Below are 72,089 nucleotides of genomic sequence, written 5' to 3'. Positions count from 1 at the left end.
CATTCTGTGCCACCGAGGCCACTTGGGCCTCAAGAGACAAGGAAGAGTCGAGAAGAACCCCCAAACTACGTACCTGTTCTTTCAGGGGGAGTGTAACCCCATCCAGAACAGGGTGAACATCCACCATCTGAGCAGGGAAGGCGCTCACCAACAGTGTCTCGGTCTTGTCTGGATTGAGTCTCAGTTTATTAGCTCTCATCCAGTCCATTATCGCGGTCAGGCAACGGTTCAGCACATCAACAGACTCACCTGAAGAAGATGAAAAGGAGAAATAGAGCTGCGTGTCATCAGCATATTGATGGCAACGCACTCCAAAACTCCGGATGACCGCACCCAGCGGCTGCATGTAGATGTTGAAAAGCATGGGGAACAAGACCGACCCTTGGGGGACTCCACAATGGAGAGTCCATGGTGTCGAGTGATGTTCCCCAAGCACTACCTTCTGGTGACGATCCGCGAAATAGGAGAGGAACCACTGCCAAGCAGTGCCCCTGACACCCAACTCCGCGATTCTCCCCACTAGGATACCATGGTCGATGGTATCAAACGCTGCTGAGAGATCAAGGAGAATCAATAGAGTCACACTCCCCCTGTCCCTCTCCCGACAAAGGTCATCATACAGGGCGACCAAGGCTGTTTCAGTGCCAAAACCGGGCCTAAAATGTTTAAAAGCTATGGGAATTAGATAATCAATTATTTCAGAGAATGTCAAATTGTCCAGGGCACATTGTCCTCAACATGCAAAATTCATGAGCCTTGGTTTATGGGAACAATTAGGTCAGGGTTTTAATGGAGCACAACAGTGCAAACAAATTCTGATCTTTTAAATGATTTGCAAATTGATTTGTTACACTTTGCTCTGATTTTCCCCTCAATGCCAAATACTGTATTGATAGAAACTATGGAAATTTGGGGTTGATGAAGTCGTTAGAAGGCTCTGAGCAAAATCCCAAGTTCTCCCTCAGATCTCCTTTGCTTCTAGAGCTCCCTGAAAAGATGGAACAACTATTAGGTACTATTAGATCTGTGGTATGCATGCTATGGTGTGTATCCTTCACTGCCTTCCCCCATACCTCTCAAAAGGAGAAGGATTTTAAACTTGCCATGGGAAAAGAAAAGAATGGGCTGTAAATGCAAACTGGATTGAATTTTTCCCTCATCCCTATCTGTATGCATACTTTGGTTTGCAACACCTGACATCGGGTGAGCATGGCAGCAATATGAAGTAATGTGAAAAGAAGGCTTGCCTGTCTGGTCTGTGCTGCCTCCCCCATACCTTCGTTCGACATATTCATCTAGACATTTGCTAGAACATGCTTGTAGCACAACAGACATCTCCTACAGCTTGCATAGTTCAATATTTTGCAATCCACAGAATAATATTTTTTTTTTTAAAAAAAAGATGGGCAGTAGGTTAGGGTCTGCTGGTAGATTTTTGGATGATTCTCAGTAGATTGGTTGTTTAACAATAGCAACACAAAATGACTTTCCTTCACCTCAATTAAAGGAATGAAATGAAAAGTGATGACTAGTGGGGGACCTTTTGGTGGAATTATCATGAGCTCAGATCAGTTCTAGTACTGGAAACACATCTAAAGGCTCAGAATTTTCCCAAAAGACATGCTTTTCTTTCATTATCACTGTATGCCTAACACTTGACTCTTGCTGGCAGATCTTGGGTTTCTAGTAAAACAATAATGTTGGCCCAGCAAAGTTGAAGTCTTTCCACCCCTGCTATATCCTGTATCTGTTGATGTTCCTTTTGTTTTGTGGATGAAGAGTCCTTCCTTGCCTTATCATGGCTCTGAAAACCTGCTGTCTTCTTTTTGTCCTTGCTGTGATGATCTTTCCTGATCCAGGTAAGTTATTAATAAAGAATGTCCTGAGCTTTGTTGAGGAAGGGTGATCCATATATGATATATAAATAAAGAAGAAGAACCCTATATGATGTTTCATTGTGCATGAGTTGCATAAAAAGATCACTCAGATAAGAGTTAGAATATTGATAAATGCTGTGTACTGAGTGGCTGAGTGAATGGGAAGGGAACGTTTGATGGTGTTAGCAGTTAGGTAGGGATGAGATCTTGAGAGAGAGAGAGAGATGGATTCTTGAGGATGGTGGTTAGAAGAGTAGGACAGTTGCTATTCTCAAAAGAGAATTGACCAGGACTAGAATACATTGTACTGTAACCATAAGAGTTCAGAACTAAATTATTAAGTAATCTTGTTTATATTTGTTTCTTTTGTTGCTTAAATAATTTCCATTTATTTTAACTCGTGCCTGATTCTTAATAACTTAGGTACGTTATTAATTAATTAATTAAGAATGTCCTGAGCTCTGTTGAGGAAGGGGGATTCATATATAACATATAAACAAAGAAGAATAACCCTATATGATGTTTCATTATACATGTGTTGTATAAAGAAATGACCAGGTTTGTTTCTGATTTGGGTTTAACAATTGCAGAAGATGGGGAGTGAGATAGAATGTTGATGAATGCTGTGTGCTGATTGGCTGAGTGAATGGGGATGAGGTGTTTGATGGTGTGTGAGTTAGGGCTGATATCTTGAGGGGGAGAGGGTTGGATTCTTGAGGGTCCTGGTTAGAATGGTAGGACAGGCAGGATTATAATGTTATTCTCTGAGGAGAATTTACCAAGTATAACATGGAACAGACTAGGGGCCCACTAAACACCTCTATGCCGCCTTTGTTGATCTGGCGGCTGCTTTTGATTCTATTGACAGAGACCGCCTGTGGGTTACCAACATCGATAAACGTCTCCTACATCTGATTAGAGAGCTATACTCAAACAACACCCTTAGAATCAGGGTGGGCAATAAACTAACTGAACCTATATCGGCAAACAAGGGGGTAAAACAAGGCTGTCTTTTAGCTCCAGCCTTGTTTAATTTATATCTAAACGATATAGTTAATGAATTGGCGGGCCCAAAATTCTTTCCCCCCTCAATAGGATCTAGAAAGCTCTCTATACTGCTATACGCAGATGATATGACTCTCCTCTCTCTAACCCCCATTGGCTTAAGGAGGCTATTAGTAACTTTAGACGCATATTGTAAAAAAGAATCCTTACAGGTAAATTATCAAAAAACAAAAATCATGGTTTTTGGGAAAAAATATTCTAAACACAAATGGACCATAGGGAACCATCCCATAGGTCAATGCCGTTCTTTCAAGTATTTAGGTATCCATTTACAGTATACCTTATCATGGAAAAAACAAATCGCTGCCCAAAAACTTACAGCTTTAAGATCAATTGGATCCATTCTTCGATTTTATAGGTCTTCGGGAGGCCACTTAGTGGCCCCTGCTTTAAAAGTCTTTCAGAATAAGGTCCTCCCCCAGATTATGTATGGGGCAGCTATCTGGGGTTGGTCATTACCATCTTTCCCTCCCTTAGAAGGCATACAAAATAAATTCATTAAAGCGCTACTAAACCTTCCACCATCCATGCCGGCTGCTTTTTTAAGAGCTGAAGTGGGCCTTCCCCTGGTTAGCGCCCGGATTCACGAATCATTGCTAACATACTGGACTCTCTCAATAAATTCTTCTTCACAGATCTTGGCGAAGGCTTGTTCTAATGTGATTGGTAAGGATCATGACTGGAACTCAAAACTCCAGGCCATCCACTCACATTACCACATCCCTTTTCAGCCATCTCTACCATTGAGCAAAGCAAAAATTCAAGAACAGATAAAACGCTTTTGTGAGTGGATGGATAGAATGACAATTGATAATTCTAAGTTTTTGTCCTGGTTTAGGCCATATAAAGTAGACCATATAAGGGCGAACTATCTCTCGGTTCCTTTACCGACCCATCTACATTTTGCCTTTACAGCCTTAAGGTTTCAAACAATGCCAACCGCTTTTCTATCCGGTCGCTACCTCCAGATCCCAAAGGAACAGCGACTATGTATTTGTCACTCTGGTAAACTAGAAGACCTCCCTCATTACTTATTAGATTGCCCTCTCTATGATCACCCAAGAATCAAGTTCCTTAATAGTTTAATTATCCATCAAGGACATGACAGTGCAGCTCATAAGAACATAAGAACATCAGAAGAGCCTGCTGGATCAGGCCAGTGGCCCATCTAGTCCAGCATCCTGTTCTCACAGTGGCCAACCAGGTGCCTGGGGGAAGCCCGCAAGCAGGACCCGAGTGCAAGAACACTCTCCCCTCCTGAGGCTTCCGGCAACTGGTTTTCAGAAGCATGCTGCCTCTGACTAGGGTGGCACAGCACAGCCATCACGGCTAGTAGCCATTGATAGCCCTGTCCTCCATGAATTTGTCTAATCTTCTTTTAAAGCCGTCCAAGCTGCCGCACACTAGGTCGACATTTTCATCGTGCTGTCCACTACAACCCCGAGGTCTCTCTCCTGGTCGGTCACCGCCAGTTCAGACCCCATGATCGTATATGTGAAATTAAGATTTTTTGCTCCAATATGCATAATTTTACACTTGTTTATATTGAATTGCATTTGCCATTTTTCCGCCCATTCACTCAGTTTGGAGAGATCTTTTTGGAGCTCTTCACAATCCCTTTTTGTTTTAACAACCCTGAACAATTTAGTGTCGTCAGCAAACTTGTCCACTTCACTGCTGACTCCTAATTCTAGGTCATTAATGAACAAGTTGAAAAGTACAGGTCCCAATACCGATCCTTGAGGGACTCCACTTTCTACAGCCCTCCATTGGGAGAACTGTCCATTTATTCCTACTCTCTGCTTTCTGCTTCTTAACCAATTCCTTATCCACAAGAGGATAAGTACACTATGTCCACTGGATCACCTCTATCTATATGCTTGTTGACACTCTCAAAGAATTCTAATAGGTTACTGAGACAGGACTTTCCCTTGCAGAAGCCATGCTGGCTCTGCTTCAGCAAGGCTTGTTCTTCTATGTGCTTAGTTAATCTAGCTTTAATCATACTTTCTACCAGTTTTCCAGGGACAGAAGTTAAGCTAACTGGCCTGTAATTTCTGGGATCCCCTCTGGATCCCTTTTTGAAGATTGGCGTTACATTGGCCACTTTCCAGTCCTCAGGCACGGAGGAGGACCCGAGGGACAAGTTACATATTTTAGTTAGCAGATCAGAAATTTCACCTTTGAGTTCTTTGAGAACTCTTGGGTGGATGCCATCCGGGCCCGGTGATTTGTCAGTTTTTATATTGTCCATTAAGCCTAGAACTCCCTCTCTCGTTACCACTATTTGTCTTAGTTCCTCAGAATCCCTTCCTGCAAATGTTAGTTCAGGTTCAGGGATCTGCCCTATATCTTCCACTGTGAAGACAGATGCAAAGAATTCATTTAGCTTCTCTGCAATCTCCTTATCGTTCTTTAGTACATCTTTGACTCCCTTATCATCCAAGGGTCCAATCGCCTCCCTAGATAAGAACATAAGAACATAAGAAGAGCCTGCTGGATCAGGCCAGTGGCCCATCTAGTCCAGCATCCTGTTCTCACAGTGGCCAACCAGGTGCCTGGGGAAAGCCCGCAAGCAGGACCCGAGTGCAAGAACACTCTCCCCTCCTGAGGCTTCCGGCAACTGGTTTTCAGAAGCATGCTGCCTCTGACTAGGGTGGCACAGCACAGCCATCATGGCTAGTAGCCATTGATAGCCCTGTCCTCCATGAATTTGTCTAATCTTCTTTTAAAGCCATCCAAGTGGCTGGCCATTACTGCATCTTGTGGGAGCAAATTCCATAGTTGAACTATGCGCTGAGTAAAGAAGTACTTCCTTTTGTCTGTCCTGAATCTTCCAACATTCAGCTTCTTTGAATGTCCACGAGTTCTAGTATTATGAGAGAGGGAGAAGAACTTTTCTCTATCCACTTTCAGATTTTTTGCTCCAATATGCATAATTTTACACTTGTTTATATTGAATTGCATTTGCCATTTTTCCGCCCATTCACTCAGTTTGGAGAGGTCTTTTTGGAGCTCTTCGCAATCCCTTTTTGTTTTAACAACCCTGAACAATTTAGTGTCATCAGCAAACTTGGCCACTTCACTGCTGACTCCTAATTCTAGGTCATTAATGAACAAGTTGAAAAGTACAGGTCCCAATACCGATCCTTGAGGGACTCCACTTTCTACAGCCCTCCATTGGGAGAACTGTCCGTTTATTCCTACTCTCTGCTTTCTGCTTCTTAACCAATTCCTTATCCACAAGAGGACCTCTCCTCTTATTCCATGACTGCTAAGCTTCCTCAGAAGCCTTTGGTGAGGTACCTTGTCAAAGGCTTTTTGAAAGTCTAAGTACACTATGTCCACTGGATCACCTCTATCTATATGCTTGTTGACACTCTCAAAGAATTCTAATAGGTTACTGAGACAGGACTTTCCCTTGCAGAAGCCATGCTGGCTCTGCTTCAGCAAGGCTTGTTCTTTTATGTGCTTAGTTAATCTAGCTTTAATCATACTTTCTACCAGTTTTCCAGGGACAGAAGTTAAGCTAACTGGCCTGTAATTTCCGGGATCCCCTCTGGATCCCTTTTTGAAGATTGGCGTTACATTTGCCACTTTCCAGTGGTCACTGCTCCCAATCGGTTCAACAACACTTACATCTCGCACCAGGTCCCGGTCCCCACTGAGGATTGAGTCCAGGGTTGCCGTTCCTCTGGTCGGTTCCATGACCAACTGGTCTAGGGAATAGTCATTTAGAATATCTAGAAACTTTGCTTCTTTGTCATGACTGGAACACATATGCGGCCAGTCTATGTCCGGGTAGTTGAAGTCACCCATTACTACCACATTTCCTAGTTTGGATGCTTCCTCAATTTCATATCTCATCTCAAGTTCTCCCTGAGCATTTTGATCAGGGGGACGATAGATCGTTCCCAGTATTAAGTCCCTCCTGGGGCATGGTATCACCACCCGCAACGATTCTGTGGAGGAGTCTGCCTCTTTTGGGGCATCCATTTCCTTTTAGCCGATACTAATTATTGGGTAACTTATTGGGTAGCTCACTTTGCCCTGGCAGCCCAAAAGGTCAGAGCAAAGTTTCTGCTTGATTTGGAATCTAAAGAATTTTAAATATATATTCTTGCTTTTTTAATTGTTTGTCTATATATTGTTTGTTTTATCCTTTGCTTGTAGCTGATTTTAACTTTGTTATATTGTGTTTTACATATGTTGTGATGACCTATGGTCTGACAATAAACCCGATGATGATGATGACTAGCATAAATTGCACTGTAGCCATATGCCTTCAGGACAGAATTATTAAGTAATCTTGTATATAAACATTCCATCTGTTCCATAAACAATTTCCATTGATTTCAACTCATACCTGATTTTTGGCCTAGCTCTCATAGAGATCAAGCAAGTTGGCAAATGGTGAATAAATATTTATTCCACATATTTATGGTGGTATCAATGTACCCAGTAGAGTGAAACTGGTTTCAGAGGAGAGACATATAGCTGTGATTTTTAGTGGCAATAAAGTATCCAGAGGGGTTGAGGGGTTCTGTTGCCAAGGCAATTTGTAAGCAAGGATTGGGGGGAATAAACAAAGTCCCTGGAAACAGCTTTACTTAACCGTTAGTGTGTATAGTTAAACATATCTCTACCTGCTCAAGGCGGAGTGTTTCCAGTGGTGATAAAACACCCTACCCAGACCCTCCCTCCCTCCCTCCCTCCCTCTCCCTCTCTCTCTCTCTCTCTCTCTAAGTTCAGCATTCTGTTCCCACAGTGGCCAACCAGATGCTTGTGAGCATCTGCCTTGAAAGCAGAAGGCCGTAGGTTCATTGCCTTTCATTTCCAGCTAGGGCTGAGAGATCCTGTTGCCTGAAACCTTGGAGAGCTACTGCCAGTTAGTGTATACAGTGATGAGCTCAATAAACCAATGCTCTGACTCAACATAAGGCAGCATCCTATGGTTCCTTGTTTCTATGCCTCTGGGAAGCCCACAAGCAGGTCATGGGTGTTCTTCCCACTTCTCTTACCCACCAATTGATATTTAGAGGAATACTACCTCCAATACTGAATGTAGTACACTGACATCATGACTAGCAGCCATTCTCAGCCTTATGCTCCATGGATTTGTCAAATCATCTTCAAGTATCTTTAGTCTGGCGGACATTCAGTTTGGTACACAGGAGATTTGCAGCATAGATTTGTATGACAGAATTATATTGGTTTGGGCTGTCCGCCATATTTGGCCGAGGCCCAAGCTGAATTGGTGTGCCTCAAGAGTTACATTCCCCAAATTTCCATAGGAGTCAGGAAGACTATACCTTCAGGCTTTCAAGATATGTACTCAGGGGTCTCAGAGGGGCTGTCTCCTAGGAATCTTTGCTGTTCCAGGTTTTCCAAACTCTGGTTCACTGGGGTGAATCAAAGATTAAAAATTCCCAATATTCGATTCCTCATTACAACCTGCAGGTGCATAATTGCAAGCTGGGGCCTCAAAGTTGTCCCCCCGCCAGGCTGCCTCCCCAGGCCTTGACAGAAATTGTTGTCCCCCCCAAGTCACCTCCCCAGCCTTGACAGAAAAACAGAATATTGGGAGGGGTGTTTCATTCCAGTGCTGCATGTTGAGAATGTGGGGCGTTTCACCCTGGGCCGTGACAAAAGGCCCCATTGTTTTCCACACGTTTCCTTATCCATAGGACTGTAATGGGTGGCTCTTCTTTGCCAAAAAAAAATGGCCCATGAAAGAACTGGAGAGGGAAGTGCTGATTATTCCCATCACTGAAGCTTGGCTGGGACATCAGTACAACTAAGGGAGGGAGAGAGGGCTAGGAAGGTTCTGTGTACTCTTGAAGGCTGAATGACCACCACTTTTGTGGTCTCTGTGACATATATACAGGTAAGCCCAGTACCTGATGCATCGTGTGATGGCAGAAGCTCTTTATTTTTTATTCCTCAGGAAAATATGGGGCAGCACTCAGCTAAAGAACTGTGCAAGCGAAATATCATCTGCTTGCATAATGGAACTTTTCCCCCTCTCCTCCTGTTGCATGCTGCCGTGTGTTTGGAGAGGGAGAGGAGAGGGGAGGGGAGAAGTCCTTGCACTCATGCAATTATTTAGTTCAGTGTGTTGTGATAAAATAATGTCCGTTTCTCGCTCTGGCCCAAAATAAGACGCTAACAGCAGTTCAGGATAAAAACTTAAAAAATAATTTATTAGAAAATAAGCAGCACTCACACCAGCAATTGAGAGTGAGTGCGGTCAACCCAGACTGTCTTGTTCCCCCGATATTTATACCTCTCAATAAACAACTTACAGGAAGCTTACAGTAGGAACTCCATATATGGTAGTATTACAGTGTGTTACATTGAACTGGTTCCCCCAGTGTATTCCCTGAGTCATGCTTCCGGCCATAGTACATGACCAGCTTATATTACTAAGATGGCGGATACAGACATCCGTTGTAAAATGGCGGTGCTTAATCAAAACAGTAGATAACTCTCAAGGATGGCCTTCAAGGAGGTGCTTTAGTGCGTCAGAGGAATTAACCCTTAACAAGTTGTTCCCAAACTCATTTCCTATCAGGCTTGGGACTAGGGATGGGTGAGAAATCTGATCCAGTCCGCATTTGAAAACAAATCTATTAATTTTGCACTTTCCAGAACAATATCAGAACTGAAACAGAGGCATCACAGCAGGCATCTTCCAGTGGCGCTGGTGGGGAATGTGCTGTCTGCCCGTGTGGAGAAGAGGAGAAAGGAACCTGCTTCTTTCTCTTCTACACCGGGTCCCACTGCTGCTACTCCACACACGCCTGCTGAAAGGAGAAGTGTTGCTCTGCTCCAGAGAGCACTTTTGCAAACAGCTTTAAACCTACTGTGTTGGCTGCGCAATCCTGTTTCCTGTTGGAAAAGGGTGCACAGCCAATGCAGGATTAAAACCTGTCTTCCAGCCCATCAGCTAATGTCACCAGTGGTCTTACCTGATGGGCAAGGGGTGGAGGTTTGGGGAAAATTGCCTTTACCTGCTCTGAAATTGATGGAATGCTTGTTAGGTTACACAGACTACCAAGTGGCAATGAGGTAGCAAAGAAGGATTTGCCACCTCCAATAACACCCTCAGATAGCTCTTGGTAAGAGTTGTTGCAGCCGGTCATGCCAAAAGTGGTTGACGGAGCCCTGGAGCATTCAGCGGAATACTGTGAGCAGTTTGCTTTGCACTTTGAGGATAAAGCCACACAGAAAACTTTCATTGGTGATGCTTGACAAAGATCTCAAGTCCCATACAGATACAAGCCATGTTGAAACGATCAGTTGTCTTCAACTAAGTCCTGCTCTGAGTAGACCCACTGAACATAACGAGCCCAAGCTAGTTATGTCTATAACTTCAATGGATGCACCCAGAGTAGAACTAGCATTGAAGATTACCCCATATTTCCAGTCCAGAGAAACCTGAATGCACTGTCAGATTAATGTACTGCGCAGAACTTCCTCTCCCTTGCACACCATTTCCTCTTCAGGGGTGTCACACCGATAATTTATTCTGCCCCACAGATCGTAATAGGATCATTAATGAACAGTACTTATGTGTCCCTATATCTCAGAGCCCTATAAATAAGTGGCCTTCCAGAAGACCCAGAACCATCGCGGAGCTCAGACTTGGGTTTTCCTTTCCTGAATTCTGACCTGAGAACTGTGTCAAGCATCAGCTATGAAGGTTTCCTGGTTTTTCCTTGCTGTCCTTTCAGGGATGTTCCTCCTTTCTCTAGTTCAGGAAGGTAAGGCATGCATCAGAATCTCAAACACCCAGACATAAATTATGGAATGGGATGGCTGAACTGTGGCAGTCCAGATGTTATTGGACTCCATCTTCCACCATCCCCACCTGCACTGTCCATGGTGAGGGGTGATGGGATTAAAAATCTAGAGGGCTAAATGTTACGCAACCCTGATAGAGGTGAAGAGCACAATTCAGGTATCATCCATCCAGTACGCTTATTTTATTTAACAAAATTTACATGCCACGTGATTGTAGAGAACCTCTAAGCAGTTTACATAAAAGCATTAATGTTATCAATAAAACAGTTCAAAACAAGTAATTAAAACAGAAAACAATTAAAGCAGCAATAAATTACAGAAAGATTCAATTGTTTTTAAAAAGATGTATTTTAAATTGTATTTGTTTTTAGTTACTGTGAACCGCCCAGAGAGCTTCGGCTGTGGGGCGGTATAGAAGTGTAATAAATAAATAAATATATAAATAAACGCATCAACATCAATGTTTCACTCCCCATGCTTCCCCCCTCCCCATTCAGTATTCAGCTCATGACATCTGTCAGTGGAGATTCCTCTTCGCCATAGAAGACAGATGCATGGAGAAGGCTGCATCATAGATGTATCCCTCACAAATCTATCTATCTATCTATCTGTCATCTATCTATCTGTCATCTATCTATCTATCTATCTATCTATCTATCTATCTATCTATCTATCTGTCATCTATCTATCTATCTATCTATCTATCTATCTATCTATCTATCTATCTATCTATCTATCTATCTATCTATCTATCTATCTATCTATCTATCTATCTATCTATCTATCTATCTATCTATCTATCTATCTATCTATCTATCTATCTATCTATCTATCTATCTATCTATCTGTCATCTATCTATCTATCTATCTATCTATCTATCTATCTATCTGTCATCTATCTATCTATCTGTCATCTATCTATCTATCTATCTATCTATCTATCTATCTATCTATCTGTCATCTATCTATCTATCTATCTATCTATCTATCTATCTATCTATCTATCTATCTGTCATCTATCTATCTATCTCTCTATCTATCTATCTATCTATCTATCTATCTATCTATCTATCTATCTGTCATCTATCTATCTATCTGTCATCTATCTATCTATCTATCTATCTATCTATCTATCTATCTATCTGTCATCTATCTATCTATCTATCTATCTATCTATCTATCTATCTATCTGTCATCTATCTATCTATCTGTCATCTATCTATCTATCTATCTATCTATCTATCTATCTGTCATCTATCTATCTATCTATCTATCTATCTATCTATCTATCTATCTATCTATCTATCTATCTATCTGTCATCTATCTATCTATCTATCTATCTATCTATCTATCTATCTATCTATCTATCTATCTATCTATCTGTCATCTATCTATCTATCTATCTATCTATCTATCTATCTATCTATCTATCTATCTATCTATCTATCTGTCATCTATCTATCTATCTATCTATCTATCTATCTATCTATCTATCTATCTATCTATCTATCTATCTGTCATCTATCTATCTATCTCTCTATCTATCTATCTATCTATCTATCTATCTATCTATCTATCTATCTATCTGTCATCTATCTATCTATCTGTCATCTATCTATCTATCTATCTATCTATCTATCTATCTATCTATCTGTCATCTATCTATCTATCTATCTATCTATCTATCTATCTATCTATCTATCTATCTATCTATCTGTCATCTATCTATCTATCTATCTATCTATCTATCTATCTATCTGTCATCTATCTATCTATCTATCTATCTATCTATCTATCTATCTGTCATCTATCTATCTATCTGTCATCTATCTATCTATCTATCTATCTATCTATCTATCTATCTATCTGTCATCTATCTATCTATCTATCTATCTATCTATCTATCTATCTGTCATCTATCTATCTATCTATCTATCTATCTATCTATCTATCTGTCATCTATCTATCTATCTATCTATCTATCTATCTATCTGTCATCTATCTATCTATCTATCTATCTATCTATCTATCTATCTGTCATCTATCTATCTATCTATCTATCTATCTATCTATCTATCTATCTATCTATCTATCTATCTATCTATCTATCTATCTATCTATCTATCTATCTGTCATCTATCTATCTATCTATCTATCTATCTATCTATCTATCTATCTATCTATCTATCTATCTATCTATCTATCTATCTGTCATCTATCTATCTATCTATCTATCTATCTATCTATCTATCTATCTATCTATCTATCTATCTATCTATCTGTCATCTATCTATCTATCTATCTATCTATCTATCTATCTATCTGTCATCTATCTATCTATCTATCTATCTATCTATCTATCTGTCATCTATCTATCTATCTATCTATCTATCTATCTATCTATCTATCTATCTATCTATCTATCTGTCATCTATCTATCTATCTATCTATCTGTCATCTATCTATCTATCTATCTATCTATCTATCTATCTATCTATCTATCTATCTATCTATCTATCTATCTATCTATCTATCTATCTGTCATCTATCTATCTATCTATCTATCTATCTATCTATCTATCTGTCATCTATCTATCTATCTATCTATCTATCTATCTATCTATCTATCTATCTATCTATCTATCTATCTATCTATCTATCTGTCATCTATCTATCTATCTATCTATCTATCTATCTATCTATCTATCTATCTATCTATCTGTCATCTATCTATCTATCTATCTATCTATCTATCTATCTATCTATCTATCTATCTATCTATCTATCTGTCATCTATCTATCTATCTATCTATCTATCTATCTATCTATCTATCTGTCATCTATCTATCTATCTATCTATCTATCTATCTATCTATCTGTCATCTATCTATCTATCTATCTATCTATCTATCTATCTATCTATCTATCTATCTATCTGTCATCTATCTATCTATCTATCTATCTGTCATCTATCTATCTATCTATCTATCTATCTATCTATCTATCTATCTATCTATCTATCTATCTATCTATCTATCTATCTGTCATCTATCTATCTATCTATCTATCTGTCATCTATCTATCTATCTATCTATCTATCTATCTGTCATCTATCTATCTATCTATCTATCTATCTGTCATCTATCTATCTATCTATCTATCTATCTATCTATCTATCTATCTATCTATCTATCTATCTATCAAGTTCAGCATCTGTTCCCACAATGGCCAACCAGATGCTTGTGAGCATCTGCCTTGAAAGCAGAAGGCCCTAGGTTCAATGCCTGGCATTTCCAGCTAGGGCTGAGAGATCCTCTTGCCTGAAACCCTAGAGAGCTATTTCCAGTTAGTGTATACAGTGATGAGCTCAATGAACCAATGCTCTGACTCAGTATAAGGCAGCATCCTATGCTCCTTTGTTTCTATGCCTCTGGGAAGCCCACAAGCAGGTCCTGGGTGTTCTTCCCACTTCTCTTACCCACCAATTGATATTCGGAAGAATACTACCTCCAATACTGGACATAGTACACTGACATCATGACTGGCAGCCATTCTCAGCCTTATGCTCCATGGATTTGTCAAATCGTATTTAAGTATATTTAGTCTGGTGGACATTCAATTTGGTACATAGGAGATTCGCAGCATAGAATTGTACGACAGCATTATATTGGTTTGGGCTGTCCACCATATTTGGCCAAGGCCCAAGCTGAATTGGTGTGCCTCGAGAGTTATTTATAATAGTACAAGGTGGGTCTCAACAGCCCCTTCCTCATACAGAGGGGAGCACTCATTGCCAGAGCTTACCTCACAAATACAGGGCAATTGGGAGGTAATAAATTAATTGTCAGCTGTAAATTCCGCACACCAAGCGGGATAGGAGGTGAGGTTGCATTTTATTGACAGGCATTTGTATGAATGCAGGGAGGAAACTCTCCAATTACAGCAGTTATGGGCCCGAACGTTGTTTGCTCAATCCCCATAAGTTCTGTCTTAGCAGAACGCTTTGGAAAGACTAGTTGTCCCTTGCAATTCTCTTCTGTTAGTCTCAGAAGCCTGTCTGTGTTGCCTCTTTCCTACGCATCTTTCATTGTTTATTTGTGGGCTTTTAAATAATTTTATTAGTTAACTAGGCAGTGTCACATCCGCCCCTCCCTCATTTTAGCCCTATTTCTTCTAGGGATTAGGCTGTCTCTGTGTTAGTGCAGCTATTATAAAGATGATTTTTCCTAAACTACTACAGGTCTCAGAGGCAGTACTGTGGGGATCAAAAGCTTTGCTCAGGTCCTGGTTGTGGACATCTCTCAGGCATTACTGTGGGGAAAAGAATGTGGGACTTGATGCATCTCTGGTCTAATCCAGCAGGAACCTTCCTAAATTCCTATAGAACAGCTTGAAAGGACTGTTGCCTTCAAGCCCTGCTTGTGTGCTCCCCAGATGCAACTCTCTATCACTGGCCACAAAGAAAGCATCTTTTGGTGTTAGTCTGCAGAAAGGTCTTGATAATAGGTGTGTTAAGGGGAATGTAAGTTGAACAGTTAATGTGCATAATTTCCCAACATTAGGCACATTCACGCCTAATGGAGAATGTGCGCATTAACTAGAACTGTGCACAGTCCTCCTGATCTGCTCCATGGCCTTGATCTGTGGGCCCCAATAATGTAATGGGTACATTTTCCATGAAGCCAGGTGAATGTGCACAATTGCAGTTTATTATTCACATTAACTGCTCAACTTAAATTTCCCTTAACATATATACAAATAAAATATTGCCTTTAGATTCAAGAGGTACATAAATTTTGTTAAACAAATAAGCAAGCAAACAAATAAAATATTGTTTGTTGCAGGAATGGCTGAGATTTATGGTGAAGCTGCATGTAATCATTATAAAGGTATTTGCCTACAAAGAAGCTGTTCTAACCCATCTTCCAAAATTGGAATGTGCCGCCCACATTGGCATTGCTGCGCAAGGTAAGAATGAGATGACCCAACACAAACAAATTAGTTCAAAGGAATGAATAAGTTTGCATTTGAAAGACAAAGCATGGCTTGCTCCCACCCCGTACCCCAAAGAAGATTGATGAAATCCAATGTTGGCATAAAAGTTATATTTATTAATACAATACCTTAGCAGAACTGCTGACAAATTAACCAAATTCAGAACGTATTGGCAAGTGAGGAACCTAGCTAATTCTGACAGGGAAACAGCTCTTTAGTCACCTGAGCATATTATTTTATTTTATTTATTATTTGATTTATATCCCGCCCTTCCTCCCAGCGGGAGCCCAAGGCGGCAAACAAAAGCACTAAATACACTATAAAACATCATAAAAACAGACCTTAAAATCAGAGCTTGGAAAAGTTACTTTTTTGAACTACAACTCCCATCAGCCCCAGCTAGCATAGCCATCAAAACAACTTTAAGAACATTTTTTTAAAAAACGGTTTAAAAACATATTAAAAATTTAAAATTGTGTTTTAAATTGCTTTTAAAATATGTGTTTTAAATTGTATATTTGTTTTAATGTTTTTGATTGCTGTAAACCGCCCAGAGAACTTCGGCTATGGGGCGGTATACAAGTGCAATAAATAAATAAATAAATAAATTAAAAAGCAATTCCAACACAGGCACAGACTGGGATAGGTCTCAACTTAAAAGGCTTGTTGAAAGAGGAAGGTCTTCAAAAGGTGCTGAAAAGATAAAAGAGATGGTGCCTGCCTAATATTTAAGGGGAGGGCTATGCCCTGGGATCACAGGGTTCGAATCACCACACAGCCATGAAGCTCATTGGGTGACCTTGGGCCAGTCACTGCCTCTCAGCCTAATGAAAACCTTGTTCATAGGGTTGCCATAAGTCGGGATCTAATAGAAGGTGGTACATTTATATTTAATTCCAAAGGGCAGGTGCCGCAACACTAAAGGTCTGTTTCCTATGTTGTGCAGAACGGACCTCCTGATAAGATGGTATCTGCAGGAGGCCCCCACCTGCAGAGTGCAGTGATCGACTGGGTATATAAGGGATAAGACGGTCTTTCAGGTATCCTGGTCCCAAGTTGTGTAGGGCTTTGTACACCAAAACTAGAACCTTGAACTTGGCCTGGTAGCAAATGGGCAGCCAGTGCAATTCTTTCAGCAGTGGGGTGACATGTTGACGATACCCTGCCCCAGTGAGCAGTCTCGCCACCACATTTTGCACCAGCTGCAACTTCTGGACCAACCTCAAGGGCATCCCCACATAGAGCGCATTACAGTAATCCAGCCTGGAGGTTGCTAGAGCCACAAGGAATTTTGGACAGAGATGACTTGGCCACAGTACGCCATGCTCTTGCAACTTCCAGACTGGATTATTGCAACAAGTTCTACAAAGGGCTGCTCTTTAAGATGACTTGCAAACCTCAACAGCTCCAAATTTCACCCACCAGATTGCTGGTTGAGGTTATTTATTTATTTATATCCCTCCCTTCCTCCCAGCAGGAGCCCAGGGGGGCATTCCATTTAGTTCCATTTAGATTGCTTATCCCATCTCTTTTAAAACAGCTGCACTGGTTGCCAGTTTACTTCTGGGGCCAAGTGCTCGTTCTTGTGTTTCAAGCCCTAAGCAATTTAGCTCCAAATATCTGAAAGACTGCCTCCTGCCCTACGGACCCTCTCAGGTGTTATGATCACCGGGGGGGGGCAGCTCCTTGGCAGCTCACTCCCTTCAGATATTCGGGGTGGTGGTGGCTGGGAGAGGGCATTCTTTGTGGCAGCCCCTAAGTTGTGGAATTCCCTCCCCAGTCCACACCAAGGTGTGCCTGGTACCTTCACTGTACAACTGTCATTGTATGCTGAAGAGCCACCGCTTCACCTTGGCTTTTGGTACTTGAGATATTTATATTTAGGACCCTCTCTAGATGTGAATAAACTGTTTTAATAACATATTCAGTAATAGGCAAAAAACCTTGTGGTTTAAGAATGTACCTAAAGCCCACAGATATTTCTATCAAACTTTAAAAAGCAGGGAAATTAGGCAGCTATAGTGAATGTACCAGCGGAGCAGGAGATCTGACCTCCTCTCTGAGATATTGGAGTGCCCTACAAATCTGTAAAAATGCAAACACCATTTGGGTTGGTCTTTCACAGTCCAATCCACTTCCTGTGTAGCTTGGAAGAATTGGGTAACATGTGCCTCTGAGCATATGGTGAGTGGTGGCAACACCTGCAATCAGCCCAGATAAAAGAAGACATGTGCTGTGCTGATCTTGTTTTAGCAAGGAGGAAGCAACATTATTAAGACAGTTGATATAGTACAGATGGTCACTTTAAATATGTCTGATTTACTTTGCAATTTTATTTTATTTATTTATTATATTTATATACCGCCCCATAGCCGAAGCTCTCTGAGCAGTTTACAGCAACTAAAAACATTAAAAACAAATATACAAATTAAAAAAACACATCTTTTAAAAACAATTTAAAACACAATTTAAAAATTTAAAACAATTGAAAAGCACATGCTAAAATGCCTGGAAGAAGTGGAAAGTCTTGACCTGGCACCCAAAAGATAACAGGGTTGGCGCCAGGTGCACCTCATCAGGAAGATCATTCCATAATTTGGGGGTCACCACTGAGAAGGTCCTCTCCCTTGTTGCCAGACTCCCAGCTTCCCTCGGAGTAGGCACCCGGAGGAGGACCTTAGATGTTGAGCGTATTGTACGGGTGGGTTCGTATCAGGAGAGGCGTTCCATCAGGTATTGTGGTCCCAAGCCGTGTAAGGCTTTATAGGTCAAAACCAGCACCTTGAATCGACCTCGGAAACATACAGGCAGCCAATGCAAACGGGCCAGAATCGGTTTTATATGTTCGGACCGTCTGGTCCCTGTTACCAATGTGGCCACTGAATTTTGCACAAGCTGCAGTTTCGGAACCATCTTCAAAGGCAGCCCCATGTAGAGTGCATTGTAGTATTCTAACTTGGAGTTTTAGTGAAATTTCCTACAGGAAATCATTTTCTTTAGTTTCTGTGAATATGTAAAGTACAGCAACACTTTGCAAAATTTACACTACAAAAACTCCAAACATAATGTGGAATAATGGCACTGACCTCTGCAGAATATTCTCCAGTGGACCTCAGGAGTGTCTCAGTTTGCACAAGATAAAACAGTGGGAGGTGAAATACATTCTAGCAAAATGCTAGGTGTGATCTATGTTTTTAATTGACTATACCCACCTGCCTTAAATGAAGTGGTTTAAACATAGCAGGCTGAAAACATACATCCTCTTTTTTCCAACAGCTAGAGTCATTGCTGAAGTAGAAACATATTGTAATCAGTCTGATCTTACATCAAGCTGCAGTTTCAGGTTCCATTGTTAATGCTCGCAAAATAGAACATGACCTCCAATTTGAAACACAAAAGGCTGTCTTCAGCATATGACATTGACCAATAAAAAGGCTTTGAAATTAATAAAAATAAATTTGATACAGATTTCTAGGTTGAATAATGAGGGAAATAAAATTTTCTAGATTAGATTCTCTGTAGGAACTATAGTAACACATGAAAGAAGCAAAGTAAGAAGAACACCAACAAACATACAAAAATGTAATTCTCCATCTTTCTTGATGGCAGATGTTGCCACCACTCACCATATGCTCAGAGGCACATGTTACCAAATTCTTCCAAGCTACACAGGAAGTGGATTGGACTGTGAAAGACCAACCCAAATGGTGTTTGCATTTTTACAGATTTGTAGGGCACTCCAATATCTCAGAGAGGAGGTCAGGTCTCCTGCTCCCCTGGTGCATTCACTATAGCATTCACAAAATGCATTCACTTTGTAGTCCAAATCATCTAGAGGGCACCAGGTTGGGAAAGACTGTGACAGCTACATATGAAAGACAACTTTAGTTTTTAGAAGGCTACTTCTAAACTATATAAACAAATATTCAAATACATGCCCTTCTGATTGGCTAAAGCCAGTTCATTGTTACATTGAGTGATGGATCTAAGCCGTCAACATTCTTTTGACATTTTCAGAAACTATCCTACTTTATAAAAACTTTAAATGAAATATATATATATATATATATATATATATATATATATATATATATATATATATATATTATAACAGTTACAGATTCTTTAGACTGTAAAATCTCATTTACATTCTGTCCATCATTGGACATGTTTTAGCTTAATAAGTCTTTGCTTTTCTCTCTCAGACGTTTGTGTGTGTGTGAGAGAGAGAGGGTGGGGAGGGGAAAAATATAAAGAAGAAAATGCTGAAGTAACTTTTGCTGAGTGTCCTGAAATGTCCTTCCTTTTCTTTTGTCTTCATGTAAAATAATCTGTTTGGATAATCATTATGTTTATTGTCCAATAAAACAATTTAATATTATAGCCCCTTTAGGCATTCAAAGGAGCATGTGAGGACTCAAACTGGAAAGGGGGCATGTATGCTAGCCCCACTTCCCAACATCTCTGAGCACACATGTCTTCTCATGGGTTGACTGTGAAGGTCTGAAGGAGAACACTGATCACATTAAGTTGAACACACTTAGAATCCTTCCTGCAGTTGGAAATTCGGTGTAATCAGGGTTCTTGGCTATGGGGAGGAATCTAACTGAATGTGGGTATGGAGACTGGCTCCACTCTAACACTGCTCCCTGTTCTTCCTGTGCAGTTAGCTTGAACTTACCCATGCATGGCGTCCTATGACATCAGGCACAGGAAAGGTGAGTGTCATTCTCCCCAAAGTAGAGTCCTTATCCCAGCTTGGGGGGGGGGTGGCAGGATGAGTGGGGGGGGCTTTGCACTTTATGGAATTGATTCTAACTGGGAGAGGCTGGGTGCTTTTTAAAAAGGTTATTTAGTTTCTGATTGGGGGAGTAGGAAGGAGTGTGGTCTCCGAGATGCATGTGTTTATCTAGGGAGCAGGAGGCGACTGCACTAGAGGAGGTGGCGGAGCTGCTGGTTTTTTGAGCCCATCCACATTTGCTTGGGAGCAAGTCCCCCTGAGTTCAGTGGGGCGCACTCCTTAGGCTAAGGTTGCTCAAGATTGCAAGCCTCAAGGGGCTGTGATGCTGTGCTTGTACTGCTGTAATGGGGATGACCCTACCTGCGCTGGAGGGGCTGCCACTGCTAATGACGGCATGCATGGGAACTGTGGTGTAAGGCAATGGCAGATGGATGCCTCGCCCCGGTCGTTAATTGGAGCAATGAGATGGCCAGGAGAGCTGCTACAGCAGAGATGGGTGGGTCAACCAAGGGGGCGAGCGGCGAATAATGGGGTGGCAGGGAATGACTAAACAGTGGCAGGATGCGTGGGGGGGATGAGTAGTTGCGAGAGGGGGAAGTGGCATCACTAGGGTTGGTGTCACCCGCTGCGGTAACTCATGGTGTCATCCCCATGGACCTCCTCCCGTACCAGACCATGCTGAACTACAGCTCCCATCAGCCCCAGCAAGCGTGCCCAATGGCCAGATATAACAATGGGAGTTGTAGTGCAGCAACATCTGGAGGGCCAAAGGCTCCCCACACCTGGACTCAACAGACCTGCTGGGTTTGTCTTTTCTTTCTCTCGTTTTGAAATTCCACCTCAGGATAGAAAGATTCTGAAACACACATCTTTGCTTTGCTAGTGAAGTACAAGGTGTACCTTTTTGGACTTGCGAAGCCAATGCACACTATGCCACAACCCTCCATTGCCAGAACAAAATATACTGATGGTATCTTAAAGACAAAAGCATTTGAAAAACATAACCTCTGGTCCTGCCGCTGCCATGCGGCTCCTGCCTCTGTGGGATCTTCCCCCTTCAGCCTGCAGGGGTGGGGGTGGGCAGGGGGCTCCTTCATCTGGGCAGGAGGGAGAGTTGCTTGACCTGCCTCAAAAGACAATAAAGCCACATCCCTGACAAACCGCTTGACGCCATCTGCAGAGAATTCTTGGGACTGGCCCCCAAAGTTGCGCAGAGCCACTTTTATGCTCACACAGCTTCTGCTGTGGCCGGTCGCCAAACACCGGTGCAAGTCAGTCTGGGAGTGCACAGGAATCTGCCCAGTCTGCTCTTCTTTTTGTTCCAGTCCATCATTGCACTGCTTCTGAAGTCGCTTCCAGACAACCTGTTTTACTGAGCATGCATCTTGATTTGTTTGCACAAGGTTTGTGGGGAGGCAGCAGTCTGCTTCAGCAGGTGCACAGAATGGTGGAAAGAGTCTGCGCCTGTCTGCATGGGTTGACGGAGATGGAACGAGGCATGCCAATGTCTCTCAGTTGCCAGAGAGCAAAACAGAAACCACCTCTGCAAAATCATAGTTTAGGGCTGATCCCAAACATTGGTGCCTTGCGTGGAATCTCCAAATAGCACCTTCCCCTCCCACCAATGAATCCACCAGGGCCACAATCCACTGGGCTTGGTGCTTTTACCCAGCCTCCCATTCATTTCAACGAGGCTTGCAGAGAATAAATTCCTGGTAGATTTTGTACCCCAACCCCATTCTCAAACCCACCACTCTCTTTCTCAGCAGCTATTCATTTCTTTAGACAATTTAAACTTCAAAGCAGTCTAAGTGGTTTATATCACAAAATCAACACAAAAAATACAAATTAAAATTCCACATTTTAAAGCTGCACAAAACAATTAGATAAGACCCCCCCCACACACACACATCAATATAAACGAAAACAGCTAACCTGTTGGGATCACAGTAACAACTAGGAGACTAAATCGATCCTTTGCCTTAAAGCAGGAACCCTGAACACTCTCTGTGGCCCCAGGTGGAAGGCGGCAGCTTTTCACAGAGAGGCAGCCATGGATTGCTTAGCGCAGGGCGGGAGCAGGGCAGCTCTCCACCTGTTAGCTTCCTTCCTGCTCTTCCTCCGCACCTTCCATGGCTGTGCGGGCTTCCTATCCTTCTCCCGCGCACCGCACCAATGCCTTCCAAGTGTTGTTAGCGTGGTCAGGGCAGCTCTCTGCCTGCCGCTTTCTGGTGGTGGTGCCTAGGGCGGGGGGCTACTCTGGGTGTCACCCCCATCTAGTGGTGTCACCCGGTGCGGCCTGCACCCGCAGCACCGCCCTAGTGATGCCCTTGAGTGGGGGGGCGCATGCTCATGCACACACACATCATCGTCACTCACCTCCACAGCTCTTCACCTCCATTCTGCTGCTCCTCCGTCATCCTTGCCCTCCGGCTTTCTCCCACCACCGTCCATTTTTTCTCTCTTTCTCCCGACACTTCATCCCTCATGCCTCTGAACACAGAGAATGAAGGAAGAGCAACGCTGCGCAGAAGGCCAGTGTGAGGCACATGTCTGTTGCCCACCAATCACAAGAGCCTAACCCTGTGTTAAAGGAGAGGATTCATTGGAAGGAAGCAGCATTACAGAGGATGGAAAGAGGGACAAGGCAGGTAGTCAGATAGTCGACATTTCAGCATGGAAAGGGTAATAATAGTTGCCAACAGAAGACAAGGGGGGGGAAGATAACGAGAGCGCATGGGGGTGGGATGCTGTGGAACAAGTGCTGGATTATGGAGCCCCCCCCAGTATTTGTCAATATTAATTGCTGATCTCTGAACTTCTCAGTAATGCCACTGAGTGATGGGAGGACATCTAATCCCTGCTTGAAGAAGAATCAACTCCAATTTTACCACCACCCTTACCAGGTATGCACGGCGGCTTCTTCACCAGCTGAAAGACCAGAACATGATCTCTGTTTTGAATGCGTTAAAGACGATCTGTTGATAATAATAAAAACAATGCATATGGGCCAAAGATTCATTGTGCTTTTTTTTAATAGTGGTGGGAGGAAGTTATCCCATGATGCTGGTACAGTCTACAATAGCTAAAATGTATAAGCCAGGTGTGGAGAACATTTAGCCCACCAGATGTTGCTGAACTACAACTCCCATTACCTGTAGTTCAGCAAAGTCCAAGTGTTTGCCACACCTGGTGTAAGGCTTACTAGACAGAAAGTCAGACAAAGTTCACAGTGCTCAAAGGAAGACTTCTCTGCCATGATAATGGAAATGTCGCCACACGGCTTCCTGCTTGGCCTCCAAATTTCCATCACTGTAATAATGTGGATGGATTAAGCATGACACAAGAGAGCCCGCATCTGACAGCATCTTCCATCACCACAAAAAAAGTCTTCAAGAAACTCCTGAAAGTCAAAGGCAAGGATGCCTGCTGAATTTTGGGCAGAAGACTGTTCCACTGCATGGGACCAGTGACACGAACTGCCCAACTTTTTGTTGAGGCTTCTGTAACATGGGGGACAACTAACAGGACTCCTCTGAATGATCTCAGCTGGGATATAATTTTTAAGCATAGTTGCATTATTTGTCCAGTGCTGAAATGGAACTGGGATTTACTTTTGATATAAAAATTCCAAAAACCCTGCTTAAACATATATTCAAGATCTCCCTCTCTCTCACACCCGCCCACCCAACCAACCACGCACTGTTATATGGCTGTATACATGCATTTAGTTTTTGAATATTTTTAGTCCATAAATATTTTTTCAGTGAAATAAAACAAAATAGCGCTCTCTCTCTCTCCCTTTATACATAACTGTATCTATAACTATATATCTATAATATAACTATATATAGTTATATGATTTTATTGCAAATATATACTAAATGCATGTTTCTAAGAGAAGACTCAACAAAACAAAGACAAAATAAAGATGAAGCAAAAGCAAAAGCAAAGCAAGGGAGCAAAATAAAGCAAGATAAAAAGCAACTAAAAACCAAGTAAACAGTTACTTCATTACTAAATCTTATAACTTAGTTCTTCTCAACTTACACAGCAATCCAACTCACGGGAAGCCAGCGTAGGGGGTGCTGGCAAATTAGGAGCTGGTGGGAAGGTCTGTAGTAACCACTTGCTTTTTGGGAGCCTCTGTGCCAACTGAATGCCAGCTCAGCTGGGAGCTGCATTCAGAGACCGGGAAGTAAAAGCAACCTCCCATAAATACCCCTACCGGGGAGTAAACACTTCCCATTCACCGCCATTGGAATTATATTACTAAACTGACTTTTCCCCAGATAAACCCGGATTGGGATCTGCAGGAGCACTCCAATTGGGAGCTGGATGAGAGCTGGATGTCATGGAAGTCCCTTCCCCACAGCTCCTTCCCTGACACATCCACAGAATGCCCCATTTTCAGGTCTTATGCTGGCTTCCAATGGCAACCCCTCCGCCAGGATGGGCTTCCCCAGTGGACCCGTAGCTGAGCCGGCAGCGTTCCGGTGCCACCGTGGCTGAGCCAGGGCAAGGGATTTCTGCTGGCGGAGCCTGGCAGGGGTCTGCCACATCCAACTCCCCTCAGGACAGCATAAATATTTGCATTGATCCAAGCTTTAAACCACAGTTTTCTTCCAGCCATAGAAGACTGTAAATACATAGTAACAATTTTTAGGAGAGAAACGAATAAAAATCTTTATTTTGCCTAAAGTTGTATTGTGTATGGTTTTGATTTTGTTATCTGGATATTATGAAATATGTCACTTTTGCCATCAGAGTATACTTCTAAATTCTGTTAAAAATTAAATTACAAACCAATCATAGCGGTAGGCAGGGCCAAAAGCAAGAGTTGGCAGAGCCACAAAACATTAAAAGGGAAAGTGAGAGTGGGCACACCAGTAGCAGCAAGCAGGGTGTGGTGGTGACTCACACCTGGCCTCCCAGCAGTAGCATCACTTTAGCTCATCCAGAAAGGTGAGCACTATGAGGACACATCAGTGGGAATTCTGGAGTGGCTCTGTCAGTGTGGCCACACAGCAGCAACTTACCCATCACTTCACTCCTCCCTATGTCAATGAGCTGTAGCAGTGCTGCTGCTGGGAGGTCAGGTGCGCAACAGTGCTCTCCCTGCCTCCCTTGCGGTTGCACACTATAAGTGAACAACAAGATATCTATTGGCAGCTTTGGTGGTGAATGAGTGGCCATTTTCTGGGATGCTATGCCCAAAGAGAGGAGCACCATGACTCGAAGTATGATTATTGATGATATGTTAAGTTTATTATCAATATTCAAAAATATTACTGTTTCTAAAGGATTGTGTTATTTTGGCGTTCTCCAGAGATGTCAAGTTAGGCATCTAAAAACATGTTTTGTTTTTAAGATGTTTTTAAAAGATGTTTTGTTTTTATGATGATTTATAGACATGTCTAGTGTTTTGTCTTTGCCGCCCTGGAAAAATAATAATAATAATAATAGTAATAATAATAATAATAATAATAATAATAAGAAGAAGAAGAAGAAGAAGAAGAAGAAAATAAAATTTTATTTTTAGGCCGCCTATCTGGCTGAATGAACAGCCACTCTAGGCGGCGTACATAATTAAAATTTAAAATACACATATAAATACAATTATAACATATTCAGTTTACCCACATCTGTACACTGTAGAATTAAAATTAACCAGGGATTCTGTATGCCCGCTGAAACAGCCATGTTTTTAGTCCTTGGCGGAAGCCTACCAAGGAGGGAACATGGCGTAGGTCATATGGCAGAGAGTTCCAGAGGGTGGGGGCCACAACCGAGAATGCCCTCTCTCTGGTCCGCACCAGTCTAGCTGTTTTAACTGGTGGGACCGAGAGAAGGTCTTGAGAGGCTGATCTCGTCAGGCAGCATACTTGGTGATGCTGGAGGCGCTCCTTTAGATACACTGGACCGAAACCGTGTAGGGCTTTAAAGGTTAACACCAACACCTTGAATTGGGCTCGGTAAACAACTGGTAACCAGTGCAGATCTTCAAGCACTGGGGTGATGTGATCCCGCCGGTGGCTATTCTTAATCAACCGTGCCGCCGCATTCTGTACCAGCTGTAATTTCCGGACCGTCTTCAAGGGTAGCCCAACATAGAGCGCATTACAGTAGTCTAAGCGAGAGGAGACCAAGGCATGCACTACCCGCGGGAGCAGATGAACCGGAAGATAGGGTCGCAGCCTCTGTATCAGATGTAATTGATACAGAAGCCGCCGCCGCCACGGGTAATGTGCTGGCAAAGCAGCACCCAGGGAGACTGAACTTTGTGCTCACCACCTGATAGCTTCAGTTTCAATTCTGCTTTCTGCAGTGCCATCAATGTGGGAGGGAAGGATATGCAGTGTTTCTTTCTCCCCCCATATCCCTCATGGCTGGAGAGATGTGCTGGACTGCTCAAACTAGTTCCTTTCATAAGTTAATAGTCCCAGTCAAGGCATTCAAGGCTGATTTACATTCCTAAAGACTCAGTGGATGGCAATGTGTTGCCGTAAGGATAACGGTAGCCTTCCACCCTTGCCTGGTTGGGCAGGAGGTAGTTTTGTGTGTGTGTGTGTGTGTCTGTGTGATGTGGAGATGGAAGCTGGGAAGTCACAAAGAAGCTTGCCCTGCTCTCTGTGTTGAACCCCAAGTTATGGCTTGCAAGACTCCCCTAGAAGCCTAATGAGGAATTAGATCTTTTGGGGTCTTAATATTGTGAGCCCCTCCATATCATGCCCAAGTTGTATACAAGTGTAAATAAAACCATATGTCTTAAAGACGTCACAGTCTCTCCTCTGACCTTCACTCCAAGGAAACCGAAATCTGGGTAAGCGCTGGAAGTCTCTCACCTCTCAGAGATTGGGGTGTGTGCAACAATATGAACTCAATCAATCAATCATGTATTACGGTCAATGACCAGCACTATAAAATGTTAAAACAGCAAACAGTAAAACAAGTCAATATTATACAGTGAAGAAAACAAACGGCAGCAGCCTGAGATAATATGGAACTGTGGTCTTAAAATTAGGGCAACAATGGGGAATGGCCCACCCAAGGTTATCCATTATTGTTTGCCATCATCACTCTCCTACAAGTAACGGCCAAAGCACAAAATCTTCCCACATTAGCTGTCACCTGCTGGCTCGTATCTGAGAGTAAATGCATCAGACCTCCCTGGGATTTTTTGGAGAATTGGGTTGATGAGATCAGACCGGAAGTCTCGATAGGACAGTACAACAATACATGTGCAGCAGTTTCCACACTTCCCATATCACAGTGGCATAAGTGGTCCTTTACTGGCACCTTATTGAATCTCCCTTCTAAAAGCACAGAAGGTAAGACATTGAGTCTGGCGAGCGTGAAAGCTTTTCTGTGCTTTGGAATAGACAGCATTCTCATATAGTTTGTTGTTGTAAACTTACTCGCATAATCTCTGTAGTTAGAATAGAGTGCGGCCAAGCTCAAATGGGTTTGTAAATCGATGTCCATGATTCGCTGGGAGACAGCCTTTTTTGCTTGGACATAGCCTAATGCCATAATAGTGGGAATAGAAAGACCCAAATGTGACAATTTCATTGACAATTCTCTTTTCCAACTCGATTGAAAAGTATCTATCAGGGTCAAAGGAGCTAAGCCCACTGGGAAGAACATTAATTTTAGCCAAAAGTTTATCTTATATATCAATGCACGAGCCTCTACAGAGATTTGGCCCACCTCCAGCCGCAAAATTATATTAGGGACACATAACGGGGTACCTAATATTGCTCTTATAAATTTAGTTTGGAATGTCTCAAAAGGGGCAAAATTATCATAAACACATAGCTGGGAACCATACAGCATCTGGGCTATAATCTTAGCAACAAAAACCTGTAGGGCCGTGGGGATATATTGACCACCTTTGGTGTAATAAAAAGATAGAACTGCCTTTGTGCTTCTCTGGGCATTTTTTATTTGGACTTTCCATGAGCCTGTTGAATGGAAGGTTACACCTAAATATCTATAGTAGGGAACCTGCTCAATTTGATGGTCGTTGATCTGCCATCGATACCTACTCCTCTTCCTGTTAAAAATTAGGACCTTAGACTTGTCATAGTTAATTGTCAGTCATTCTTCTTTGCAATATAAGGCTGATTACATTTTATGGAAACTGCTTAGAGATTTTTGTTTTTTTTGTTATCCTAGGCAGTACATAAATTATACAAAGAAATAAATAAAATAATGAAGCACCATCCTCAAACTGCTGTGAAAAAGGGAGGGGCACACAATTAATCGTTTGCACATCTGTCATGTTTTTATTAAGCAAAGATTTTTGTGGCCTTGAAAACTCCATGATGCATATTCAGTCAGCTAGCATAACAGCCAATGATTCCTCAGGGCAGAGATGGAACAGAGCTGAATTGCCCTTCTTTTTCCCTGAATATCATAGCTGAAATGTTTGGACATGTCTGGTTAATGCTGACAAATACAAGAAAACACCCCTACCACCAGCTCCTTGTTTTCTCTATCTATAGGCCCTATGGCTTTCTATATCTCATCTCGCTTTTCACCCCTATTATCAATCTTTCCTTGCTGAAAAGACAGTTAGTTGTTAGCTCTTTTTTCCTTCTTCTCCAGCTTCTGACCCGTAAACCCACCAGATGCCTGCAATTCTAAATGTTTTCTTTGGGCCTCACTGAAGGTACCAGTTCTTGTAGCCAAGCAGTGGAAGGACAAACCACCTGATGTGCTTTCTCTCTTCAGTTCTAGTTGTGTGCATGCATCCCAAATTCAGGACTTCATTGCCCAAGATGTAATATGGTATTCTTCAATGGGCACAGCTTAAATGGTGCAATATGCATGGTTTTTTTTTCTTTCCCAGGGTTTGCAATTGTTCAGTTAGCTCTGTTTGGGATAATTGGGTTAAATTATGGGAAGGGGAGAATGGGAAGAGAAATAAGCGGGATCTGTCAGGGTGGTTGGGAACTAATGTTGCTGTTCAGCCCATGCCTAGGGAAGTAGGAATGCTTATGTCAAGATGTGATCTGTTCCTTTGCAATGACATTGCAAGGTCAAAGTCATCACATCGTCAAAGATTGCCTGCAGAGCTCCAACCGAACAGAAATTCTTGGTGAAGGAACATAATGTAGTGCCCTCTCTTTAACAGAGATGTGAATATGCATGAATTCAACTAATCTGCCGTTGCAGTCATTTTTGCTGTCACAGTCTAGATTCTTTGACCAGTTGAAAGGGAATTAAGGTTATGACACCAAGACACCAACAGACCTGATGTAACATGAAATAATAAAAATAGTTTATTGATGTTTTAGTCCCTAGTACACAAAAGACGTCTAGTGGTTGTTAAGAATATACTTGTACTATAGAAAAGAGGAATCTAATGATTATTTAACATATAATGATTATTAAACTTAGAATTCCTAATACAGAAAGATCTAATGGCTAAAGCAATGAATTACACTCTCTCACACACAAGCAAGGAGCTAGCTATCTTTTCTGGATCATGGGACCCCTTCCCCCAATAAGAAGAAGGTAAGGATGAGAATGTTTTCTGACTCTAGCTACCCATATAGGTGCAGGACTGAACTTGGCTCCATCCCTAAATTTGTTACTCATGTCGGCTAGGATCTGAGGCTTGTGATCGAACAAACTAAATTTGAGGCCCTTTTGGCCCAACTAAATTTGGGGGGACCTCACCTTGTTCTAATGTTCATCTCCAGATGGGACCACCAGATCCTGCTTCTTTGTCCTTTATGGTTACTTACTCAGGACATTTTTGGCATTAAGCCACACTTCAATCATGTCTGGAAATTCTCCTGTGTTCTTCTGTGTTTACACAAAGTTTAATCATCCTGAAAGATCATCTTACCCCTCACTCACTGTGCTCTTCAGGTGAAGACCTCCTGCAGATACCATCTTATCAGGAGGTCTGTTCCACACAACTTAGGAAGCAGACCTTTAGTGGTCCACCCCACTCCTTCTGTAGGCACCACTAGCTAGCTATTTCTATGGCAACATGACCAACTCTTCTTTAGCTATGCAGATAGGATGCCCATCAGACTTGGCCAGGTTGCCTGCCTGTCTTTATTAACTACCTAACTACCTAACTAACTAGATACCTGAAGGTCCCCAAGCAACTTACACAACTAAAACAGACTATAAAAACATAATAACAAACAACAGCGTTCTCCAACCGCAAGGAGCTTTTTTGCCTATTAGTGAATTTCTCTGCTTTTTTAACCTGGGAGGTAAGAAATGGGATCCTGTGCAAGTTTGCTGAGAATGCATTGCATTTGCATGATTATTGAGTTCAATGGGATTTACTCCCATGCCATCATGCCTAAGACCATAGGGGAGGAGGAGAGGGGAGGAAGGGAGGAAGAGGGCAGAAGGAGGGAGGGCAGAGAGAAGGGAGGAGGTAGGGGAGGGGGAAGGGCAGAGGGGAAGAGGGGCAGGAGGGGAGGGGAGGGGAGGGGAGAGGAGGCCAGGTTTGATCATTTGCATGCTTATTAAGTGGGATTTACTCCTGTGCAGTAATGCTTAGGATAGGTAAAACTGACCATGGGGGAAGAGGAGAAGGGGGAGGAGGAGAAGGGGAGTGGGGAGGAAGGGCTGGAGTGGGCAGGGGAGGAGGAAGAATGAAGAGGGGAGGAGGAGGAGGGGATGGAGAAGAGAGGAGATGGGGAGAGAAGGGTAGCAGAGAGGAGGAGGAGGAGGGGAGAGGAGTTTTGACCGTTTGAATGCTTATTGAGTTCAATGGGATTTACTCCTTTGCAATCATGCTTAGGGTAGATGAAACTGACTGGGGAAGGAGCAGGGAGGGGGAGGAGGGGGAAGAGGGAGAGAAGGGTAGGAAGGGGAGGGTCAGGAGAAAGGGAGAGTGGAGAAGGGGAGGAGGAGGGGAGGGGAGGAGAGGAGATTGGGTGGGTGGGCACTGGCAGAGGGGAAAACCCTTTCCTTTCCAAAAGGAAAACATTGTGAACAGTATCATTCTTTTTCAGGGTTTCCCCCACCTTTTTATTCTACAGCAGGCACATGTAGCCTCCCACCCAAATTTAAAACAAAGCTGTCCCTGGCCACATCCACACCAGACTGTTCTGTTATTTCACTTTAGGCAGTCATGGCGTCTCCCAAAGAATCCTGGGAAGTGTAGTTTGTGAAGGATGCTGAGAGTTGCCAGGAGATGCCCTGTTCCCCTCTCAGAGCTCCAAGCCCCAGAAGAGGGGCTGACTGTTCAACCACTCTGGCCACTGGAGCTCTGTCAGGAGAATAGGAGTCTCCTAAAGTCTCTCAGCACCCTTCACAAACTACACTTCCCAGGATTCTTTGGGGGAAGCCATGACTGGAATAAATGGCTGGCCTGGGTATGGCCCCCTGATTCAACAAGCCAAACAGCTGTGAGTCTGGCTTTGAGAACACTGACAGCTGTTTTTTACTGAGCATGGCTGTGCTTATCATAGACTCAATATGTTAATTTTCCTAAATTAATTAACATCAGCCATGCATTTCTTTTTACTTTTAGGCCACAAAAGATGAAGGTCAGAGTATGGGGCAAGGTCAGTAATAGGAGTACAGGTACTCTGTGACCATGGCTGATTTTTAATTGATTTCAACAAATTATAAGACCACTGACAGAAAAAAGTCCTACAGTCTCTTGTTTTACACTTTGAACCCTAGACTCTCTCTGAGTGTGTACTGCCATGAAAATATAGAGAGTTGTTAAGGAAGCATTTCTGAGTTCAGGACTATAAGTTTTGTAATTATTATTTTTTTAAAAGCAGCAGAATGGCAGTGGGAGGTATTTTCAATTTAACATGGCGGAATGTGAAAAATCCATGCTGGCTATAGTATACAGCCATCTGGCTACATAATTCATTAATGGGGGGGGGAACCGTTGCAGCTTAAGAATATACAATAATCACAGATATTTCTATCAAATTCGAAAAATCATAGAAATTGGGTGGCTATAGTGAATGCACTAGGGGAGCAGGAGATCTGACCTCCTCTCTGAGATATTCTACTGGCATTCAAATTTGTAGAAATGCAAACACCGTTTGGGTTGGTCTTTCACAGTCCAATCCACTTCATGTGTAGCTTGGAAGAATTCGGTAATGTGTGCCTCTGAGCATATGGTGAGTGGTGTATTATGAAGCATTATATCTGTGGTGTGCATAAGATGGTATGTATCGTCTATGTCCTTTTCCTGCTGTCTCAAAAGCAGAAAGGTTTAAAAAACTGCCATGGATGCTAGCCAGTAAGCATCCACTGCAGTTGACTTTCTACCACCACAGTGAGTAGAACAATTTTTCAGAGCTCACTTTGAGATGGGAAATAAAATCATGCATTTCCAAGGCATCAGAGAAGAATTAAAAACATATTTAAATATTTCATCTTCCTCGACACACAAGGATAACTTCCATGCTGCAGAAAAGTAGGAAGCAGTAGATTTATTTACTAGGAAAAACATGGCAAACAGGGGGGCAAGAGTTGCTTAATCTGGGGCTAAGATGTGGAGAATTAGACACTCTTGCATTTCAGTTATTGCTGAGTTTGCATATTTCCATCATTTATGTGTTTTGATTCAAATACATATTTCCAATTTATTTTATGTTTTGTCTGACTGGTCCCTTTCTGATTAAAACCACCAGTTTACTGGAGCAAGCTCAATGGAGCAAAATTTAAGAACTTTTTTTTCAGTAATCACCACTGAAGGGTGATATCCTGAAGGTTTCTAGATATCCCCACTCTTTAGAGAAGGTGAATTCAAGGCACTCTTGAGTCACCTTCCATGACCTTCCGCCTGGGAGATTCTTGGGACTGCCCTTTAGACTTGGCATGAGCGCCTTGGTGAATGCTGGACAGAGGGGCCTGAATGTGCATGTTGGGTTCACCAACCCAAGGCTCACTTAGCTGGGAAGGAGAATGTTTTCCAAGTCCTTAGCTGGGGAGCCAGAAAATGTGGCTATTTATATTCCCAGGGGAACATACATTAATTTGACCCCACCTGCCTATATTTACATAATTTGGCTATTGTTTCATATGGATACATATGACTTTTCTACCATTACTCTTCCAAGGTGTGTTGGCAAATAACAGTTGGGGCTTTAAGTATAGAACACATATTGCCAGTGTGTGTAAACAGCAACTATCTACCACTCCACTGGTTCCCAGTCAGTTTGTATTCCAAATTCACTCTGTTGCTTTTGGCCTTTAAAACTGAATTCCACATTCACCCACATCAGAAGACTCGAGGTCCTGGTGTACCCATGAATAATTCATTCTTTGATGGGCATTTGGATTTCAAGAAGGTAGATCATTTGGACTTATTTTAATTATTGTGAAATGCATTTGCTGAGATGCATTTCCATCCAGGTTACAATGCAGGTGGCAATGTGCATTCACAATTACTGTATTTGGGCCACTGAGATCTTTGTTTTGAGTGACTGTGGGTGATATCTAATTGTGGCAGCCCACCTGTGAAACAGACCTTCCTCATTTAGTGGGAGACCCCTTCTTAGAAAAATGTAATAGCTGAATCCGGAGATGTTGGATTCCTGCATTGAGCAGGGGGTTGGACTTGATGACCTTAGAGGCCCCTTCCAACTCTGTTATGATTCTATGTTGCACAATCCAGAGCACAACTACTATTATTATACTCAATGACTTTCAAGCGTTGTACACCACCTCTCGTGCTACTGCTTGCACAACAATGTCAGTTCCCAAATGTCTTGCACTGACCTTATGCTTGATCTCATGCTATGTCTGGAGTACTGCCTTAGAGAGCAATCCAAACCCAAGATCTGCTGGGATGAGTGGAGTTTGGAATAGGAGTATCTCTGAATGAGTCCCTCATTCCAGCTTAGCTATAGATATATTGGTGTAAACCCTTCATCATCCCATCATCCTCAGCCAAAGCCAGCTGGGGTGAGGCCAGCGTGAGCCCTGACAAAAAATAATTCTGGGGACGTAGCAGGGGGAATGACAGGGGCAGAACAGGGCAGGGGTAAACTTACCTCTATTCCACATGCCATTCAGCTCAATGACCCAGCAACCCTATGAAAGTTGCATTGGCAGAAAGGGTGTTGTAAATCAGACTTTATTTTAAAGGCTTGTTTTCACTTTGCTGGGTCGGTTCAATTCAGCTGGCAGTAACTCTGCCCCTGGATGGAGTTTGGAATAGAGCTAAATTACACTGGCATAAATTACTCTAACTTCCTATAACTTGGATTGCTCTGTTGGGCTGCAATCCTGTACACAGTTACCCGGGAGTAGGTCTCATTGAGTTCTGTGGGACATCTGAGGAAGACTTACTTCCTACTTCTACCTGGTCTGTTGCTTATACACTTTCATGGTATATTGTGTTACAGACAACAAGAAACATGATGTCCACAAAAAAAAAGGGATACACAAATAATCATTCCCTCAACTGCATTCATTTTATTAACAATAGAGTTTTATAGCATTCAAAGCAAAGATTTTTGTTTTGTTTCGGGTCTTCCATCTGGTGAAGTGGACACAACGCATACTTTGTAAGTCTGGAGTTGAAGATTCCTCAAGCAAAGTTGCCGCAGGGATGAGATGCCCTCTCGTCACTCATAGGCAATACTGAGACATTCAGAGATATTTAGTTAATATTGGCAAATGCACAAAACCAGTTCAACCTTACAGTCCTTGTTTCACCATCTCCGAACCCTGTGATCCCTCCTCTATGCCCTTTTGTGCTTAAGCATCACTGACTTTTTCTGAGCCCATCTACTGTCAATCTTCTCCCATGTGTAGTTGTCAAGTTGTCATTGTATGCACTTCTTACACCCCCTTTCTTTGTCAAACCTTCACGTATTCCTTTCGGCACCTGCTTAAAACTTTTCCATTTAGGCAAGCCTTTCCAGACACGTAGATGTTGATCTGTTTAAAACCTTTTCATTAGTAGCTGTTTTAATGGTTTCAAATGTGTTTTAATTACTTGTTCTTAACTGTTTTATTGATCTTTACATTCAAGCGGTACATAAATGCTGTTAAATAAATAAATAAAAATAACAGTATTTTTGTGGCTCCTAGCCATAATGGCTATGTTCTGCCTCCACAGTTAGAGGCAGCATGCTTCTGAAAACCAGTTGCTGGAAGCCTCAGGAGGGGAGAGTGTTCTTGCACTCAGGTCCTGCTTGCGGGTTTCCCATAAAGGGTATCTGGTTGGACACTGTGAGAACAGGATACCAGACTAGATGGACCACTGACCTGATCCAGCCAGCTTTTCTTAGGTTCTTGTGTCTCTAGATCATTATATTCCCACCACCACTACTACCAAACGAAACAGGTTCTGAAGGTATGAATATTGATCCCATGTACTCATCTGTGCTCAAACAGGTCTATAAGGTTTTTGCAAAGCTTTAAAAGGTTGCAACACTCTTATTAGTTTTTTTGGGGTGAGTTGAGTCATGATTCTTACGTTATGCAGCATGCCCACATTGGCTGGCAGAATCCAAGATGTGAACGGTTAGGAGGACAGCTCTGAAATTGGCAAATACCACTGAGATGATGACAGTCTTTTTCATTCGTTATGTCAGCAATTCCTGTCCCCAGTAGAAAAGTGAAAATCATAACCAATGCCCCGTCATAAGCAACTATTTGCAGTCCCATTACTTCACAGTAGAGGATTGGTAAAAATTACTTCTGCAAAACTAGGAAAGAGAGCTACTCCCAGTTTCACTAACTAGTTAGTGTTGAGTTAGATACAGCATTGTCCTGACACAGTGTAAGCCAGCTTCATATGATCATCTACTCATCCAGTTTCTAGATACCTGTACATATATTTAGCTATTCAAGTAGGGGAATGATCATTTCCTTACTTGAGACCCACAGTAAAGTCTTAGGAGATAAATGCCTTGTATGAACAGAAAGTGAAATTGTGCTATCCTCCTCCTACTACTCATATTATATGTAAAGCGGGATTGGACCAAGATGAAGGAGGTGTGAAAATATAAGAACATAAGAACATAAGAAGAGCCTGCTAGATCAGGCCAGTACTCCAGCATCCTGTTCTCACAGTGGCCAACCAGGTGCCTGGGGGAAGCCCACAAGCAGGACCTGAGTGCAAGAACACTCTCCCCTCCTGAGGCTTCCGGCAACTGGTTTTCAGAAGCATGCTGCCTCTGACTAGGGTGGCAGAGCACAGCCATCATGGCTAGTAGCCATTGATAGCCCTGTCCTCCATGAATTTGTCTAATCTTCTTTTAAAGCCATCCAAGCTGGTGGCCATTACTGCGTCTTGTGGGAGCAAATTCCATAGTTTAACTATGCGCTGAGTAAAGAAGTACTTCCTTTTGTCTGTCCTGAATCTTCCAACATTCAGCTTCTTTGAATGTCCACGAGTTCTAGTATTATGAGAGAGGGAGAAGAACTTTTCTCTATCCACTTTCTCAATGCCATGCATAATTTTATACACTTCTATCATGTCTCCTCTGACCCGCCTTTTCTCTAAACTAAAAAGCCCCAAATGCTGCAACCTTTCCTCGTAAGGGAGTCGCTCCATCCCCTTGATCATTCTGGTTGCCCTCTTCTGAACCTTTTCCAACTCTATCATATCCTTTTTGAGATGAGGCGACCAGAACTGTACACAGTATTCCAAATGCGGCCGCACCATAGATTTATACAACGGCATGATGATATCGGCTGTTTTATTTTCAATACCTTTCCTAATTATCGCTAGCATGGAATTTGCCTTTTTCACAGCTGCCGCACACTGGGTCGACATTTTCATCGTGCTGTCCACTACAACCCCGAGGTCTCTCTCCTGGTCGGTCACCGCCAGTTCAGACCCCATGAGCGTATATGTGCGTATATACATCAACAAACTACTACAACTACTACTACTACTACTACTACTACCTTAGCATTCAATGCCCTTCACATACATTTTCTTATAGTGCTCCTTGGAATGACTCTCATAGGCCAGTGATATTTCATGTATATTGCAAATGGGAGACTACAATACAGGAGTGTGTCTAAGGCCTCCTATTGAGTTCATGGCAAGGGGAAGTTATGAGCCAGAATTCTTTCTTTAGACTTCAGATTCTCTGTGTTGCATCCAATGCCAGACATAGAGTACACCCATTGAAATTAATAGATATTACTAACTTACACTGTTGTTGTTGTTGTTATGTGCCTTCAGGTCGATTACGACTTATGGCGACCCTATGACTCACAGACCTCCAATAGCATCTGTGATGAACTACCCTGCTCAAATCTTGTAACTTCAGGTCTGTGGCTTCCTTTATGGAGTCAACCCATCTCTTGTTTGGCCTTCCTCATTTTCTACTCCCTTCTGTTTTTCCCGGCATTATTATATTTTCCAGTGAATCATGTCTTCTCATTATGTGTCCAAATTACGATAACCTCAGTTTCATCATTTTAGCTTCTAGTGATCGTTCTGGTTTAATTTGTTCTAACACCCAAATATTTGTCTTTTCTGCAGTCCATGGTACGCACAAAGCTCTCCTCCAACACCACATTTCAAAGGAGTTGATTTTTCTCTTATCCACTTTTTTCTCTGTCCAACTTCCACATCCATACATAGAGATTGGGAATACCATGGTCTGAATGATCCTGACCTTAGTGTTCAGTGATACATTTTTGCATTTGAGGACCTTTTCTAGTTCTCTCATAGCTGCCCTCCCCACTCCTAGCCTTCTTCTGATTTCTTGACTATTGTCTTACACTAAGTCTATTAATTTCATCTGGTCTAATCTGAGTATGACTAGCTTTGGATGCAACCCATAACTACTACACTATACTACACTGGGAGACAGAATGGTGTAGTTCTCAACCCTGGTTCAAATCCTCAGACAGCCATGAATTTCAGTGGACCAAGCATTGCATTTCAATCTAGCCTATCTAATAATCCCCAGTCTTTTTTTTTTTGCTGTTAGAAAAAATGTGGTGCCAGTACCCATATCTTGATTGAAGTGCCATGGGTGCCAACACAAAATGATTGCCATGTGCAGCAAAAAAGAAGAGGTCATGGTACTCTGTACCAGCAAGTACCATCACACACAAAAAGCACTGGACATCCCCATGTTAATTCAATAAATGTGAGTGTCAGAAAGGAAATGACAGAAGGAAGAGTGATAAAAGGAAGAAGAGCATTGTGTGAGGATTTGCCTTGAGACCGAACATTTCTAGGATATTTTTACAGAGAGATTAATTAAATGGTTTACCTGGATCTAGAAGGAGCACTGAGGCAAGAACAAGAAGGACATGGTAACAGGTCTTCATAGCTTTGACCAAGGGTGCCCCCTCGGATAAGAAGAACTAACAAGAGAGACAAAGGAGACAGTGTTTTCCTGTTTATTATATACCACTTTAAGGATGACCACATACTGAAGCAGGGGGAGGTGGACATTTAGAGGCAGATGCCAATTTCACATGCATTCATTGATAAATCTGTTTTGTTCCATTTCTTCATTAGCCTGTAATTTTTTTTAAAAAAAAATAGAAACCTGTACCAAAATCAAATAAGTATTTTATAGCAAAATACATTTAATAGGTACTTTACCTCAATGTGTAGATTTCTAAACATATCTTATCCTACAATACTTTTTGCTCCTTTTTTTAAACTGAGGACTGTACTTCAAAATTTGGAGAAATCCAAAATTTGAGGGATAATCTGATCTGTTATATTCATCCAGGAGGCACGGTCTGAATTAGGTGAGTTCACTTGAAAATGGAGACCCAATGAAATTTCATTCTATCTCTAGCTGAATCCCAACAAGTCAGAGATACTGGATTGATGAGTGGCTAGTACATCTTTCCAGGGGGGTTGCGTTAAACCTGTAGCAGAAAAAATAACACTCCCTCTAAAGCAGTAATGGGGAACCTCTGGCCCTCTAGATGTTGTTGGTCTCCAACTCCCATCATCTCTAGCTAGAATAGCCAATTGTCAGGAATGGTGATGGTCATAGTTTAACAACATCTGGAAGACACCTGTTTACCAATTCTTTCTTAAAGATTAGGCTATTTGGTCTTTGGGTGCTCATCAGCTTCAAATGATGACAGTAATATGGAAACTCCTTCCACCAGCTAAGACTGATTGCAAGAGCAATAAGCCATCATGGACAGAGGTAGCCTGAAGGATGTGTTTGCCTGAGAGACAAACTATGGAGGACCGGTGTTGCCACCATGCCCTGCTTGTAGCTTTGTTACTGCTGCTGTTATGTATGGATATCCATCTTCACCAGAAGATCCAAGGGCAGGTTGCAACAATAGTAAAACACAATTTCAAACAATTTACAATCTGAAGAATAGGTTTGTTCTTAACAATATATATCTCAGGTGTCAAAAGCCAGGCTATTTGTCAGACCGCATCGCTCTCTATGTGCCTGCCCGGGCCCTGAGATCTTCAGGAGAGGCCCTTCTTTCAATACCTTCATCCGCACAAGTACAACTAGTGAGGATATGAGATAGGGCCTTCTCGGTGGCTGCCCCTAGGCTTTGGAATTCCGTCCCTAAGGAGATAAGAATGGCCTCTTCCCTGCAGTCCTTTCATCGACAGGTAAAAACTTTCTTATTTCAGCAAGCCTTTGATTCCGAAGGCGGCTAAGGATAGGCCCAAAAGGAGGTCATATTCCTCTTGCTTGTTTATTTTTTAATTATTCTGATTTTATGAGTATAGTTTTTAATTATCAGAAAGAGTTTAATGCTATTTTAAATTAGAGTTCATTTTTTAATTATATCTGTCTATATTTATTTACTTATGTGTTATATGCTTTTAACTTTGGTAGGTTTTAATTGTATCTGTTTTTTATCTGGAAACCGCCGTGAGTTCCAATTTGGAAAAACGGCGGGGTATAAATAAAGTTAATAAATAAATAAATAAATAAATAAAAGTGTATCTTCAACATATGGTGGAAACTATATGATATGATGCTAGATGCACCTCTGTGTGGAGGGAATTTCAGAATTTAGGTGCTGCTACAGAGAAATCCCTCTTCCAGGCCACCATTCCCTGAACATTTGAGGGTGGTGGATCTACCAAGAAGGACCCCTTAACCCAATCTTAACTCCCGAGAAGGTCTGTAGGAAACATGGCAGCCTTTCAGATATTTGGGTTTCTGATATCATCTGACAGAGTCTTGTGGGAACCAGGATGTAGAACTAGACTGAGACGACATGGCTTTTTAAATATTTATGGCCTGTTCTTAACTGCTGAGAAATCAAGGAGAAAAAGAACATCCATACTGCAAGCAATGGCTTGACCTGAGGCTTTTTTTTAGCACAAAAGTCTTCAATGATTTTGAAATAAGTGAAATTGCAATGGGCACATTCTTCTGAAATCAGTGGGTACAACGGGCAGATGCATGAACCTCACGAGAACTGTTGGAATAAAATATTCGGGGGTGTAATGGAGTGCAATGGTGCAAACATCACCTGCTCTTTCAAATGATTTTTGAAATGGCTCATTGCTTTTATGTACCAAATTTCATCCTGGGTACTCAACACTGAGTGCATCAGATTCCTATCTGATGGGCTTAGGTTCAGCAAAGTTGCACTACCAGATGCCTTATGTCCATGGAATGGGCAGAATCTTAGTCTGAACCAGAGAAGAACAAGGAGGGGCAGGTGAACCATCACTGAGTAAAAGGGGCTTGCTTGGAGGATCCATTCCTTGGCTGTGTATTAGTCAACCAGGAAAACTAGAAATTGTTCTCCAGCTCAGGTTGAAATGAGTTCTATGTCTTACAGGAGTAGGACTTAGTAGACATAAAAGAAACAAAGGCCAGGGGTGCAACAATCCCCCTATGAGGAAAGGCGACAACGTTTGGGGCTATTTGATTGGTGGGAAGCAAGTAAGGGGTAGCAGGACATCACAAAGAAAGGTGGATGAGTTTGTCTCCCAGTCACCTAATACTAGACCTGATGGGGTCTTCCAATTAAGCTGAAGGATGGGAGATTCAGGACAGAGAAAAGGAAGGGCATTTTTTTAAAATATACACTGATTGCCACCAACTTAGATTGCTTTCAAATGAATATCTGGAGGGAAAGATAAGCTTACCAATGGCTACCTGTGGAATATTCTACCTACAGGATCAGTGACAGCAGAATACCAGCCGCTGGAGAAGAGCAGGGGGAGATGGCTATTGTGCTCAGGTCCTTTTTGTGGTCTTTCCAATGGCATCTGATTGGTCATTGCTGGAAGTAGGATGCTCGATGAGATGGGCCCTTTCTATGATCTCTCCTTGTTCTTTTTTTAATTATTATTATCTTATGCATGTTTTTAATCGGCAGCACAACGTATGTCATGAAAGTAGGACCAAATGTGCAAAGGATGTGTGCGTGTGTATATATATACATAGAATCATAGGATAGTAGAGTTGGAAGGGGCCTATAAGGCCATCCACTCCAACCCCCTGCTCAATGCAGGAATCCAAATCAAAGCATATATGTTGCTGCCCAAAAAGCACAAGGAAAAAACAGAAACGATGTAAAAGAAAGGGGAGATCTGTTTGGATTCTGTTCACTTACCAGTTTAGCTGCAACTTCCAGTTCCTATCAGGTTCAGAGTTGCTTCCCCTATAAGACCCTGTTCTCTCAGCTTGGCTACTCTCAGGCTCAAGGGAAACCTGGAGGACAAATTGTCAGTGAAGGTTCCCTCCTTTCCTCAGTGCAAATCAAGAAACCGTGTCTTCTCTTTCGCCTTATATAGGCACAAGCTGGCTTTGCCACCACTGTGCATTCATGCTCACTCTGACCCAATGAACAGGCGAGGTGTGATAACAGAGGGTTTGTAGTTTGAAGAACTGCCCAACAGACACAGTTTTCCTGATCAGGCCAGGATTCTGGTGACCTTCAGGGAAGATACTTTTACTGGGTCCCTGAAACTCCAAAAGGCAGAGCTTCTCTTTTGTTGCCTTTACTTTGGCTTCCTTGGGTGATCTGTGAAAAGAGATTGCTGGTGCCATTTGGGAGTGATGGGCCCTCTTTCAGTCTTGGGGCTGTAGCAGATGCTTGACCTCACCATGCTCTTATCTGACCTGTTGATTCTCCCCTCCTCTCTTCCCATGAGTGTTACGATGCAGACATGGGATTCCCAAACACCTTGTTCTCATTAATTATAGTTCCACCTTCATGATTCATTCACAAATATCTCCAAACTGGGTGTATAGCAAAGATCATTGCTCAGTGGTGGAGCACATGCCCTGCATGCAAAAGGTCCCAGGATTAGTCTGTGGCACCTCCATGAAGGGCTAGGAATGCCCCCTTTCTGAAACCCTGGAGAGTCATTGCCATTCAGTGCAGACAATACTGAGCTTGATGGACCATTGGTTTGGCTTAGTACAAGGCTGCTTCCTATGTCTCTGAAGAGGGGGCAGAGAATGCCATCACAGTCCTGTGAATGCTAGATGGAATTGGATGGAATAGTGGAACCACAGTATTTAGGTGATAAGCATATGGAGTAGAAGAGAGGACAGGTCGGCCAGAGCTTGGAAAAGTTGCTTTTTTAAACTACAACTCCCATCAGCCCCAGCCAGCATGGCCACTGGATTGGGCTGATGGGAGTTGTAGTTCAAAAAAGTAACTTTTCCAAGCTCTGCGGGTTGCTATCATCTCTTGTGCCTCAGCAACTTTATTATTATTATTATTTATTAAACTTATATACCGCCCGACTAGCAATAGCTCTCTGGGCGGTGAACAACAAAAAATACAATAAAATTACACAGTAATACAACAGAGCATATAAAAAGTACAAAATCTAAAATCAGATTACAACACATTTAAAATTAAAATTAAATTAACTTAAATTAAAATGCCTCGGAGAAGAGGAAGGTTTTAACTTGGCACCGGAAAGATAATAATGTCGGCGCCAAGCGCACCTCCTCGGGGAGACTATTCTACAGTTCGGGGACCACCACTGAGAAGGCCCTAGATCTTGTCACCACCCTCCGGGCCTCCCTATGAGTCAGAACCTGGAGGAGGGCCTTCGTAGTAGACCATAGTGTACGGGCGGGTTCATATCGGGAGAGGCGATCCAACAGGTATCGTGGTCCCGCGCCGTATAAGGCTTTATAGGTTAATACCAACACTTTGAATCTGGCCCGGAAGCATATTGGAAGCCAGTGCAGGCGAGCCAGAACAGGTGTTATATGCTCGGACCGCTTGGTCCTTGTTAGCAATCTGGCCGCCACATTTTGCACTAGCTGAAGCTTCCGTAGCCACATTCACCTGAAGTCATGGGGAGAATGAAGGAGAGACTGAACAACTGATGGATCAGTTGCAATATTCTCTGTGATCTATCTTGCTATTGGCTTATTCCATGATAATCCAATGCAACACCCATGTCCAGAGACAGTAGGCTTGTCCACCTTTTACAATGAACACAGGTACAAGCTGTCACTGCACATGTGCTTGCGTGAAAGTGTGTACACTTGTTGATTTGTACAGCTCAACTTCTGTGCACGCAGGTATGCAGACTCTGCATTCACTGAACCTTACATGGCAAGAACGATATAGGTTCCACTGCTCAGCTATTTGTGCACAGAGGTACCCAGATCGTACACTCACTGATTGTAGCATTCAATGAATCCAGCATTTCACGCTCTGGATTCCTTTGATGGGTAGAGCGGGATATAAATTTAATAATAACAACTGCAACAACCACAGCATGAACATGGGAACACCCCTAGTGCACCAGTGATATCCTGAGCCTTACCTGAAGATGCTGGAGATTGAACCTGGGATCTTCTGCATGCAAGGCAGATGCTCTACCAATGGGCTACCAATGACCTTTCCCAAGGACAGCATGCAGTCAAGTGCAAGAGTCTTGAATTTTTCTCCACCAAGACTATATAGAAAGAAAGAAGAAGAAACAGTTGGTTTTATGGATGTGAAATGCTGCAGGTACATTGTTCTGAAAATGATGAGTAAAAAAGGTAAAGGTGTCCCCACACTTATAGTGCGAGTCATTTCCGACTCTTAGGGTGACATCTTGCAATGTTTACTAGGCAGGCCGTATATATGGGGTGGGATTGCCAGTTCCTTCCCCGGCCTTTATTTACCCCTCAGCATATGCCAGGTACTCATCTTACTGACCATGGATGGATGGAAGGCTGAGTGGACCTCGACCCCTTTTGCCGGAGATTCAACTCCCTCCTTCCATTGGAATCGAACTTCGGCCGTGAGCAGAGCTTCGGCTGTGTTACCGCCACTTACCACTCTGCGCCACTGATGTGCAAATGTGCAAAGCTCATAAACCTTGTTGTCTGGGAACAATAAGAGAAATAGTGAAACATTAAAGGGGATTAATGGACCACAGTGGTAAATACAGCCATTTGATGAATGTTCATTTTTGTTGATGCCATTTATTTGTGTGTTTGTTAAATTTTATTCCCTGGCTTTCCATATAAAATACCCAAGGTGGCTAACCATTTCAACCAATTAAAAAAAGAGTTGTATTCAACTAAGTCCTATTCAGAGTAGACCTGCTGAAATTAATGCACCTAAGTTACTCATGGCTATTAATTTTAATGGGTCTACTCTGGCACTGAATGCCACCTCCTACTCACAGTAGATGCACTGAAATTAATGAACCTAAATTAGTAATGCCCATTAATTACAATAGGTCTATTCTGAGTAAGAGTAGTATTGAATACTACCCAGACTTACGTTCCCCATTTTGCCAGTATAAAATACTAACCCAGTTTGGATGGTCAAATCTCAGCTAAATAAACCAAGATATGAGAGAGCCCTTTACTTATTGAAAATATTTATATACTGCTTAATCATTTGCATTTCTATCTGGTGTTCATATAAATAAGCCATAAATAAAATAAACAATAAAACAATAGCATCATAAAACCAAACCCTATCCTAAAATGCCTGCTGGAACAAGAAAGATTTAGTCATGAACCTGAAGTTCACACATTCAACCGTTTCACACCTCCCTTCATGGTGTGAGCAACCTAACCAGGAATCATTTAATTAGCCACAGTTTCCCTTTCCATCTGAACCTGGAAGCTATAGTTACCAGCTTCAGACCAAGCCCATCTAGTCCAGCATCCTGTTCTCACAGTGGCCAACCAGGTGCCTGGGGGAAGCCCGCAAGCAGGACCCGAGTGCAAGAACACTCTCCCCTCCTGAGGCTCCCGGCAACTGGTTTTCAGAAGCATGCTGCCTCTGACTAGGGTGGCAGAGCACAGCCATCATGGCTAGTAGCCATTGATAGCCCTGTCCTCCATGAATTGGTCTAATCTTCTTTTAAAGCCATCCAAGCTGGTGGCCATTACTTTGATATCCTACCATGCTTTGATATCCTAGCCTATTCCCAAACTGGAAACCAGTTTCAGAAGCTACATAGCAGGATCATGAATACCATCTCTGCTGTCGGTTGACTTGGTAACCTATCGTGACGGAAAAGGAAAAAAAGCAAACAAACATCAACTTAGATATAAGAACATAACACAAGAAGAGCCTGCTGGATCAGGCCAGTGGCCCATCTAGTCCAGCATCCTGTTCTCACAGTGGCCAACCAGGTGCCTGGGGGAAGCCTGCAAGCAGGACCCGAGTGCAAGAGCACTCTCCCCTCCTGAGGCTTCCACCAACTGGTTTTCAGAAGCATGCTGCCTCTGACTAGGGTGGCACAGCACAGCCATCATGTTTATCAGATAAAATATCCCCCCGTCTAATTCTGAAATACCACAGAAAGAGGGTGTAGGAAGGGATACTTTACAACACTAGGAAAAAATAAGAAGGAAACATACAGGGAGGATGGAACTTTGATGGGATGGCAGATTTCATTATTATTATTTAACCAAATGTATACTGCTTGATTTTTAAAAACAGTTAAAACATTAAAAAGACAAATTGAAACAGCAGTAAACTAAATAAAACAGATTAATATCTACATATCTGGATAGATATGCCGAAATGAAAACCGGTGGGCTCTCCAACACTGGAGGCATTTAAGAGGCAGCTGTTGGGTACGCTTTAACTTGGGTTCTTGCATTGAGCAGGGGGTTGGATTCGATGGCCTTGTAGGCTTCTTCTAACTCTACTGTTCTATGATTCTTTGAAAATGTTTTAAGCAGGTGCTCAAAAGAATATGGAAGCTTCATGAAGCATCAAAATGAGATTGGGTGTGTGTGTCATAAATTGCCCGCTTGTGCTGTGGAAAGTGAAACAGCTGTGATTTTGATTAATGATTAATTTAGTTAATGATGGTGGAAAAATCCCTCCAGCTCCCCATGAGGCTAGCTTTATTGTGAAACTGGAAGCAGAGGAATGGACTTGGCAATAAGCCTCAAAGTGAGCAGACAAGATTGCTACAACCCCACAACCCTTTTCTTGCAGTCACAGGCCCTTTAGGGGATTAGCACACCCTCAGGCGGGAAATGTTACCTCATTTACTTGGCTTCTCTTCCTAGTCAACAGGAATAGGGACATTGTGTGGGTGCCAACAGAAGGGCATTGCAATGTTTGTATGTCACTGAACTCTGTGGTCAGAAAGGGCAGTGGACTCTCTTTCCCAAGATTAATCAGCGATCAGAATGTTCCCAAACTCTGTGTTGCAATTCTCTGAAAACCTTATATATAGAGAGTCTTTTTTGTTGAAAGACCTCAGTAAGCCTTCAAACGTTCATCTCACTGCGCAGCAACAACGAGACATCGCCAAAGCTCAGCCATGAGGATCCTTTTTCTTCTCCTCGCCATCTTCTTATTCCTCATTCAAGCAGTTCCAGGTAAGAGATTGGTAGACAAGAAAGGGTGCAGTGTTCCAACAGTACGTGGAGTGGCGATACAATCAGCTGGACAGCTCACACTGATCCAGCTGCGAGTCCCACTCTGCTTAATGGAAGTCGTTCCCATGGAAGTGTGAAGATGATTGCAATCTCCCCTTCATTTCTGCTCCAGTTGCTGCAACCCTCTGATTGGTTGGCTGAATGGGGCTGTGTCAGTCCTGTTTTTAAAATGCTTGTGCAACGACTGCAATTATCAAAGAACATTTAAGAACAAGCCATGATTGCTGTAAAAAAATAACAGGAACAGAGGTGCCACCAGGACTAAAATGGTCCAAGGTTCTTTCAATGCCGAGGGAGGAGGGGCAAGCAGGGGTGTACTCATCTAGAGTCTTGGGGGTCTTAGACCCCTTACTTTGGGGGGAGCAGGGTCCCCATGTCTCCAGCATCCTACAAGCCAGTCAACATGAAAGGGGAGTGTGTGAGCTACTGAGAAGAATCTTCAAACATGCTTCCTTTCCCTTCCCTGCTGATTGGAGCCAATCAGAGTGAAAGGAGGTGAGTCAACCACTGAGGAGACTCTTCTCAGTAGCTAATACATTCCCCTTTCATGCTGATTGGCTCCTAGGGATGCCTGCTATTGTGGGAGAAAGTGTGTCAGGGAAGGACTGAGTAATGTAGTAATCATGATGGACAGCAAGCAAGCCACTGAGGGGGCATGGCTGTGAGGGGACATGGCATGACCATCATGAAGGGATCCTGCACTTCTGGATTTGCCACTATACTACTGGGGGCAAACTTAAAAGCATCTCTCTCTCTCTCTCTCTCTCTCATATTGTGATAGGAAATGCTGACTATCCTTTTGCCGATACCATGGAATGCAGGCGCCAGAGGGGTTTCTGTAAATATAGGGAATGCCCTGGTATTACACAGCCTACTGGAGTGACTTGTCAAGACGGGACGCTAATCTGCTGTAAAAGGTACTGCAAATGTCATTGTGCTCATCCCCTGAGGATGGGAGAAGCAGCAAGAGGGTTACCCAACCGGGAGTGTCAATTTAGGCCAAATCATTTGCAAGGAAAGACATCCCTGCCCTACTACAGGTGTTCACAGGCCAGCGGGGAGAGGCAGAGGGATAGACCTGGCCTTCCAGCAGTTATGTTGCTGCCACCTCCCAGGACAGTAGTGGCGAGGCTGGGATAGTGTGGAGACCTTGGTGAAAGCACCAGAGAGGCTCTGCCAGTGTGCCTGAATCACCTCGACCTTGCCACTGCCATGCCCCGCTACTGCACTGTCCTGGTATGTGGCAGAGATACCACTGCCAGGATATCAGATTTCTGGTGTTGCCCCCTACAGGCTGCTCTTGAGTGCTACTTCACTAATAGGCAGAAAAACTTTTAAAGTTTAAGAACGGTCCTATAGCCCACAGATATTTCTATCAAACTTTAAAAAGCAGGGAAACTGGGAAGCTATAGTGAATGCACCAGGGTAGCAGGAGACCTGACCTCCTCCTCTCTGAGATATTGGACTGCCCTACAAATTTGTCAAAATGCAAACACCATTTGGGTTGGTCTTTCACAGTTCAATCCACTTCTTGTGTAGCTTGGAAGAATTTGGTGACATGTGCCTCTGAGCATATGGTGAGGGGATTGGAAGGGGAGGGTGGAGGGGGTGGGAAGGGGCAAGAGGGAAGGGATAGAAGGGGAGAGCAGCATTGCATGCTTTTTGAGTTTAATGGGATTTACTCCTGTAAAATCGTGCTTATAATAGGTGAGACTGACTTTGGGGAAGGGCAAGGAGGGGGAGGAGGGGGAACAGAAGGAAGGGGAAGGATGGGGAGGAAGGGAGAGAGGAGAGAAAGGAGAGGAGGTAGGGGTAGGGATGGGAGGAGATTGGATTGGTGGGCACAGGGCAGAGCAGAATGTGAAAAATCCATGCTGGCTATAGTATACAGCCATTCTTGTGGCTGTATAACACAATCATCTCAGCAATTATCTACAATCTAGTTAAAGGTTATCTGTTTGACATATATTTAAGCTCTAATTATCATTGACTGTACTTTTTGTATTTCATTGCTATTCAGCTCCCACAATAGAATTTTCTCCTTTATATGCCTGCTAACTAAGATTTCACTTCTGGGCTTGTGTCCTAATACATTTGCTTGGTTCACATGGGAACAATTGCAACACTTTTTAGCTGAGCTAACTACCTCTGAAATTGCCTCCAGGCCTCTGACAATGTTTGAAAGGGAGATTCTGCAGTAGGATGGAGCTATTACAGGACTGGTTTCTAGAATATATGTTTGGCTAAAAACACCAGGGGCTACCTCTGGTGAGGATCTCTAAGTGTTATGGGAACAAGAGCTGGACTTTACAGTAGACTTGGAGGATTGGAATGCAATGTGGTTAAAGTATCCCTATGAATCTATTTCAGCAGAGGTTAAAGAACAATCCTTGAAGGTGATTCCTAAAAGGTATTGCAGATTAAAAGAGGGAAAACCTGCTAAGTGCCTAGTCAGTAGACAGCCAAAAATGAGAACAAAAATTGTTTTATTGCTGTCCGACGCATTTTGGGTGACAAAGACCCTTTATCGATGGCAATCTGTAAAAACATACATATAAACAGCATTAAAATCAATTTTCAAACATACTATAAATAATAATGCATTTATACATTAATTTATTAAAAATGTACACTTCTGTAATATGCTGAATGCTGGCTACAGAAGCTCTAATCATTAAGGAGAAAGGAACAACTAGGATGGAACATAATACAAACTAAAAATTCACTTAAAAACTCACATGTGAACACATGACCCCAAAATGGAAGATTCTAACAGGACTTCTCTTCCAAACATGAATCTGAACCAAGCAAAAAAGAACAGAGAAATGCAAAGGTCAAATATCTAATGAAATATCTCCTTGCTTTCTCATCTTGTTGATTCATAAATGGTACCTCATCCCCAGGAGGCTTTCGTTAATATGCCCTAGAGCAACTCTGAGGTGCTGGAGAAATTGCGGTTCAATCGGGATGTATGTGCGTATGTGGTAGGATTGCCCAGTGGTGCAAGCCTTCTGGATGGAAGTATTTCAGGAGGCGAGTTCAATCACTGGACAGTGGATAAGATTTACCCCACAACTGGCACTTTGGGGTTTGTTTGAGGGCATAGAAAGAGACTTGTGTTGGGGAATGTAAGGAATTGCTGAATCAGTTATTTTCAGCTCCAAGAACAGTGAGAGCATGAAATTGGAAGGAATTCAAACAAGTAACTTTGGAACAATAGGATAAAAAAGTTTGGCAGGTTACATTACTAGAGAAACTTAAACAAAATCTGAGGGTGGTGAGAGGACAGAAAATGAAAGAAACTTGAGTTTGGATGCCATTTATCAATTTTGTTAGCACTGATGAAAATCACCATTCAACCTCAAATGCCTATGTATATCTGTGGTATGTTTGAGGAGCAATTTATTATTATTATTATTATTATTAAATTTTATTTAATAATAATAATAATAAAATTTTATTTATGAGTCGCCTATCTGGCCGAACCAACAGTCACTCTAGGTGACGTACACTGATACCATAAAATACAATATAAAACCAGAAAACCACATTCAATAATTAAACCAAAGGCCATCAAGGCGGCTTACAAAGAAAAATAAACGCAGGAAAAAAATACAGTAAAAATACAATAAAAACAATATAATTTGCAAAAAATAAATTAAATAACAAATAACATTATCATAATATTGTTAATTAAAAGCAGGGAGAGCCCAGGGTTCCATTCTGAAGAATTTATTAGTGATTAATTTATTAGTTATTAGTTTACTCTTGTCCTGGTGCTGCCTGGAACATCTGAAAGGAAAATGAGGTTAGAATGAGATGAAAATAGAATTAGTTAATAGGTGGTAGTTATTCCATGGTGTTATTTAGCTGAATTTTGATAGAAAGAGAAAGGGTTAGGGTGAGATCAAAATTGGATTAGTTTTTCAGTGTTCTGTCAATCCCATATGGGGACAGGGATGGACTGAAAATGTTGATGCTATATGTATGTATGGTATAATTTTGACATTAATAAACATAATTAAATAATAATATTTTTAAAAATTGTTTGGCTTTAAGGTACCACCATGGCTACCCCTCTGGAATGTCCTAAATTTTGGAATTAACTAATATAATCCTATTTGCGTGTACTCCACAGTACTTCATTTTGAGTGTGCAAGTCCCATTGACATCAATGGGGCTTACTTCTAGCTAGACATGAATAGGATTGTGAGATGGAACTCAAGGTCTGTCTGTTAAAGCCCTAAATGGTCTGGAAGCAGGATACCTGAAAAACTCCTTACCACCTGCCAGTCCAGACCTCAACTGTGCAGGGGATTATACCTGCCCCAATTTATCCAAGATGAGATGAAGCACCTCCATTATGTCATCATATATTTTATTCTGTCCCAAACTTCAGTTGGACTAAAGTCGGAAGGGAAAGATCTGTCAATTTTAGTTCTCTAAGTTTCTTACATCTTAAATTCAGTTCTCCACAGTTCTGCAGCAATTTGTGATTTTTTTTAAAAAAAAAATCTTCATGAAAATTCTACAGCACTTTAGTGTGAATTTCTCCAAATAAATACATTTTTATATGGACTTTTGACTATGGTACTTTTTTTTTGCAAGCAATTTCTCCTAGTACAATGTATTTTTATTTATTTATTTATTTATTTTATTACATTTCTAGACCGCCCTATAGCAATAAGCTCCCAGGGCGGTGAACAGCATAATAAAACAGATTAAAATACAAGCGGATGTAAATACAATACAGTACACAATAAAACATAATTAAAATTCCAAATTTAAATTCAATTTTAAAATTTTTAAAAATTTTAAAATGCCTGGGCAAAGAGGTAGGTCTTTACCTGGCGCCGAAAAGATAACAGAGAAGGCACCAGGCATATCTCATCAGGGAGGGTGTTCCATAGTTCGGGGGCCACCACCGAGAAGGCCCTAGCTCTAGTTGTCGTTCTCCGTGCCTCCTTATGCATTGGGACACGGAGAAGGGCCTTCGACGTCGAGCGCAGTGACCGGGTAGGTACATAGCGGGAGAGGCGTTCCGCCAGGTATTGCGGTCCAATGCCGTTAAGGGCTTTATAGGTAAGAACCAACACTTTGAATCTGGCCCGGAAACATATTGGTAGCCAGTGCAGCTGGGCTAGAACAGGTGTTATATGATCAAATTTTTTAGTCCCAGTAAGGACTCTGGCTGCAGCATTCTGCACCAGCTGAAGTTTCCGAACCGTCTTCAGAGGTAACCCTATGTAGAGTGCATTACAGTAGGCCAATCTAGAGGTTTCCAGAGCATGGATAACTGTGGCGAGGTTCTCCCTCTCCAGATAGGGTCATAGTTGGGCTACCAGCCGAAGCTGGTAGAACGCATTCCGTGCCACCGAGACTACTTGAGCCTCCAGTGACAGGAGCGGATCTAATAAGACCCCCAAACTATGGACCTGCTCCTTTAGGGGGAGTGTAACCCCATCTAGGGCAGGTCGGACATCATCCATCTGGGCAGAGAGCCCCCCCACCAACAGCATCTCAGTCTTGTCAGGACTGAGTCTCAGTTTGTTAGCTCTCATCCAGTCCATTATCGCGGCCAGGCAGCGGTTTAGTACATTAACAGCCTCACCTGAGGAAGATGAAAAGGAGAAGTAGAGCTGCGTATCATCAGCATATTGCTGGAAACGCACTCCAAATCTCCTAATGACCTCACCCAGCGGCTTCATATAGATATTAAAGAGCATGGGGGACAGAACTGAACCCTGTGGGACCCCATATTGGAGTATCCAGGGGTTCGAGTAATGCTCCCCAAGCATCAACTTCTGGAGACGATTCTCGAGGTAGGAGCACAGCCACTGCCAAGCAGTGCCTCCAACTCCTAAGTCCGCAAGACGTCCCAGAAGGATACCATGGTTGATGGTATCAAAAGGCGCTGAGAGATCAAGGAGAACCAACAGAGTTACACTCCTTCTGTCTTTCTCCTGACAGAGGTCATCATACAGGGCGACCAAGGCTGTTTCTGTACCAAACCCCGGCCGAAAGCCCGATTGACATGGATCCAGATAATCAGTTTCATCCAAGACAGCCTGGAGCTGGCGAGCGACCACACGCTCTAAGACCTTGCCCAAGAATGGAACATTTGCTACCGGTCTATAGTTGTCAAAATTTTCAGGGTCCAAGGAGGGTTTCTTTAGGAGCGGTCTCACCACTGCCTGTTTCAGGCAGGGTGGTACCACTCCCTCTCGTAGGGAGGCATTGATCACCTCCTTGGCCCATCCGGCTGTTCCGTTCCTGCTAGCTTGTATTAGCCACGAGGCGCAAGGATCCAGAGCAGAAGTGGTCGCCCGCACCTGTCCAAGCACCTTGTCCACATCCTCGAGCTGTACCAACTGAAACTCATCCAATAAAACAGGACAAGACTGTGCTCCGGACACCTCATTAGGCTCAACTGCTACAATATTGAAGTCAAGGTCCCGGTGGATGTTCGTGATCTTATCTTGGAAGTGTCTCGCAAACTCATTACAGCGGGCTATTGATGGTATTATTGCGTTCTGAGGCCCAGAGTGTAAAAGTCCCCGAACAACTTTATAAAGTTCTGCTGGGCGGTTAGAAGATGACTGAATGGAGGCAGCAAAGTACTGCTTCTTCGCTGCCCTCACCGCCTTCACATAGAGCTTGGTAGAGACCTTCACAAGTGCAAGACCACAGCCATCGGGAGTTCGTCTCCATTTGCACTCAAGCCTTCTCCTTTCTTGCTTCATCACTCTTAGCTCCGGGGTGAACCACGGAACCACTTGAGCTCTGCAGAGGAGAGGGCGCACCGGGGCGATCGTGTCAACTGCCCGGGTCATTTCCGTATTCCACAGATTGACCAGGGTTTCGACAGGAGCGTCAGTTTTATCAGCCGGAAAACTCCCCAGAGCCTTCTGAAAGCCTTCAGGATTCATTAGTCTCCGGGGACGGACCATCTTAATTGGTCCTCCACCCTTGCAGAGGGGAGAAAACATTGTGAGCCTACACCTCAATAGGCGATGATCTGACCATGACAGAGGAATAGATGTAAAATCCCTTACTCCCAGATCACCATCCCCTGTTCCAGTAGCAAAAATTAAGTCTAGAGTGTGTCCCGAAATATGCGTAGGCCCAGTAACAAATTGAGACAGCTCCATGGCTGTCATGGAGGCCATGAAGTCCTGAGCCACCCCAGACAAAGTGGTCTCGGCATGAATGTTGAGATCCCCCACTACCAAAAATTTGGGGGATCGCAACACCAGACTCGAGACCACTTCCGTCAGCTCAGTTAGGGAGGCTGTTGGGCAGCAGGGTGGACGGTACACCAACAGTATTCCCAGTCTGTCTCGCTGGCCCAACATAATATGAAAACACTCCAGACCATTAGCTACCTGGATAGGGTGCCTAACAAGAGGGATGGAACTTCTATAGACCACAGCGATTCCCCCTCCCCGACCCTCGGATCTACCCAGATGCTGAACCGAGTACTCAGGTGGGCACAGCTGGGAGAGATTGATGCCTCCCAGATCGCTCACCCAGGTCTCGGTAATAAACGCCAGATCGGCTGCCTCATCCACAATTAAATCATGGATGAGGGAAGCTTTATTATTTATCGATCTGGCATTAAGAAGCAGCAACTGGAGATCCGAGAGTTGGCTGATAGAACTACCAGCAATCCTGTGGATGTGGGGAGGACCGGAACACGGTACAGCCACCAATTGTCTGGGCCGAGTTCCCCTCATACATTCATTTTATGCACCTTTCCCCCTAAAATATCCATTTTTGTAAACAGTAGAGAAGTGCATTGCAAAATTGGAATAGGTGTGAATTTTCAAAGAATGGCTGTATTTCAGTTCTCATGTTGTTTTGGAAAGTGCAATTTTCATAGATTTAGTTTCAAATGCCAACCAAATCAAATTTCTCCCCCACCCCACACTAAAGGTGAAATGAAAATTGAGACTTGTCTTTTAAGAGTGCAACAAAGTATGATCAGAGTTTTGTATTAATTATCAGTCTTTTCCTTTTTTGATAGTCCTTATGCAAGTTGAGCTGATCACAGATCGCACAAGACCCCTAGGATTCTTTCCTCTTTGCTTCTGAAATGACTGAGATAAGCTTCGGAGTCAAGTTTGAAGAGTTGCTTATTTGGACTGCAAAAGAATTTAAGTGCTGGAGAAAATCCAGAAGGACCCCCCTCCCATCATACAGTTCTGTAACAAACTTCTGGAGATGAAACAAATTCCCAACTATTAAGAGAAAGTTAACAATGGGATTTCATGTCAAAAACTACAAATTATGTTCATAGGTGAGGAAGGGAAGGAAAAGGCAGATATTTACAACAATAAAATATGTTTTTCTAGAGTTCTGCCAAAGAAAGTTATGTATGAAATGAAATTGTATCGTCTAAGATATGCATTAACATAGACATCTTTGAAAAGTCTGCTCTCTTATGCACCTTCCTATTAATATTTATTCCTTTGAACTGGAACTAGACTTGCAATCAGAATAGGCCCACTTATTTTAAGGTCTGTTCTAAGCCTGACTAATTTTGTCTTCATGCTCACACCAAAATACTCCAAATACTGTATGGTATCTCTTTACATCCCATGTGAACGGTGATACTAGACCACCACCACAACCACATATTCAGCTCTGGAGAGACAGTGGGCTTTAAAAAAATCTTTAGGTCATTGTGAATGTGAAAATGCAACATGGAATACATTTATTTTTTGTACTGAGTGATCTCTTCTTTATTGCCATAATCTTTTAATTCCACAAAACCATAATAAAAAAATAGTGCATCTTCAACAGGACAAGTGTGACCATTTCTTACCTTGCTGTTTATGAACCCTTAGCTCTACCTCTCTGTTTACAATTCAAAATACTTATCCATTCCCCCCACCCATTTTTCATCCTCCAGAATGTATAAAGACTCTCTACATCCAGGGTGACTTTTTCAGACCAAGGGCCACACTGATCCATGGCCAGCCCTCTGGGGGCCACATGTCAAAGTTGGCAGAGTAAGAACTGCATTTCTGAAAGTTGCCTTCCCTACTAGCTATTTTACAATATTAATCTATGGTCAACCCTCCGAGGCCCATATGTCAAAGTTGGCAGGGTGAGAACTGCATTTCTGAAAGTTGCCTTCCCAAAGAGTTTCCCACTAGCTATTTTACAATAGAGGTCTTGGTGACTAGGAGTGTTTTTAAATTCATCCTTAATATTTAAAATGAAGGAGACAGACACCCCTCACCAGGGAGGTCATTCCATAAACATGGAACTGACGTCAAGAAGGCCCTATCAATGAGTCAGTACCAACTGGGTAGCCCCCAGTGGTGGCACCACCAATGGAGCCTCCCCTGCTAGGGCCCAAGATGGTTCATAGTGGGTGAGATACTCCCTTAGATAGTTGGGTCCCACTTATGGTTTTGTCTGCTAGTACTAACATCTTGAATTAGGCCCTGTAGGTCACTGTCAACCAGTGCAGAGCTTTCAGGACCAGGGGTGCATGGTCTCATCAGGCTGCCTCACTCACCAACCCAGCAGCCACATTCTGGAGGTCACTAGAGCATGGAGAACTGAGAATAGACTATCCTGGTCCAGGAATGGTCATTGCTGGTGAACCAGCCTAAGCTGAGCATAAGCACTGCTTGCCACAGAAACTACAACGAAAGGTTGGAATCCAGGAATACTCCCAAACTATGAACATATTATTTCAGGGGAATGAAGCCCTCCCAGAACAGGCAATCCATTGAATTCCCAGGAATTGCACACCCATAACACATCCATCTTATCAGGATTCATTCTAAATTTATTGGCTACCATCCAGTCTATTACTGCTTCCAGGCTCTGACTCAACACCTTCACAGCCTCTCCTGATTCAGAAGTAATGAAGAGATGGCCATTCTGCTCCAGATCCCTGGATAACAGCTCCCAATGGTTTCAAATAGATGCTGGGAATCATAGGAGATGGAATGGACTCTTATGGAGCCTCACAAGGCATCAACCAAGTAACAGTCCCCTACCAGAGCCCCTGGTAACAACCCTGCAGATGCAGTCAGAATCAGTGTAATATAGTGCCTCCTCTCCCATTCCCCTTAGTCATTTCAGAAGGACACCATGGTCAATGGAAAGTCACTGAGAGATCATCCAGGGATTTGGAGGGTATTGCTATTAGGATGCAGATGACATGCGGCTCTACTTCTTCTTTACATTGGCAGGTGTGGAAGTTGATCTGCTAGACTGGTGTCAGGCCTCCGTGATGGACTGGATGAGAGCCAATAAATTGAAGCCCAATCCAAATGAGGTTGAGACACTGTTAGTGGTAGGTTCCTTTGACTGGATAGGTGGGGTTCAACTCACCTATGAAAGCTTATGCTGTTACAACAAGAAAATGGTTGTGACCTACCTTCTGAAGCAGGGGTTCTCTAACTGTGCTGTGTGGACGACAAGTGGTTCACAAGCTTAATTCTGGTGGTCCATGGCATGTCTGTAAAAATACAAGTTGGAACCATGCAACATCTAGCACAGTGCATTATGATTGCTACAACAGACAGAAAAACCATGAAATGGTCTGCCAAGACCATCAACAATTCTCAAGTGATCCATGAGGAAAAGGTTTGTGAACCACTTCCTAGATGTGAGGGTGATGGAAAGGTCTTAAAAAGTGCTGTGCAATTCTGATAAATTCTCTTTAGAACATAAGAACATAAGAAGAGCCTGCTGGATCAGGCCAGTGGCCCATCTACTCCAGCATCCTGTTCTCACAGTGGCCAACCAGGTGCCTGGGGGAAGCCCGCAAGCAGGACCCGAGTGCAAGAACACTCTCCCCTCCTGAGGCTTCCGGCAACTGGTTTTCAGAAGCAGAAGCCTCTGACTAGGGTAGCAGAGCACAACTATCATGGCTAGTAGCCATTGATAGCCCTGTCCTCCATGAATTTGTCTAATCTTCTTTTAAAGCCATCCAAGCTGGTGGCCGTTACTGCATCTTGTGGAAGCAAATTCCATAGTTTAACTATGCGCTGAGTAAAGAAGTACTTCCTTTTGTCTGTCCTGAATCTTGCCCACCCTCCCACACATTTTCTTTGTGATTTGGCTGATATAGTGATGTGCCAGAACTACTTCAGATTCGACCACCTATATTATTGGCAGATTAAGGGAGTTGCCATGGGATGCCTCATGGCTCCTGAAATAGCAAATCTATTTATGGAGTCCTTTGAAAAAGATATTAACGTGACACCCGGGATTTTCTCCACACACCTGATAGGATGGTGGAGGTACATAGATGACGTCTTTTGCATCTGGAGGGGTCCGTCTGACATTTTGAAAAGCTTTTTTAAATGGGTTAATAACAAAAATGTGCACATTCAATTTGATTTCCAATACAGTATGGATAAGATTAACTTTTTGGATCTACTAATTAAGAAAGAAGGAAATCGCTTATGCACAACAATATATAAAAAACCCACAGACAAAAATACCTATCTCAAATATGATAGCTCCCATCCAAAATCCCTCAGACAAAATTTACCTCATGGGCAATTTTTAAGAATTAGACGAAACTGTTCCTTAGAAACAGATTTTTTGACACAATCTCTAACTCTGAAAAATCAATTACTAAAGAGAGGATATCCATCCTCGATAGTTGAAAACAACTTTAAGAAAGCTGCTCGCGGAGAAAGTGGTGACCTTTTGCAGAAGGCGACACAAAAAAATCTGTCCAGATAAATTGCAATTTAACATTTGATCACATCACCAACAGATTACAAAGTAGTATAAAAAAATACTGGCACATAGTACAACACGCCTCCAGCTGCCAACAGCCACCTTTGATCTCTTATAAAAGGACTAAAAATCTAAAAGACATCTTAGTCAGGAGTGATTTCAGAGGTAACCCACATTCCAACATAAATGTGCTTCGAGGCACCAACCCACCAAAAGGACATTATCCATGTGGACGATGCATCTTTTGTAAATATACTCAAAAAACAACAGAATTTATCAATTCGGTCAACAACAAAAAATATACTCTGCGCAACTTCTCCACTTGCAATACTGCAAGGGTTGTTTATGTCATACAGTGTAGCTGCTCGAAAATGTATGTGGGACAGACATCTAGGATGATCAAAAAATGCATAGGGGAACATTTAAGTAACCTAAGGAATAACAGAACAGGGGCCCCTCTAGTTGGACATTTTAACCAGTGCTCACATTCCATAACGGATTTGAAATTTTGGACCTTAGAAAAAATATATGGAGAAAGTGAAGAGCTTTTATTGAGGAGGGGATTATTCTGGATACTGGAGTTACAAACAATGACACCTAGTGGCTTAAATGAAGATTTTGAACTTCTTCCCTTAATATAAAACTTTCAGAATTTACATCGGCCCCTTAAGGAGACACTTCTATCCAGGTGCTAATGTTTCCATCAAGAAAAAGATCAAATAATTTATCCCCTCCTTAATGAGGGGTCGAGGCTAGTATTCCCATTAAGAAAAGGTCAAATAATTTATCTCCTCCTAAACATGGGATTGGTGGTATTTTTTTCTGCATGCAGATATATACGTACAGGCGATCCCTCCTAGCACTGTATAAGAGGATTGTTATCAGTACAATACAGGACCAAAATTGTTCGGTTAACCATTGTAAAAGTTCATTATGTAACTATGGATTTTGGTTGTTGTTTTAAGAAAAATAGTTTCAAACAAACTTTTTAAGAAAATTGTGTTTAATTTTTTTTAAAAAAAACATGTAAATATATGCCTATACAGTGTACAATTATGAAATGACATTTGTCCCCACTGTTTTAATATATTATAGCCCCTGATGAAGGCCTGTGATTACAGGCTGAAACGCGTTGGGCTTCTTTGAAAAATATTCTGCAATGAAACCAGTTTGGGCTTCTTTGAAAAAAATCTCGCAATAAAACCAGTTTTCTATAAAATACTTCAGCATTCTGGTCTTTGACCCCCTTTTTCTACATATCGGATTGGATGCTCACCACTCTTTATCTGCTGCACTCAGTGACTTGGTCTTCGTCAGGGGCTGTGGATAAAATCATAAGAACACATCATATTGTTGTATATTAATACCTTACAGCATAAAACCATACAGTGTGATAAGAAAAAAGTAGCTTACTTACATATACAGGTCTAAAAGTTTCTCCATCAAATCTATATGCATGGATATCGATTGTGAGAACAGGTCTAAAAGTTTTTTTCAACGATTCTCTGCAACTGGATGATGACCATGAAGCAGCGTACACTGGGAGTGCTAGACATATACACACACTCAAGTGCCTAATTGCAAGTAGACTGGAGAATTACACACAGCTGGGACAAAGGGGTATACAAGGGATCATCACTATTTGGTGAGATCTACACAAGAGGAAGAAACGCCTCATTAAGGCCACCAGGGGTCAGCGTTTTTAATTCTAAAATCCATGCTAATTCTCTCCTTAACAAGATATGTTTATTGTTCACAGTGATTTTTTCTAACACCCAGAACTTTAAGTCTGCCTAGGAATGGCCGCATCTTGTAAAGGAGACCCAGATCTGTTATTTCTGATGTTACTGATACGTTCCCCTATACGTTTCTTTATGCCTTCAAGCGCCACAGTAGAAGGCCTGTTCAGTACTAGTGGCAACGTAATCTGTAAAAAGTCATTCCTTGTCTGATGTGCTCTTTGAGCATCCTGTTCTTTTGAGACATAGCAGAAAAGTATTGTAAAAGCAGCATCTCAAGTGTAAAATTTGATTTCAAGTGAATTATATGTGTGTTGGGGTATCATCATTGCAGGCGGTGGGGTATGTGAGATTATGTTATGCCATTCTGTTGATCTTACAGAAAAAAAAAATTCTACTACCCTCCGTGTTTTTTTTTTAATGTTGTTTTAGGCTACTTAGATGTGCAGCAGCCAAGGCCAGCACCTTGTAGGCATTTTTTAAAAAAAAGTAACTAAAATGTAATTGTAGTGATTACTTTTGAGCAATGGTAATTACTAATTTTTTGGGCCATGTCACTGTAACTGTAATTTATTACTATTTAAAAGTAATCTTCCAAGCTCTGCCTCTCCCACAGCATGGTCTCAATCTGTCTTCTCCAAATATCAGCTGCAAGTGATATTTTGCAGCTAGCTTGCCATTTAGAACAAGTGCTGCCATAGTGGAATGAGGGTTTTATACAGCGAAGTCCTTCACAGAGTAGACCTGTTTAATTTCTGGTTTCTGGACCAGGATAGCCTGACCACTGTTGTCCATGCACTGGTAACCTCCAGGCTGGATTACTGTAATGCACTCTATGTGGGGCTGCCCTTGAGGTTGGTCCGGAAGTTGCAGCTGGTGCAAAATGTGGTGGTGAGACTGCTGACTGGGGCAGTGTATCACCAATATATTACCCCGCTGCTGAAGGAATTGCACTGGCTGCCCATTTGCTACCGGACCAAGTTCAAGGTTCTAATTTTGGTGTACAAAGCCCTATATAGATTGGAACCAGAATACCTCAAAGACTGACTTATCCTTTATAAACCCAGTCGATCACTGTACTCTGCAGGTGAGGGCCTCCTGCAGATACCATCTTATCAGAAGGTCCGTTCTGCACAACATAGAAAACGGACCTTTAATGTGGCGGCACCTATACTGTGGAATTCCCTCCCCTTAAATATTAGGCAGGTGCCATCTCTGTTATCTTTTCGGTGCCTATTGAAGACTTTCCTCTTTCAACAAGCCTTTTAAGTTAAGACCTCTATACACTTTATGTGGGGCTGCCCTAGAGGTTGGTCCGGAAGCTGCAGCTGGTGCAAAATGCTGTGTCACAACGGCTCACTGGGGCAGGGTACGGCTAGCATGTTACCCGACTGCTGAAAGAATTGCACTGGCTACCTATTAGCTACCGGGCTAAGTTCAAGGTGCTGGTTTTGGTGTACAAAGCCCTATACAGCTTGCGACAAGGATACCTGAAATATCCACTTACTCCTTATATACCTACCTAGTCCGATCACTGCGTTCTGCAGGTGAGGGGCTCCTGCAGATACCATCTTATCAGGAGATCTGTTCCACACAACAAAGAAAGTGGACCTGTAGTGTAGTGTCACCTACCCTTTGGAATCCCCTCTCCTTAAATATTAAACAGGCGCCATCTCTGTTATCTTTTCGGTAATGATATATTTCAATAATGAATACCTTCCTGTTTCCACAAGCCTTTTTTGTAGAGTCCTTATCCCAGTCTGCATCTGTGTTGGAATTGTTTCTTATATGTTTCTAAAACCTTTTTTTTTTAGTTTTTTTAAAACTTTTTTTTTTAAATTGTTTTTAAAGATGCTTTGTTTTAATTTGTTTTTAATTGCCGCCCTGGGCTCCTGCTGGGAGGAAGGGCGGGATATAATTCAAATAATAAATAAATAAATGAGGATGGTTTGTTGTAGTGTATTTTAAGGTCTGTTTTTATGATATTTTAGAGTGTTTTTAGTGCTTTTGTTTGCTGCCCTGGGCTTCTGCTGGGGGGGAAGGGCGGAATGTTGATGTAACAATAAATAAATAAAATAAATTTAATTAATGAACCTTAGTCATGTCTGTTCACATCAATGAGTTTACTCTGAGTAGGGCTAGCATTGAATACCACCTTCAGTGTTTGACCAAAAGATCTGGTTCTTAGTCATAGGTTTCACTTGGGGATCTCATCCAAGTCAATATCTCTCAGCCTAACTTACCTCCCAGGATTGCTGTGAAATTAAAATGGTGAACAATCCTCCCATCAGAAAAAAGGTGGGTCACCTGAAGTTCTCAGGAGGCCAAATCTGGCTTCTAATGAAAAATTTCAAACTCCCCCCTGATACAAACCAAAGCATAACAAGGTCTATGGAGGGAATGGCGTTGGTGACTCTGCTGGTAGGTTTTGCTGGGATTGTAGGAGGGCGCAGCCCAACAACGTCCATTCCTTCCTCAAAGTGCCCTTTCTTTTATTTTCTTCGCACCCTACCCTCCACATTGCTTCAAAGACCCCAAGGTAGAGACTGAAGGATCTGTAGGTTTCTGTTTGCTCAGTTTCTCATTTTTCCAGTCTTAAATTCAGTTCTCTGCTTTTCTGCACCAATGTGTGTATGTGTTATTAAAAAAAATGCTCAAGAAAATTATTTAGCGTTTTAGTGTGAATTCTCCTAATGCACAAATTTTATGATGTTTTATGGTGTTTTTAGTGTTTTTGTTTGCCACCCTGGGCTTCTACTGGGAGGAAAGGTGGGATATAAATTTCAGTGATGATGATGATAATGATGTGGGCCATAATCAAGGAAACAAGCAAACATAAATGCAAACAGCAGAGGTTTTTTGGGGGGGGTCCTTTTTAATGCCCATGAGATCCTAGGGGGAGGGCTGCAGAACACAGCCTCTTAAAAATTTCCTTTTCTTTCTCTGTAGAACTCTAAGAATCCACATAATTCCTTTTTCTCATCCTAAGCCCAAAGTTTGCTGTGAAAAAGGCAAATTCTGTCATTAGGAAAGGAACTGAAAACAAGAAGTTCAATGTCATAATGGGAACCTCCAGAGTAAGGACTGAAAGATCTGTTCAGTTCCTACAGCTTCTCATTTTTCAAATCTTACATTAAGTTCTCCACATTTCTGCAGCAATTTGCAATTTTTTTTTTAAAAAAAAATCCTCTTGAAAATTCATTAGCATTATAGTGTGAATTTCTCCTAACAAGGACATTTTTGTACACAGTTTTGACTAATGTACACATTTTTACAAGCAATTTATCCTTATATAACACATTTTGGTATGTTATTTCACTAATCTATCCAATTCTATGCACAGGTTCCCCCAATATATATGGATTTTTGTAAACACTGACTGGTTGGAGAACTGCATGACAAAGTTTGAATCAGTACGAATTGTGAAGGACGGCTGTGCTTTGGCTTTCATAGTGGTTCTGAAAGTGCAAATCTGATAGATTTGGATTTAAATGTGAACTGAACTGAATTTCTCCCCTATTCCTACTCGGAAGTGTTTGTTAACACCATGCAACCTGGATTATGGAATTTTAGTGAACTCTCTTCCCTTGTACGGTTCCCACTACTTATTAACAAATAAGTAGCCCAACAGGTTGCAAATGCCTGGAATAAAACATACTCTTTTATGCCACCTCCTTTTCCCTCCAATCCATGTTCTGTTGTGGGAACAGCCCACCGACAGCCGGGAACAAGTTGCATGAGTTCGAATAAATGTTGTGACTCTTTGGCCAATAATCAAATTAAACAACTAAGGACATTAGATGGCTTCTTGTAGGCTACTGTTGGGCATGGGATAAGAATTTATCCAATCCACTTGTCACAGTGGACCAATCCAGTCACTCAAACGTTCACCCCCCCCCCGATTCTGCAATGTTTTGGTGCACCATAAATGTGCATACAAGTGTGTATTCCATGTTAAAGGTGTTTGTAAGATGTGGATTGTAATGGACAAATGGTTATACAAAGCATGAAAAGTGTGTATTTTATATATAAACCTGGGCTTTTTATGCAAAAATTGCATTCGAAATGCATATCATTTGAATGTGGATTTTTTGTTCATTATTTCAAAACATCTGCACAAAATGGAACAGACCTATGTTTGGCCATCAGTGAGACTGAAATGGGGAAGAATAAGCTGCTTTGTCCATCCTTAACTGTCCCATGTGGAGCTGGGGGGTTCATCCAGTATGGTGAATCACAAATCGTTAAATCCAGGCCTAGCTCTTTCTTTACAAAAAATGATGTAATGCCTTCAATGATTTGAAGTAGGATGGGGTATAAACATGTCTTGCTAACTCGGTATAAGTTTCATTTAACATGTTGTTCTCCCGCCCCCACACACCAGAATTCACAAGCCAGGTACGAAGATAACAACCTCCCCCTTTTCTTCATCTTCAAAAACAGCAAGGAACAGAAGACACAGTGCAATTAAGAACTCCCTATTCATGATTTGCAATTTTACATTTGATGGCATAGCCTCATTTCACTAGATATCATTCTGGAAAGCGGCATCAAGCTGAACCTGCTTACCAGTGGAACAATGCAGGATGGGATGAGGGATGGATGGGGAGAGGAATACAGAGATAAATACTCCTATAATCCATAACTTTAATCCCCCTTTAAAGCCATCTTTTTACGTTCTTATGATCCACAAGTTAACCAAAATGGAGACAATAGTCAAGAAATCAGAAGGGAGGGCAGCTATGAGAGAACTAGAAAAGGTCCTCAAATGTAAAGATATATCACTGAACACTAAAGTCAGGATCATTCAGACCATGGTATTCCCCATCTCTATGTATGGATGTGAAAGTTGGACAGTGAAAAAAGCTGATAAGAGAAAAGTCAGCGCATTTCAAACGTGGTGTTGGAGGAGAGCTTTGCGCATACCATGGACTGTGAAGAAGACAAATAATTGGGTGTTAGAACAAAGTAAACCAGAACTGTCACTAGAAGCTAAAACGATGAAACTGAGGTTCTCATACTTTGGACACATAATGAGAAGACATGATACAGTAGAAAAGATAATAATGCTGGGGAAAACAGAAGGGAGTAGAAAAAGAGGAAGGCCAAACAAGAGGTGGATTGATTCCATAAAGGAGGCCACAGATCTGAACTTGCAAGATCTGAACAGGGTGGTTCCTGACAAATGCTCTTGGAGGTCGCTGATTCATAGGGTCACCATAGGTCGTAGTCGACTTAGGGGCACATAACAACAATGATCTGCAAGCACATAGAATTTATCCCTAGCACTGGATCAGAGCAAAGGCCCATACATCCCAGCATTCTGGTCCTACAGGGGCTAACCAAAGCCCACAAGCAGGACGGGAAGGCAATAACACTCTCCAGCTTGTGTTTCCCAGCAACTGCTATTCAGGGGAATACTGCCTTTGATACTGGAGGTAATATATAGCAATCATGGCTATTTATTTTACTTGTTATTACATTTATATCCCACCCTTCCTTCAAGGAGCTCGAGGTGGCATACACGGTTCTTCTCCTTCCCCATTTTATTTTCACAACAATCCTGTGAGGTAGGATAGGCTGAGAGACTGTGACTGGCCCAAGGTCACCCAGTAAGCTTCATGGCTGAATGGGGATTTAACCCCTGGTCTCCAAGGTCCTAGTTCAACACTCTAGCTGCTATTTCACCCTGGCTCGAATAATCATTCATCAGCTTACTCTCCATGCATTTGTCTAATCTCTTTTCAAAGATGTCCAAGCTGGCAGCTACAGTTTAACTATAAGAGGCTGAGTGCAACCCATACTGTACATCCAAAGTATATTTAATGCACATTATTATGCACAAGGCTCTATCCCCAAAGAATCCTGGGAACTGTAGTTTGTTAAGGGTGCTGGATATTGTAACTCTATGAGGTATAAACCACAGTTCCCAGGATTCCTGGGGGGGTGGAGTCATGTGCTTGAAATGTATGTTGTGCATACAGCTTGTGTGTGAAGAAGTACTTCCTTTTGTCTGTCTTGAATGTTCCAGGGTGCAGCTTCATTTGTTGACCCCAGGCTCAAAGGAAGAAAAAAATTATCTGTGCCCTTTCTCTACAATTGGATCATAATCTCTATTTTACCCCCCATCCCATTTTCTAAATTATAGAGCCACAAATGTTGTAGCCTTCCCTCCTAAGGAGGTTGTTCCTTTCTCCACATAATTGTGGTTGCCTTGACCTTTTTCCAATATCCTTTTCTGAGATGTACATCTGAGTGACAGATAGAGAATGGAATGACCAGCATGCTCTGCTTCTGCACTTCCTCTGGAGAAGATGGACCTTGGTCTGAGTCAGCAAGGCAATTCTTTATCCACCTTCTCTCCCCTCCAATCCGAAGTCCTTTGCGGAAACAACCCACCAGCAGCTGGGGGGGGGACGTGTTGCATAATTGTGACACTTTGGCCATTGTACATTGCCAAAGGAGGAGTTTTGTAATATGCTTGAATGCCTCTTAAATTTGTAGCTCTCAGCTTGGAGGTGAGAGGGGATGGGGAATCTGCATTACAACGTGTACTATTAAAGCCACCTTTGACTTTTGGGTTCCTCACCAACTTCATAAATAGCCAGCTCTCAGTTGCTGAGTCCTAGTTGACCTGACTTTCAGACTCCTTTCTCTAGTTACGATTGCACGGAGCTACAACCATGAGGACCCTTCTCCTTGTCTTTGCCATCTTCTTGTTTGCCTACCAAGCTGTTCCAGGTAAGAACATCGACATGCCCCAAAGGGTTTTGATGAGAAACAGAGCTAAAACCTAATTTGCTTGGTGAATGTTCATGTAAGGTATTTTCCAGTGGCCTTGGAAACTGGTGAGTGTTTCAACTTACAGGAAGAAAGTTTTGTCTGTGCTCATTCTGTTTTCCCAATAAGAAGGAAACTTTCAGGGGTGACCACTGGACAGGGATCTATTTCCGCATAGTGACAGAACATTAGAGGCTGACAGTGTCTTTGTAATGCATGTTTATTTACAAATGTACAAGAAGAGATAAAGAAATTGGAAGCAAGCCAGCTCTTAAAGCAGGCAGCACCACCACTGATCCTGAATCAAATTCCCAAAGAACACCCTCTACCACAGCAAGCCCACTGCCACCTCTAGGATGCATGTTTGTTAGCTAACACAAGCTAAATTTCCTTCTCTCTTTCCAACTCTCCTTCCACAATTCAAATTGGTTTAAGATGCATACTTGGAAGCAGAGGTTGGGGGATGTTGTCAAAACTATAGTGACAGACCAATTCTAATTATCAAAGCAGTGGAACCATAAAAATGTACATACCACCTGCCTAATGAAATAAAGTGTGTCCTTGTAAGCTGACACAATACAATATACTAGCTACTAGTGACTCTGTCACACAATGAGTGACTCCCACTAGCAAATGGTGTACAATAAACCAATGATTCTATTAGGACATATTTTCTTTTTTCCTACCCCAATTTATGATATGTTATTGATATGCATATTTCATAAGATATTTTTAATGGAATATAATACGCTAACAAACTGTCCACTAGGGATGTGGCAGAAATTTAGTTCAGTTCGCATTTAAAAACAAACCTATCAAAACCATACACTCTGTGACAACATGAGAAGCAAAACACAGACATCCTTTGCAATTCACACTTATCCACATTTTGTGATGCAGTTCGCCAACCGAACAATATTTACAAAAAAGGCAAATATTAGTGGAAAGTATGCATAAATATGAACGTATATGTGAAAATAACATGCAAAACCATATTATATTAAGGAAAATGACTTGCAATATGGGTACATTAGTCAAAACTGCATACAAAAATGTGTTTATTAGGAGAAATTTGCACTAAAATACTGAGGAATTTTTATGAGGATTTTTTAAAATAAAAAAAAATCACAAATTGCTGCAAAAGTGGGGAGAACTGAATTTAAGACTGGAAAAAATGAGAAACTGAGAGGACTGAAACTGGCAGATCCCTTCTTTCCCTGCAGTGTCCACCAAATGGTGGGATTCTATCTGGAATTGTTGCAAAAAAAACCCCACCCCATGGTCTGTAGTAGTTAGTTGAGTAAGTGGGCAAGTGCAAGCTCTAATCCTGCTTGCTGGCTGGCTTTCCCAATTCTTTGACTGTATACACACTCTCCTGTTTACTCTGCATCCAGTGTACTTTGGGAACTAGTGAATACATGGTGTTCACCGCAATCCATATCTATCCTATATCTTCCTGTCATTTCTGATTCTATACTGTGTTTTGATGTGGTTCCCCCCCAAACCAGCTTCAATTGAAATTACGAAAAAGAATGACCCAGCTGCGTTTTAAGTCAGTAGTATGTTCACAGCCTCAATTTCCTTCCACCATTGCTGCTATCATCTTTTCCATTCTCAGACCCAAATGTGTCCCAGTTTCTGTATAGATCCTCCAGTGTCACTCGGTTGCACTTCGAGACCACAACTGTCTTAGCTGTTGCCCATCTTGGCTGCTGCAAATATATTTATTGGCATCGCAACAGATAGGTTTTGTCTGTAAACAGGTTGTAAATACAGCATATATATTTTTTAACACGCACACACACCCACATGTACACTATTCTGCTATACCAAGGTGGCATTAAGGACATTCTAATTGGTTAGATATACAAGCCAGCCAAAGTCAAGCACTACTTATGTTCCCTCACCCTCTGGAGAAATCAAACATCAGTCAATCAATCAATCGATCAATCAGGTGATATTGGTTGATTTCTAGGCTTACAAATAGGTCTGAGTTCAGGGTAGGAATTCGAGTAATGGCTGCTGTTGTCACAAAGGGATATTCACTGAAGTTAGGGGAAGTGTTACTATTTCTCTATGTAGCTTTTATATGATGGGGTATCTGGGAATCTGTTGGGGGAAAGGTTTCCCAAGCACAGACAGTTATCTTCCCAATAGTACCTCTCCCACTTGTGCAAAACATAAAATAAACTATCTGGAGAAAGAAGTGGACAGAATCAAGGGTGGGGAGCCCGTCGCCTGCAGATGACCCCCAGAGGGAGGCTTTGCACCACAAACTACGGTTTCTGTCCTGAGAACTCTTTATTCCTTTGATGTAATGGCTTCCTGTAGACTGGTTCAGAAAAATTACCGGAGATTTTTTCCCCAGTCTCTCTCCTCCCCCCCCCCAGAAAAAAATCAGCTCATTTCTGATTTAATCCAAGGAGATTTCCCTACATTTTGGCCATCTCAATTTGCAAACTTTCCTTGCAGGTATTTTACCCTCCCCTTTTTAAGATGTGTGTGTGTGTTTGTGTGTGTGTGTAAAAAATGATCCCAGATGTTTGCATGTTTGTTTCTCCGGCCATCAGGGGGAGGGACTTCTTTACACCATTACAACCAATCCTGCTTTATTCTGTTTACATTTTAGTTTACTTTGCATATCACTTTGTTGCAAGTGGAAATTGGGCTCCATCATATGCTCCCTAGTTCTTCACCTTTCCTTCTAAGCCATTCTGAAAGAGGGAATCTTTGTGTCTGTCTTATACAGGAGATGCTCAACAGCCAGCTGATACATTGGCATGTGTTACTGGTGGGGGCACCTGTGTCTTTGGGACTTGCAAGGGCCTTTCCCAAAATACGGGGACCTGCCGAAATGGGCAACTGGCTTGCTGCAAATGGTAAGTGAGTTCTCTCACTATATATTACCTTCCCACTGTGGTAGGGTGGATAAAACAGGAAATACTTTGCCAAAACAGAAGACATAGGCTGATATTTAAATTGCACATGCTGATTTATATGTATATATGCAAAATTAGAAATAATGGGTTGAATTTAATGCTAGTCCTACTCAGAGTAGACCCATTGAAGTGAATAGACATAACTAACTTAAGTTAATTTCAGTGAGTCTAATCTGAGTAAGTTAAATACAACCCACTATAATATAATGTAAACTAGAGTTGGGATCCGACTGTTGAGGCTGTAAACTTTGTCTGTAAACTGGACTTGGACCAGAGAACCCTCCAAAGAGAAGACTCATTCAAACAGAGCAGAAGTGATGAGTGGGGTTGCACTATGGCCCTGATCGCAGGCTTCCCATTAGGGCATTTGGCTGGCCACTGTGAGAACAGGATGCTGTACTAGATGGGTCTTTGGACTGGTCCAGGGGCCAGGCTCTTTTTATCTTCTTGCACCCATTGTGGCCCTAGCAGGATTGTCCAAGAAGACATGCAGCTGTCAAGAAAAGAAAGGTCCTTCCCCCTTTGCTGTGGCCTTCCCAAGTACCTTAACAGAAGTTAAGACAATGGCACGGATGAAAGGATGGACCTCATCCCAGTCCTTTTATCTCCACCAACTGTCCATCTCTAGCCAGCCCCAACTCAACCATCTGAAGGCCAAAAATCTGTCTCTTGTTTGCACTTCATTTTCAGGCAGTGAAGGCTTTCCATTCAGGTGCCACTCGTTTCAACAATTCTTGCACAGCTGAACTCCCTGGTGGATTGTGTCCACTTGTTTTCTAAACTTGAGCCTCTTTTCTTTTTATAGGCCTCACGCAGGCTCAGCATAAGTTATCTGGGATGTTTCTGAAGATGGAAATGGATACAGAGTCATTCACTTGGAGTGCAGACCTTGGGCAGCACAAGGAATATAATCTAGTTATGTTGGACTTGCTTGTGCATTAAAGACAAATCCTACATTTTTTGGTACTTGTTCCTTTTTTATTATTTAAATGCCCACACAGAAAACATTATTTTATTATATACCAAGCTGGGATTGAGCACATTCCAATCGGCTGGGGATACAAGCTAGCCAAAATTGGGCACTTCTTATGCTTAACTGACTTTTAATGGGAGAGACTTAAGCATGCGTTACCAATCTTACTGAAATCTATGAGCCTTAGAAGTGCTTATCTTTGGCAGAGTCGTACCCATTTGTAAAACTACATTAAAAATGTATTGCAGGTAGACGTGTCTTGCCCAGGGTGGGCTGGAACTGCTATACTAGTTTCCCAGCAGATGTGTCTCTGTAGCTTACCAGAAGGGAGAGGGGAAGGGGTGAGGTAGCAGGAAAGGTGGTGCAATGCAAATGGACATGCAGAGTCTGCCCCGCCCTCTCCCTCTCAGTAAGCACGAGTGACCCATCTGCAGTGAAACTAGTGTAGTGGATCTGCCTACCTGCTGAGTCACTTCTGCTTATCGTGAATGCCCAAAATGTGATGGATGTCAATAGTCACAGGTGAATAATACCAGGTGATTCTCTAAATGTTCTAAATGTCAACACTAGCCCTCTTCAGGAATTCGGCCTGAGCACATGAGGCAAAAAAGGTGGCAAGGGGGCTGGGGGCATGCACACCACCCCCAACATCCTCAATCCAAACAATCCTTTTACTCC

At 42.3% G+C, this 72,089-nt stretch overlaps 1 long non-coding RNA gene across 4 annotated transcripts; it reads right to left on the bottom strand.

Annotated features, from left to right (window-relative positions):
* Window positions 1-34,967: 34,967 nt before the first annotated feature.
* LOC133383998 (uncharacterized) lies at window positions 34,968-60,632 on the bottom strand. 4 transcript variants are annotated; one of them, XR_009762448.1, is made up of 7 exons: window positions 60,398-60,632; window positions 60,257-60,300; window positions 57,665-57,745; window positions 44,558-44,727; window positions 44,178-44,309; window positions 38,689-38,782; window positions 34,968-35,080 (listed from the first exon to the last, which is right to left on the bottom strand). It is a non-coding gene; the product is annotated as an uncharacterized LOC133383998 (long non-coding RNA). The 4 variants fall into 4 exon arrangements; XR_009762446.1 differs by lacking the exons at window positions 34,968-35,080; window positions 38,689-38,782; window positions 44,178-44,309; window positions 44,558-44,727 and adding exons at window positions 49,732-49,800; window positions 50,001-50,060 and having other exon boundaries at window positions 60,398-60,593; XR_009762445.1 differs by lacking the exons at window positions 34,968-35,080; window positions 38,689-38,782; window positions 44,178-44,309; window positions 44,558-44,727 and adding an exon at window positions 49,732-49,800 and having other exon boundaries at window positions 60,398-60,572.
* Between the last annotated feature and the right edge of the window lie 11,457 nt (window positions 60,633-72,089).

This window comes from Rhineura floridana, chromosome 4 (genome assembly GCF_030035675.1).
Source record: "Rhineura floridana isolate rRhiFlo1 chromosome 4, rRhiFlo1.hap2, whole genome shotgun sequence".
Lineage (NCBI taxonomy): Eukaryota > Metazoa > Chordata > Lepidosauria > Squamata > Rhineuridae > Rhineura > Rhineura floridana.
The sequence above is the reverse complement of the archived record's forward strand: the minus strand, read 5'-3'. Positions and strand labels throughout refer to the sequence as shown.